The sequence below is a fragment of the Pseudorca crassidens genome, chromosome 12 (genome assembly GCF_039906515.1).
Source record: "Pseudorca crassidens isolate mPseCra1 chromosome 12, mPseCra1.hap1, whole genome shotgun sequence".
Lineage (NCBI taxonomy): Eukaryota > Metazoa > Chordata > Mammalia > Artiodactyla > Delphinidae > Pseudorca > Pseudorca crassidens.
The window spans coordinates 83,565,189-83,617,682 of record NC_090307.1 but is presented as its reverse complement, the minus strand read 5'-3'; the positions used below and the strand labels follow the sequence as shown (position 1 = coordinate 83,617,682).

At 42.0% G+C, this 52,494-nt stretch overlaps 2 protein-coding genes and 1 pseudogene across 4 annotated transcripts; all 3 read right to left on the bottom strand.

The window, feature by feature from the left end:
- Positions 1-3,177: 3,177 nt before the first annotated feature.
- On the bottom strand, positions 3,178-26,491 carry ANAPC7 (anaphase promoting complex subunit 7). Of its 3 annotated transcripts, none has more exons than XM_067700886.1 (11): positions 26,287-26,490; positions 21,931-22,117; positions 18,631-18,750; positions 13,953-14,064; positions 13,491-13,644; positions 12,618-12,760; positions 10,429-10,546; positions 9,383-9,579; positions 6,733-6,957; positions 5,718-5,868; positions 3,178-4,031 (listed from the first exon to the last, which is right to left on the bottom strand). In XM_067700886.1, the coding sequence occupies exons 1-11, from the start codon at positions 26,385-26,387 to the stop codon at positions 3,842-3,844; spliced, it is 1,698 nt and encodes a 565-aa protein (XP_067556987.1). In that variant the 5' UTR covers positions 26,388-26,490; the 3' UTR covers positions 3,178-3,841. The 3 variants fall into 3 exon arrangements, with proteins under 3 accessions (XP_067556987.1, XP_067556990.1, XP_067556988.1); XM_067700889.1 differs by having other exon boundaries at positions 21,931-22,142; positions 26,287-26,436; XM_067700887.1 differs by lacking the exon at positions 3,178-4,031 and adding an exon at positions 4,058-4,206 and having other exon boundaries at positions 26,287-26,491.
- On the bottom strand, positions 14,095-18,597 carry LOC137203889 (cold-inducible RNA-binding protein pseudogene; annotated as a pseudogene).
- Positions 26,492-41,392: 14,901 nt separating the features above from the next.
- On the bottom strand, positions 41,393-51,228 carry ARPC3 (actin related protein 2/3 complex subunit 3). Its single transcript, XM_067700884.1, has 7 exons — positions 51,087-51,228; positions 48,792-48,891; positions 45,431-45,507; positions 43,366-43,434; positions 42,628-42,754; positions 42,176-42,270; positions 41,393-41,703 (listed from the first exon to the last, which is right to left on the bottom strand). Exons 1-7 carry the CDS (start codon positions 51,090-51,092, stop codon positions 41,641-41,643), a joined length of 537 nt encoding a protein of 178 aa, XP_067556985.1. The 5' UTR covers positions 51,093-51,228; the 3' UTR covers positions 41,393-41,640.
- Positions 51,229-52,494: the final 1,266 nt, after the last annotated feature.

Below are 52,494 nucleotides of genomic sequence, written 5' to 3'. Positions count from 1 at the left end.
ATTAAACTCCCCATTCCCCCTCCTTCCAGGCCCTGGTAACCACCATTCTACTTTGTCTCTCTGAATCGGACTCCTCTAGGGGTCTCATAAGCAGAATCATTCTACTGTCCTTTAGTGACTGGCTTATTTCACTTAGCGAAATGTCCTTAAGGTTTATCCATATTGTTAACATGTGGCAGGATTTCCTTCCTTTTTAAGGTTGAATAATATTCCTTTGTATGGATATACTATATTTTGTTTGTCCTTTCATCCAACAATGGACATTTGGGTTATTTCCATTGTGAATAGTGTTGCTATGAACACAGGTGTGCAAGCATCTGAGACCCTGCTTCAATTCTTTTGGGTATATACGCAGAAGTGGAATTGCTGGTTCATATGGCAAATGTTTAAATTTTTGAAGAACTGCCAGACTGTTTTCCACAGCAGCTATATTATTTTATCTTCCCACCAGCAATGCATGAGGGTACTTGGTTATTTTTAAACTGTTTTCTTCTAACGGCTGCTAAGGAGACTTACGTGATCTTCCGGCTTTTCCTGGTGTTGCTGGTACCATGTAGTTTGTGAAATAAGTAACATGTTCTGTGATGGCAACAACTGACATCTTGCACACACCCTGGCCCCAAATGGTGGAGGCCCAGGTGTAGCCAGGGCAGGTCAGAGCGTCTAGACAATAAAAGCCTGCCCTCTGTGGCCCATGACTGGTACCCCCTTCCACTGCCCCAGGGCAGGGAAGCTCCTGGGGGAAGTGGAAAACCTTAGTAAGGTACTTACCTCAACAGGCCCTCCCAGTGCCAGGGATTCCTGGCAGGCCTGGTCATGGCTGCTGTCCCTGGACGCTGAAGTGAGGTTCTTGAGTCAGGCCTCACTGCCTATTGTCAGCAGAGAGAATGCAGCAGTCAGTGCCCATGGCTTCGGGGTCAGCAAGCAGGCCTGGGCATGGGCTCAAGAGGCCTGGTCATGGGAGTTGCCCCACCCACAGGCAACTACAGAGTGAGGCCCCCAGGGGCCCTCTAAGGTCAGGCCTGCAACTTCTGGGGCCCTCAAACCCTTCTCCCAGGTTTCTCAATATTTGGACCAGGGAACACCTGCATCAGAATAGTAAATTGGGATGGGATTAAAGATGCAGACTCTTGGGCCCAGGGCCCAGACTTTGATTAAAGTTTGGTGTCCAGCCTAGAGATCTGTATCACTGAGAAGCATAATCAAGTTTCAGAATTACAGATTCAGGCAAAAGCTGGCCTCATTCTCTGGGAAAGAATTCAGAGGCAGGAGTGTGGCCTCCAAACTAAGGCTGGCAAGGAGCACTCCTGACATAAGCTCTGTAGGGGTCACATCTGCCAGGTCCCTGGCACACAGCATGGGTTCAGAAGTGAAGGGTGAAGGGCCAAGGTGGAGGGCCTGGAATACCTTCCTTAGGACCCTGCCTCCCTGCTCAGCAGAGGGACATCCAGGAGAGAAGAGCAAGAAGTCTTCAGAGTGATACCACCAGTCCCCAGTTCCCCAGGAAAGAACTGGGATCTCCATTACTCTTGTGATGGCGATAATGTTCCCAATGGGGACCATGCTGAACTCCTCACAGGATCACTCAGTCTTCAGTCCAGAGGAGGATGAGGGAGCCCAGAACGTGGAGGCTAACCACCTGGCCCCTGACCCACAGCACTAACAGGTGAGCTGAGACTTTTAGAACCCAACCCAGTCTGATTCCAAACCTATGCTTCAAACAATCTGGAAGGAGCCAGGAGGAATGACAAGCATCAATTAAAACATCTCCACATTGGCTGTGCGAAAATCCAGACAGCAAAAGGTACCTGTGGTGACTGCAGGCATGTGGAAGGGCATCCCTTATAAGGTTGCTTGGTCTCTTGCAAGTGGATCAGTGGGACAGCGACAGAGCTGGTCAGCCTGATTGTGCCCCTGCTTCCTGGGGCTCCTCACTCTCATGAGGTTTTCTGTTTATGAGAGCAAGTGACTGGCAGGGAAGCGCTTCAGCACCCTCCAACTCAAACTCCTCTGATTCTTTGACGTAAACTGAGAGTGTTTTCAATCCTATGTCAGGTGCTCTAAAAATAGTTTCAGTTGTCACTTCAACCCAGTTGTCACCCCAGCACTGCCGAGATGGAAATACTGGAGCTGCAGGTGTGAGGGCCTGAGGAATCCAGTGCAGGGTGTTGCTGGGATGGACAGGCCAGACTGATCCAGGGGCTCCCAGCAGAGATGAAAGGGGAGGAACGTGAGGCTGCTGATGGAAGGCGGTGCACAGGTGTGGGTTCCAAGGCACAGACTGATCCTGAGAGAATCTCAGGGCTCATGGTGATGAGCCTGACATGCAGAAACAAGGTCAGGAGGGTGTGGCTGGGCTTCCTCCCCAGAGGAGAGATTTCACCTTTTCACCCAAAGCACTAACTGATCATGGATGCTCAGAGGCGAGCTGAGGAAGGACACGAGCCTGCATCCTGCAGCGAGCACAAATGAGCAGTGTCTTCTCTGGGCCACACATTCACCTGGCATGACTCCAACTGCCTGCTGGGCTCTTTAAAAACTGCTCCATCAAATGATGCTGCCCAAGCTTTGGTTCTCATACTGAAAGATACTTTAACAGTAACCTTTTGCCCACTTTAAATTGCAGTTATCAGATGTTCTAAGCTCCTAAACTATTGTACACTCTATGTTTTTACACATTAAGACAGAACTTTCCATTTATGTCAAATTCCCATTTTGTACCACCTTTGGCTAATTTTATTTTGATGAGAATTTGGGGTTAGCTGTGACACCCCCCACTACCTTCACCTCCAAAAACATCACATATTAAACAAGGGGGAGAGGGTGGGTAGTCTCCCAGCACCCGAGCCCAGGGAATGAGCCCCCTGCTGACCCCACAATAGAACGCTGAAACCAGACACCGACCTCAGCGCCCCTGACAGAGATAGGCAGACTCAGTCTAAAATCTGGCCAAAGACTCTCCCCAGGAATTTACCAATCAAAAATGCGAATGGATGAACCAGCTCAGTATTACCTGAGGTTCCCAATCCTCCCAGCTCCCTTTCCTCCCAATCCTTTCCCTGGGAAAAAGAGAGTCTATTTATGGCAAATAATTCTAGAGCTGAATCAATGCACTGTAAATAAGAGACCAAAAAAAAGAATCTATAAAGGGCTTCCATTCTGACCAACCCAACATCATTACTGTACAAAAAACAGTTTTATTAATTACCCCAACTGTGCCTCTGTTCATGCTCTAGGTCACACTTGTTTCTCAGATTCGGCCCAGGCTCATAGGCAAGTTACCAGATTAGCAAATAGGAAAACTGTTCTGCAAAACAGCAACTGTCAGCTTAAGGCATTACTAACATTGCAGAAAGAAGCAAGGTTACTAGGGAAGTTTGGACAACCCAGGATAATGATTTCTGGGACAGGAAACCCTCTCTGAAAGGGCCAGTCCATGCTGCTGCTGGGAGATGACACTCTTGCTCTGGGGAACAGGTCGCTCCTTTAAACCCATCCACAACATCACAGACAAAAGACTTTCTATTCCTCGAGCTTTCAGATTTAGAAGTTAGTTCTATAAAAAGCACTCTGTCCCAGAAGCCCCGACATGTCCACGGGCCTCTGAGTGCTCACTTGGTCCTCCCTGACTGGAGCAGAGGATGGAGATATGGAAGGTTGGTCAGGCTCAGTTTTTAAAAATGAAGTCACTACTAGAAATACGGAGCAAGGGGCAGAGACCCCTGCTGCAATCACATGCTGAATCATTGTCCTCCCAGAGAGCGGGCTCCTACAGGTTCCTTCAGTCCATGGAAGTGCTCAGAGCGGGGCAGGCCAGTGTGGCCACGGAGCTGTGCCTGCCTCACTGCATGCCGAACCACTGCTCCTGGTCAGCCCACTGGGCCGCCTCACTGTCGCTGCCCTCCAGGTCCCCTTCTTCCCCACTCCCTTCCATGTCGTCCACATCCTCCTCCTGAGTGGCATCCGTGGGACTCTCCTCCTTCTCCATCTTCTGCATCCCCTCTAGAGACTTCTGGTCATTGGGGTCCAAACTAGGGGACAACAAAACAAAGGAGAGGCCTGAATCTCTGCCTTGCTTCTTGCTGGCTGATGCGTCATCTCTCCCTGGCACAGCAGTGAAATGACCACCCAGTCACAGAGAAACTGCTAATGCCTGGCCTCTCCAAACAACTCCAGTTCCATAGGGAAGATCGAGGGAGTCCACCACTAGAAGTGAAAAAAGGCATCTTGTCCTAAGTTTTAGAATTCTCAATTTGAGTTTTCTCCATTTATTTCTTAAACCTTTTCACACTTAATACCCCTAGCATTCTGCTAGAGGAAGATACTAGATAACACAAATGAAAAAGTAGCAAACAACCATTAACAGAAAAATTCAAATATAATTTAACAGTATTAGGTTTTTAAGTTACAAGTTTACAAAAAATACTTATTTTTCTGTGAGTAAAACTGTTCCATATTCTTATGATATAATTAAACATATCAGCATTTCAGTAGTCAACCAAAATCATCATGCTTACCATGGAACAGATTTGTCAACTCCTAGGTTAGACCCCAGGACCCAAAGCTACCCAACCTGGGCATTTGACTGTAGCAGCTAAGAGTATTGTGCATGCCAAAACCCTCAAAATTCAGAGGGTCCAGAACATTTATTTACTTGGTTCCTAAGCAATCTCTCCTCTTGCCTTTGTGACCATCACTGAGGCCAGCCGGTGTCCAATCTCTAGCAAATTCCGCTTCTATATTTTATTTTCACATTTGCTTCTGGGTTTCCAAAAAGCAAATGAAACCCATGTTGGAATCCTGTTCCTACTTATATAACTGTAGATTGACTGTAACATCTCCTATTCTCTGAAACCTTCCATACAGCTCTCACCCACACGCAGCGCTCCCCACCCTCTGCACTCCCACCCTGCCTTCTAGAGACTGCTTTGAAAGCACTTAGCACATGGTATCTATCAGTCTGCACGTCTGAGACTGAGAGCTCCCGGAATCACAGCATCCCCAGTGTTTACTGAGATGCCAGGCACATGAGTGGTGCTTAACTGCTGAACAAGTAAATAGATGTGATCAGACTCGATTAAAGACAGGCCTCCACCATAACTTTATAGACACACAGACGACCCTCAAAGAAATCACTTCTGTATTAAGCAGTAAGAATACCACTATTTATTTAGTATTTACTATATACCAGGCACAGTGCTAAGAGCTTTACACGGAATAATCATTTAATCCTCGTTTAATCATTTAATACCTAATAAGGTAGATATAGACAAGGAAATCTGTTAGTAACTTGCCCAAGATAACAGGTGGTAAAGGTAGTATTCTTCAGAGCTTAAGTTCTTAACTACTACAGTAGGTAGAAACATGGGAAAGTACTTACAATACGTTGATTGAAAAAGCAGAATATAAAATATATACTACGTATAACCCTATAAAAATACGTATATGTGTTGGCAAGGCCAGGAAGATGATCTACACAAATGAAAACAGATGTTATAGTGGTGTGGCTGGTTATGAGTGAAACAGTTCTTTAATGTTAATATCAGTTAAGGAAAAGACTTTAGAAGTCATAAATTTACAAACAACTCTACCATTACTATTATTACTGTTTTCAACCATGGGCACAAAGTGTGTGTGTTTCCAGAACTCCTGTTACATTGTTCCCTGCTTCCTCTACCCCTCAATGACCTTCCCCCCATGGGAGGCTAAGTGCCTACCTTAGTGCTATACTATACTGGTCCATTGCTTCCTGATACTCATTGACAGCTACAAGGAAATCTCCTAGGATCCGATGCAGGACACAGTCACTCTGATTAGCTAGTGCGTTCCGCAGCAAAGCAATTCCATCTTCATATTTCTGTTCTCTGCCTGAAAAGAAAAAGACTCTCATTTTCCTACTTACACAACATTTCGAAATATATTCCCATCGCAAGTCATATACACAAAACCACAACAATGATCACCATCCAACATCTATTTATAGATGTCAAGAGAACAGTGGTGTGGCAGGAAGTGAGAACAAGGTCGTTTGAATTCTTATTCCATTAGGAACTCTGCAGTTTGAGTTCTGATTTTTAAAAACTTACTCACGACCAAAGTTCATATAAAAAGCCAAAATGGATTTTATTTGCTAAACTACCCTAAACTCAGTTCATCATAAATCAGGACTTAAAAAACCAAGTCTAAAAGGGAAGTCATAAGATGGGTCAAAACAGTTCAAATTGGTTAAAACCAGTTATATTCGGCCCAAATTAGTTCAGGACAAAGTGAGCTGAATAGGTACTAACCAAGTACACCTGGTTTGAGCCACTCCACAAAAGTCATTCTAAGCCAATTACATTTGGTTGTGCTAAATATAAACCAATTCACATGGGCTCAGACCTAGTGCAAAAGCACACAGCCAGGGCTTCCCTGGTGGCGCAGTCGTTGAGGGTCCGCCTGCCGATGCAGGGGACATGGGTTCGTGCCCCGGTCCGGGAGGATCCCACATGCCACGGAGCGGCTGGGCCCGTGAGCCATGGCCGCCGAGGCTGCGCGTCCAGAGCCTGTGCTCCGCAACGGGAGAGGCCACAACAGTGAGAGGCCCGCATACCACAAAAAAAAAAAAAAAAAAAAAAAAAAAAAAGCACACACCCGTTTGGTCATCTGTAACCAACTGGGACTAGGGAATCCAACTGAGATCAGGTTTTACACAATTAACTACGAACAGGGAAGTAAACAAGATACACTTACTAAGCAGTTCCGCTTTTTTCACCACAGCCTTAATGTAGTCCGGCCTTTGAGTCAGGGCTTTATCTAATAGAGTTTTGGCTTTCTCCTGTGTCACTGGGTCTTCAAGACAAACGGTGGCTAAAAGGGTAAGGGTCTGTGCATTTGCTCCTAGAGTTTTGTAAACATTGTTAGCCATTACCATTGCTTCACGAATACTGTTGGAGGCTAAGTAACATTCGATGAGACCTGAAAAAATATAACACAAAGTTCAACCACATTACCATTCCAAGCCATGCTTCCATCTGACAGCCTTCCAAATTACAAACCTTCAAAGTTTAAAACAAAGGGCAGGCCAAGGGAAAAGTCTGATGGTGAGATCAGACTGAAGGGTATGTTGATGGAACAGCTAAGAGGTGCTCTTCCCCAGAGCACTTGACGGACGTGGAAAAAGCCTGTAGCGCAAAGGCACCTTCAGTTAGTGAAGGAAACAAACATGCACAAGTAAACCAAAGCATGTAGGCAGCCCAGCTGCAAGTCAAAGAAACGAATGTGACACTAACTAATGTGACATTAACATACTGTGAAAGAGGAGGTTTCCAACAAAACCCAAGGTTTTGCTGCCTCTTAACAAACTGTTAATTTCCAGCTGTGCTCAGTCACCTTTAGTCCTACATTTAAGGGGGAGGGCTCCTACAGTCCACAGCGAATGTCCAGCTCTAAAAACTAAAGGACCTAGGGAGCAACCTCAGGAGAAAGGAAGACCTTCTCATTTGAAACATAAACGTTATCTCAAGAAGCATTTGCTGAGGGTTTCCCTAAACTGGATGGAAAGGGCTTAATCAGATGGATCAAATACACTGAGATCGGCAGCTCCTGCCTCTTTCCATACCCACAGGAAGATGCTCCACGGGGACATTTCAAGTACAGTCAACTCTCAACTGTTCATGCCAAGAAATCAAAGAGAACAGAGGAGGTACTTTTTAGTCCAAAGCACTCATCAAAACAGAAAAACAGCTTAAACCCCAAACCCACACACTCCCTGGCAGATTTTCTCTGTATACTCCTCCACCCTCGTGGCATTTATAATATATGTGCACATTCTACCACACACTATGGTTACTTAACCAGAAATTACCTAACTCTTAAGGGTAACGTGGTGGATTCAGAATATGGTGGTTGGTTGTAACTACCTACTGAATAGTTTTACTTTCCTGCTAAAGCCCCACTGGAAATTCAGAGGGAAATGTGAAGAATGCACTTCACTGATCCAGGGCCCCCACCAGTAAAGAAAGCTTGGTTGGCGGCTGCAAGAACCACCAGAAGGCATAACCAAGTCACCCTGATCCAAATTTCCAAATTGTGGCTTGAGTGAAGGCATCCCATAAAGCCTCACTGGCCAACTGGGGAACAACTCTAACTATCCTGTGTCCAACCACTCACTGTGGTAATGCAGTTAGCTGCATTCCTAGGCTCTTGTGAAACAGGCACACAGCAGACAGGAGTTAGCGTGATAAAAGCAGCTGGGAGGCTAGGGAAGCTACAGTTTCAGGATCAAGAATTTAATCTGAAACCAAAAGCTTGGTTTGTTGCAGTTTCTTAAGAACAAATCCACAACAGGCATAGTTCTCTGGCTATCTAAGCAGATTTGTTCTTTACACCAACTTCCAAATTTTATTTCTCAAATTTGAACTCATCTTCCTGTTAAGAGCAAATCACTCCTAGACTCCTCGGTTTATTTTTAAATTCTTATAAAAATATGCTTTGGAGGAACTGCATCTTGTAAGATCTATTTTAACGTCTCCGACTGAGTCACCAAATGCTGCTGAAGCTGGCATAGCTTTGAACTCCTAGGGGCAGTTCACACGAACTTAAAATAGTACATAACAAAGTTTGACCCTGATCATGCCTACTCCAGAGGTCACAATGAACTGACCAGTTCCCACAACCAACACTGTCATATGGATACTGAGTTACCCTATGAGTAATATTTCTGGCCCAAGGTAAGACAATTGTAAAAAAGAATAAAGACAGGGACTTCCCTGGTGGTCCAGTGGTTAAGACTCTGCGCTCCCAATGCAGGCCCGGGTTCGATCCCTGGTCAGGGAACCAGATCCCACATATGCTGCAACTAAATAAAGATCCCACACCCGGCAACTAAGACCTGGCACAGCCAAATACATAAATAAATATTTTAAAAAAGAAAAAAAAAAAACCAATAAAGACGTACCAAGCAATCCAGCACAGTGCCAGCACAGAGAAACTCACGTTAATGAGTGGGCCACGTTTGAGAAACAAAACATGACAAAAAAAACCAACCCAACTATACCCTAACCAAAAATCAGAAACAAAAAATGAAAAAACTGGATTTAAAGTATGGAGTGAAAAGTCCGGCCATAAATGAATTTATAATGACTAATGCAGTGGTTCCCAAATATGTCTGCACAATGGCATTACCTGTGATCTTAAAAGAGTACTGATGCCTATATCCCAACAGCAAATATTCTGACTTAAACAGTACTGGAGTGACCTAGCATCAGGATTTTTCAAAGTTCCCCCAGAGGACTCCAATGTACAACAAACTTCGGAAACTGCTGGCCCAACAAAACCTTCCATCTGAGTGCTGTCGCCACATCTACAGATCCACACCATTCATCTATATTTTTTATCTTACCTTCATAACAATCTAAGCGACAAGGTGCAAGACGTATAGCTTCCCGAAAGTGGATTATTGCTTCTTGGACTCTGCCCATGTTTCTGAGTGCTGCTCCCTTAAGTAGCAAAGCTTGAACACTATTACTGTTCAGCTGAATGGCCTTGGCTCCTAAATAGAGGGCTCGGGAGTAGCGTTTGCTATAGAAGCTATGACACCTGGAGGAAAAAACAACCAAAAGTTATGAGATAAGACCATAAAGAAACTTCTTCAAAAAGGAAAATCAGAGAAAAGGCCCTCTACGTGATCCTTACTACAAACCCCTTACAACTTTAGCCTAAGATATTAGTGAAAAAACAGAACAACAAGAATCTACTGAATATTTATTTTTAAGGGAGAAATCTTGATACGGAAGGGAAAAATTACAAAAAAGAACCTGATGGGGACTTCCCTGGTGGTCCAGTGGTTAAGAATCAGCCTTCCAACGCAGTGGACGTGGGTTCAATCCCTGGTTGGGGAACTAAGATCCCACATACCACGGGACAACTAAGCCTGCATGCTCTAGAGCCCGTGCACCGCAACTACTGAGCCCACAGGCTGCAACTAGAGAAGCTCACACTGCAACGAAGAGCCCACGAGCTGCAACTAAGACCCGACACAGCCAAATAATAATAAAATTTAAAAAAAAAAGAACCTGACAATCTGGGTATGTTATCAGGTCAGAGACATTCAGAGAATTTGTAAAGCCAGGTTAATAACAGCAGCACAGTTCCTGGACTGCTCACTGATGGCTGCCCGTGTTCAGGTGCAGTGCTCAGCATGATACATTCACTATCTCAGTAAACACCTACCCCATAAAGCAGGGGTATTATCCTCATTTTCCAAATGAGAAAACAGACTCAGAGAAGTAAATGATGTATCCAAAGTCACAGGCAGACCATGATTTGAATCCAAGTCTTGATTATCCCTTAAACCAAAGCTTTCAAATCTATATTCTATTGAGGAGGAACCACAATTTCCTAAAGAATCTACTAAAACTGGGGAGAAAAGGGAGCGCATAAACATACCCAGAGACCACCCAGGGTTCCGCATGTTGATCAGAAATATTGAAAAGGCGGCAGCCAAGGTTCTCCACATCCTCCAGCCGCCCTTCTCGTGCCAGGAGGTAGCCATATACATCCATTCCTACAAAGGAAGAGGCTCATTAAAGCAGCAGGCATCTTTTCTGAAGGAGGTGTAACCTTCATCAGAGTCCACACTGAAGCCCCAGCTCCAGCAAGGTCTGAGCCCTCTCCACCATCATGAGCTCCTCCCACCAGCATTCCCAGTTTCCTACAGAATGACTATTAAAAAGACAAAACAGGGTTTCCCTGGTGGCACAGTGGTTGAGAGTCCGCCTGCCGATGCAGGGGACACGGGTTCGTGCCCTGGTCCAAGAAGATCCCACATGCCGAGGAGCGGCTGGGCCCGTGAGCCATGGCCACTGAGCCTGTGCGTCCGGAGCCTGTGCTCCGCAAGAGGAGAGGCCACAACAGTGAGAGGCCCGCGTACCGCAAAAAAAAAAGACAAAACACATCCAAAAGTAAAAAAAAAAAAAAAAAAAGAGTAGAAGGACCTACCTCACAATTTGAAAGCCTGTTATTTTCAGGAACTATTTGTCCCTATATCCTGTGGTGTGATAATACAGCTATCCTAACACATAACCAGAAAAGGCCCAAAAAAGGCATCAAATTAACTTCTCTCTTCCAACAGGTCTAGACACAGTCAGGAGTACACACTTAATATGACGGTCTCAGAAAAAGTTAGCCTATTCTAGAAAAAGCATCTAGTTCCTTCTGGAGTCTAGTTCATTTAAGATCATCCCCCAGCCCTACCCCCCCGCCTTATTTTCGCTCATGTTCTATTAAAAAAAAGCCCCAAGCTCGCTGTCACCCATCTCTTACCACCATTCCCCTCCATTCCTTAATATTCCTTCAGATTCCAAAGAAAATGCCTCTCAAACCAAGATTACTGCAGCTCTCCCTGCTGGCCCCTGGACTCGGGTCTGAGCTTCTAACTCCAAGATGCTGACTCTACTGCCGGGCTACTACTTCTAAAACATCATTTTCATCATGGGCACAGGCAATTTGAAGAAGAGGAATAACAATGGGCAGGAGGGGACCTTGGGCAAACAAATTCATCTTTCTGGATCTGTTTCCCCATCTACATGCTTGTGAAGTTCCCCTCCCTGCTCTGTCAACTCTACAAAACTGGGATTTCCCTGGTGGCACAGTGGTTAAGAATCCGCCTGCCAATGCAGGGGACACAGGTTCGAGCCCTGGTCCGGGAAGATGCCACATGCCGTGGAGCAACTAAGCCCATGTGCCGCAACTACTGAGCCTGTGTGCCACAGCTACTGAAGCCTGCGTGCCTAGAGCCCGTGCTCCACAAAGAGAAGCCACCGCAATGAGAAGCCTGTGCACCACAACGAACAGTAGCCCCTGCTCGCCACAACTAGAGAAAGCCTGTGAACAGCAACGAAGACTCAATGCGACCAAAAATAAATCAATAAATAAATTTATTAAAAGAAAAAAAAAGAGTCTACAAAACTGTTTATTGTCACAAGGCCATGTTTTTCTGATGACCTTTTTGGGGCCTTTACAAGCAGACTTCAGCCTATCTATCCAACCTTATTTCCTACTATTCCTGCGCACATTACCCTTCACTCACTGCCACTCACCCAACAGCCATCCTTTGGAAGTCCCTGTGGCTTACCTCCTTCAGCAGCAATCTTCTTTTAAATCAATGATTTTTTTGTTGTTCACTTCTAATTACTTCCTTTAACCACCTGATCACTTTCTTAGTATCTGTTCACTTACTCCTTTTTAACTACATTTAAGGACACAGTAAAGCTAAATTCCCTAAAAGGATATACGGTCCTGGGGATGCCATCCAAATTCTCAGTCAGGCACATCATAAATCTGTAAATCATAAGGAAGGGCTATGATCCCTCCCCAAACAAAGAAAGCTAAATAATGATCTGTGGGGTGATGACACTTAAATTCAAGCAAAAACAACTGCTCAAAATGGAATTACCCAAGTGTCAGAGACACTGTCAAGGCCTAAAAAAAAAAAAAAAAAAGGTAAAAGACTACTCTAATCAATTTTATAAAATATTTTTTTACAAAAAACTGTATCAGAAGATCATGTTACATCTTCTCCCTATCTTCTGATTTGCCCCTCTACAGACCTCCATCCTGCCCCAAGAATTACTTACCTTTTATCAGATAAGGATCCAACATCTGTGCCTGTTCAAACTTGAGGACAGAGTTTTTATTGTCTCCAGCTCTGAAGTACAGATCTGCCAAGCTTCCCAGTAGGTCCACGTTATCTCTCAATAAGGACTTTTTCTCTAGTGAACTTTAAGATATTAAACAATGAACCTTAAAGTCTATTGTAAATCCTCTTAGTTGTTGAATCTGGGTGATGGGTATATGGGCACTATTTTCTTTTATGTATGTACAAGATTTTTCACAAGGAAAGACTAAAAAAAAAGTGTAACTAGATTTTCTTATTCTGAGCTTTTAACTTAAAGTTATACAAGACTGGATAGTAAATACACAGAATAAAGCAGAAATCTCTCTTATTACCTAGAAACTTTCTGGTTGCAGTTTTTCAGAGGATAACATATACTATACGGTGTTAAATGTAATGTCATTCAAAGTGACAGCTACTTATTATTCAACCAAATGACTTTGCCTAACACAAACCCCACTCTTGTCCTTGGACTTTACCTGACTAGAAAGAAAAATCCCAGTCCTGAGGCAACCCAGGTCAGATGCTGCAATAATCTATGCTTCTGGGGCATCCGAAAAGATGTTCTTCCAGGTTCAAGTATGACACACTAAGGCCGTCTGTTTTGCAAGGGTTACTACTTTTGCAAGTACAGAGCTAAACTTGGTCCAAGTTTACATTTAACAGAGACTATTACATCTGGGACCATTCAGTACATTAACAGACTAGCAAAGCCTAGGGACAATTGGCTGTAATACCAACAGATAAGCATCCATTTTTCTGTTTTGCTAATTTATATACATAAAACCCCCATATAAGGGCCCCAAGAATACTGAATCAACTTTGTGGCTCTCACCAGATGGTATTGATTGCTCTCGAGTTGTCACCAACGTGCACAAAAGCATACGCTTTGATCCACACAGAAAGCCAATCTAAGTTAGGCAAGGTCTGGATCACGTTCATCGTCATTGATGCCACCTCTGCACCTTTTACAGAAAGGGACAGCAAACCTAATCCAACAAAAAGTAGGAGAAAGAAGGTGAGGCATAGCATCCTTCTTCTACAATGCAAAAAGCAATAGGCTACCCTTTCACTAGGTTATAAGGCAACCCTTTCCCTATTCTAAGCAAGATGGACATGACAGAACAACTACAGTATTTCTTGATCAGTGAAAGAATACACGGCAATAGTAACCTATTGACTCACTCTCTGGAGGTGAAGCATGGTCAACTTTAAAAAAAATAAACTTATTCTAATGTACAGCCAAGATTATCTTAGAGAGTAAACACTCCATGAAAACAGGGAGAATGACCTGTACCTAGAATGGCATCAAGGGCTAATGGGCACTGCCTCAGCACTTCCTTATAGCTGGTGACTGAAGGTCGCTCCTGACCAGCCTTCTTGTACAGGTTTGCCAGCATCATGTTTATCTGTAATGAAAAGAAAGGACAATAAGGTAAGTATATATTTAAAAACAAAATCTCACCATCAATAAGTCCTGATTTTTATTATCAGCTATTCTACTTTTTACTGGAAAATCTACCCAAAGCTGTGTGGAAATAAAGCCCAACCCCATTCTTCAAACCAAAGAGGAAATTACTACTTTGTTTTTCCTATGTCCTCCCATTTCCCCCCAAATTCTTCTCACTTACCCAGCCAAAAGGTCCAAAAATACTGGACCAAAGATGCTGCCTCTGGAAATGGAAGTAACCTTCATTTGAGAAATGTTACAGAATTCTAATTACCTTGATTTTTAAGACAGAAGATGAACTACCCTAAAAATGCTTGTTTACGTATTTTATTTTTTAAGTTTATATATTCTAAATGCAATTAATATCACAGCATGAGAAAGTGAGGAATTCTTAACACAGCTAATTAAAAAAGATCAGATGAATTTTCCCCAAAAAGGAAATGACAGATACAGAATAAAACACTTCGCTTCTCTCTGACAATTGGTCTAGCAGCTAGACTCTAGCCTTTCTAATGCTTAAAGCTTTGACCCACAGGTACTGTCTGATTGATCAAAGTAATGCTACAAAAATCAAACTCTAACTGACCTCTAGAGGTGATGATGATCCTGAGATCAGCTACACTATTTAAATCTAGTGAATGCATTTTTAGCACAATTCAAATATGTAACTCAGAAAAGCTCTAGTTAAGGAAAAAAAAAAGAAAAAGAAAAAGAAAAAGAAAAACCCTTCCTAAAAATGCAACAGGGAAAATTTGAGAATACCTAAAAGTTCCAAAGAACATAGAAGTTACAGGGAAGGGATAAATATTCTTAATAGTAGAAAGACAAAAACACAATTTTCCAATTTAAAATTAATAGGTATTAAATACAACACATTGCTTGCCAGATCATTACCCTAAGGAAGCAGTCAACATGAGGGCACAAAAGAAAAAAAAAGCCAATCCCCAATCTCCTCAATTATCTGTAGCTTGGTATGCCAGACACTTACTAAAAATTACTATGAAGATAAAGAACATCAACATCTGTTCCAATTATGAACTCATAGTATATAAAAATCTAGTACGCCATTAATCCATACTGAATCAAACAATGCAATAATGGATACTGGAAATAAAACTTTTTTTTTTCATTCAGATGGTCTTTTAATCGGCTTCATGAAGCCAAAGAAAACTGCTTGTAAGAATTCCTTCACCCCTTCAGACACAACATTGACGGGACATGTGTACGTCTTCCGGCAAAAAAGGACAATATAAATACACATTTTCAAGAACCTCTCGGGGATGTCTGCAAATCTACTGTGGGTCCCACAGGACAGGTGGACGCCCAGGCCAGGGCAGCCCGGGTGCTCTGCTGCCACCTGCACGGTTCTACCACGCTACACTCAGAAACATGACACCGAGTTGGAAAAAAGCTACAACTTGCTCAGCTTCGGACAAAGAGCAGATTCAGAGTCTGTTCAATCTCAAAGAGAAGTGACTCGGGGCACCCAACTTTACGGGGCCGACCCCAATGAAAAGAAAAAGAAAAAAAGCAACACAACCGAAAACAAAAAACAAAACTCTCACAACCCCTGGTGATTTTCTGAAAAAAACCTCTTGGCTCACAGTAAAATGGTAAAAGTAAAACTGGAAGTGCTATTCAAAACGTTTTTAAGACTCTTAAAAATGGAAAGCGCTTCCTTAAAAAGCAAAGTGTAGTAACAAGGCCATCTGGGGGCCAGAAGCAGTCAGGCTGTGTTTGACAAGATCAGAACCAGTAAGACTACGAAAGTGGGTACAAGGACGTGTGATCACTACACGTTAACGATTCAGCGGAGCTCCCAAAATCTTTAAATATACGGCCACTGGAAGGACGATCTCGAGCAGGAAGGATTTTTACTCGTTGTGTGTAGCATAACTGTTGCAGCTGTCTCTGTAGGACCCGCCCGAGCTCCGGTCACCGCAGCTGCCACCCTGACTCCAGCTGCTGTAGTAGTCTCTGGAGCCTCCATAGCCCCCACTCCTGGACTCGAACCAGCTCCCCCTGTAGCCGCGGTCCCCTCCTCCTCTGGAGAACCCACGGCCCCGGCCTCGGCCCCCGCGGAAAAAGCCCTGGCCCCCAGCAGAGCCAACTCGGTACCCGCGGGATTGGTTACCAGACGACTTGCCAGCCTGGTCGACCCAGATCTGCCCCCCATCCACAGACTTCCCGTTCATGGCCATCATGGCGTCCTTGGCATCGTTGATGTTCTCAAAGGTGACAAACCCAAAGCCCCTCAATCGCTGGGTCTCCCTGTCTTTCACGACCACCACTTCTGAGATCTGTCCATATTTTGAGAAGACCTGCTCCAGTGACTGCTCGTTGGTGTCAAAACTCAGCCCTCCGACGAAAAGCTTGCCTTCATGTGATGCCATGGCGGCCAATGAGTCGGGCAGGTCCCTGGCACAGGCGGGAAGATGGCACGGCACAACGGCCCGAGCTACTAACGTGCAAAGTGACTCAAAACTATTTTTTATTTGGCCTCAGATTTTCCATTTTAGGCTATGTTGAAATGCAAAAAAAGGTACTTAAAGGAAAACTCCAGTACTGGTGTCAATACTTGAAAAAAATAAAAGAATTAAATTTAATATCCTTTCTTGACTGCTTATTATTAGCAAACTACGACGGACGGACCATCTGTCTCAACAAATATTAAAATTCCCTTTAAACTACCTGACACTTTGAAAGAGTGAGTTTTGAGTACTACCTAGTAGGAAAGTCAATTCTTTTTAAAACAGATCCTTACTTGTGGGCATCATTAAAGCCACATTCTACCAGTAATAAACACAAGCAGTCATCGTGTTCTAAAAACTGAGTGAGAAATTGTTTGTTGGTATGTTTCTCTTAAAAGTTGAAGATTTTCCAAGATATAATAATTTCACACTGGAATTTTCCTTTAAAATTGTGAAAGAATGTGTGGTGGTGTTTACCATACATTAACAAACATTTATTTTGACTCACTTCCTTGTTCTTTACACAGACTGAGAAGCCAGTTAACTCCCTAACGGACAAGAAAGAAAAACTGTAAATATTCTAGGTTTATGTGTGAGGCACACATCTTTGCTTGCTCCTGGCTACAACAGCTCTACAGAATGAAGAACGAAAGATATGTACTCCTAACATATGTGGACTCCTCTGGTCTCTCCTGAAATGATGGCTGTAAACACCAAAGTGCTGGATACAAAGCTCAGCTTCTTTGCCATTACTCATTTTAAAAAATGTCCCTGAACTCCCTCAAGTCATCAAGGAAGAAATTACGGTACATTTCCAATAAGATAAGGAACAGGTACCATGCAAAGTTTATAATCAAAACAGCATTTTCCAAAAGAAGACACTCTTTACATATACAAAAAAATTATTCTTGGAGTAACACTTTCATAGCGTACCAGAACATAATTTAGTATAGAGCGCCCAGCTTACTATGAGACAAGTTAATCTATAATATACTTACAAATGTTTTTAATAACAGCTATCACCATAAAATATACTGAGGAAATAGCTTACTTTTGAAAATTCAGAAAATATTAAATAAATCCTCAACATGAGGAGATGCTTCAACATGTTCTCATAAAGTTTGATTATTTACTTTTAAAACTCAGTAACACCTGGGTGAAAAAACACTAACTAAATACACCAGGTCCCTACTGGTTATGATTCCTTTTCTTTTAAGGGCAGGAAGATGTACATAGACATCATACCTATAAAATTCCTTATTGTTAAGCACACACTGCACAGAACAGTTTTTCAATGAAATGAGGACGGTAGGTGACATGAGAGTATGAAGAATATTAAATACTGATGTGAATTTACTCCTAAGAGCTAAGATTTTCATTGTTTTTCTAAACTGGACTTCAAAAAAAAACCTGTAATCAGAGATGCCCAATATAATACTCCTTATGGAATAGTACTTTTAAAAAGTATTCTCACATACATGAACTTAACTTATACCAGAGAAAGTACCATTATCCTCAGTAAGGAAAAAAAAAGGAAAGCCAGATTTTTAACTTGTGCCAAGTTCACACTGCACACAGCTTGAATGCCCTAAACTCAGACAAGACACCAGAACTTTTGATTTCAGTTGAAGGTGTTCTATACATTATAATATGTTGACAAATCAAACGTACAAAAGGATCTTGTAGTCTTAATTCTGAAAATGAAAGGAACACACACTATCAAATGCGTATACCTATAGAATGCAAAAAATGAGGTTCTAAAAAGTATTATTGCTACCTGGAAGTATACTGCAAATCATATTTCCTACAATAAGAAACACCAAAAAATAAACATATGTAATATTATTCTCCAGCTACCACTTTCATTAGCTGAATTTTCACGGTCTCATAAGAAAGTCACTCCTCCATCTCTCTAAACAGGGAGAACAGGTGAACAAAGTGGCAATTAGAGACAAGGATAAAATGTTCAGATGGAATCCCTGAAAACATGGCAGAAGAGGGTTGGAAGGACTGGGGAAGAGAAAAATATGTAACAAGTTGTTAATTCAACTTACTTTGGGAGTTCTTTGTCTTGAAGGGATCCCATCAAGAATAGCAATGGCATCTTTATCTTGTTTTAGCATTGTATAACATTCAGCCATTTTGTACTTTACTTCAATTTCAGATGGAAGACACTTAAGAGGAAATGAAAACATCTCTTCAAAATATTACTTCAACAGTACAGCAGTTCTTCAAATTGTTAAACATAAGTACCATATGACCTAGCAATTCTGCTTTTATGTATACAGCCAAGAGAACTGAAAACATGTCCACACAAAACCTGTATACAAATGTTCATAGCAGCATTAATAATAGACAAAAAGTGGAAACAAGGCTTCCCTGGTGGCGCAGTGGTTAAGAATCCACCTGTCAATGCTGGGGACAGGGGTTCGAGCCCTGGACCAGGAAGATTCCACATGCTGCAGAGCAACTAAGCCTGTGCGCCACAACTACTGAGCCTGCACTCGAGTCCACGAGCCACAAGTACTGAGCCCATGCGCCTAGAGCCCAGGCTCTGCAAGAAGAGAAGCCACGGCAACAAGAAGCCCACACACCACAACGAAGAGTAGCCCCCGCTCACCGCAACTAGAGAAAGCCCACGTGCGGCAAGGAAGACCCAACACAGCCAAATAAAAATTAATTAATTAATTATTTTAAAAAGCGGAAGCAACTCAAATGCCCATCAACTAATGAACAGTTAAAATATGGCATATCCATACAATGGAATATTATTCTGCAATAAAAAGGAATAAAGAACTGATTCTTTATTCCATGCTGTAACATGGATCACCCTTGAAACCATTATGCTAAGTAAAGGAAGCCAGCCACAAAAGGCCACATATTGCACAATTCCATTCATATAAAATGTCCAGAACAGGTAAACCCACAGAGGCAGAAAGGTCAGTGATTCCCAGGGACTGGGGAGATAAAGGGCAGAAGGTTTCTCTAGGGTGATGAAAATATTCTGGAATTAAGACAGTACTGATGGTTGTACAATTCTGTGAATACACTAAAACCCACTGAATTATGAATTTTATGTTGTGAATTGTATGTCAATTTTTTAAAAGACTCTTTAAAGATTAAATGTATTTGATTCACATGGAAGGTTCAGCACGGTGCTAAGCATACAGAGCGCTCAAAAACAGTTAACTACTGGCCTTCCCTGGTGGCGTGGTGGTTAAGAATCTGCCTGCCAAAACAGGGGACACGGGTTCGAGCCCTGGACCAGGAAGATTCCACATGCTGCAGAGCAACTAAGCCCGCGAGCCACAACTACTGAGCCTGCGAGCCACAACTACTGAAGCCCGCGTGCCTAGAGCCCGTGCTCTGCAACAAGAGAAGCCACCACAATGAGAAGCCTGCTCACCGTAACAAAGAATAGCCCCCACTCACTGCAACTAGAGAAAGCCTGTGCACAGCAACTAAGACCCAACAAAGCCATAAATAAATAAATTTTAAAAAAGGAGTTAACTACTTCTATGAATGAGTCTGTGTGGATAATACACATGACTTCCATTCAGTGTCAGAAAACAGAATTCCTGGCAATCAGCTCTTTAATAACAAAAACAAAGGTTCTGGGCTTCCCTGGTGCCCCAGTGGTTAAGAATCTGCCTGCCAATGCAGGGGACACGGATTCGAACCCTGATCCGGGAAGATCCCACATGCCGTGGAGCAACTAAGCCCATGCGCCACAACTACTGAGCCTTTGCTCTGGAGCCCGCGAGCCACAACTTCTGAAGCCTGTGCACCTGGAGCCCGAGGAGAAGCCCGCGCACCGCAACAAAGAGTAGCCCCTGCTCACTGCAACTAGAGAAAGACCGCGCACAGCAACGAAGACCCAACGCTGCCAAAAATAAATAAAAATTAAATAAATTAAAAAAAAAAAAGCTTCGTTTTAAAACAAAAACAAAGGTTCTACATAAAAAGAAACAAGAGGAAGATGTACAGGCTTTAAAAAAAAAAGCAATGATGTTACTTTGTATCTTTTTTTAATGTGGAAAAATACAGAACACAACTCATAATTTCACTTCCAGTTCATTCTACTGACACTCCTCTTAAATAAGTTGCATGTGTAATTTAAATTTAAAGACAGATTCAAACTGAAAAGTCAAAGTTCCCCTCTCCCTAAAGCTTCCCATTAAGTGTATTTCCTTCACGCACACAGAAAATTTTTCATGTATATTAACCATATATATTTTAGGCATACACCAAGATATACTTATATAACTATAAACTATCCCCTTTAGGGAATTCCCTGGAGGTTCAGTGGTTAGAACAACGTGTTTTCACTGCCCAGGGCCAGGGAGGGCCCGGGTTCAATCCCTGGTCCCGCAAGCCGTGCGGTGTGGCCAAACAATAAAAATAAAATAAATAAACTATCCCCTTTAAACAAAAAGAGTAGTGAACACACTGCTTCAAACCTTATTTTCTTTACTAATATACACAGTATTTTCCACATCAGCACATACACCTCTATATTTCATTTCTTCAATATTTCCATCATATTCCATCCTAGGGCTATATTATAATTTAACTAGATCCTACTGATAAACACTTTTGCTTCCAGTTTCTTACCATTATAAACAATACTACAATAAGCAGCCTTAGTTATATACCCTTGTAAACCTTTTGTGAATCTACTATTAGGATTAATTTCTAGCAATGGGATGACTGTCGAATGGTGAAATTATAATTTTTTACCCTTCATTTATTTAACTAATTATCAAGCAACCAAAACTAGTAGGAATTCATAAGATTATTTTATATAAATTTCCCCAGGTGCTCACTATCCTAAAAACTGAGTTACAGTTTAAGAGTGTACTTTCATTAAAATTATTAAAAACACTTTAGATTTTGAGTTCTGTTTGTATAAAAGGGAGGAACAGGGACTTCCCTGGCGGTCCAGTGGTTAAGACTCCGCGCTTCTAACACAGGGGGCGCAGGTTCAATCCCTGGTTGGGAAACTAAGCCAAAAAATAAATAAATAATAAAATAAAAGGAAGGAACAATGAAAGGCTTTGGTTAGAGCCTAGATAATTCCATTTAATTTTTAAACTAATTAATTTAAAATTTAATTCTATTTTTAGATTCATCCATAGAGTCAACTTTGCTTCTAGCCCTTAGTGCTTGGTTGGATGCATTCTTGCATCTAAGTGGTTTTTCATCTTTGTTTCTCCAGTCAGCTCCCCTTTAAAATTACTTTTTATTTTACTTCTTCTACATCTAATCAGCAATCTTTCAAACTCCTTCAGCGTCTCTTGCTCTCAAAACAACCCAACCAACCAAAACCACATCACACATCTACTTCCAATTACCTGACTTTGTGGAGTGGATGCAGAATTTCCAGTTGAAGGTCTCACTTTTGAAGTTTTACTTAAAGCTTTCTTCTGCTGTAAAGCCATAGTATACTTACTCACAGCATTCCGATATTCCTTATCGTGAAAGAGAGAATCTGCATGATACACCAAAAGCTGGTACTTCTGAGATGGGGAGAATAACTCACTAGAAAACAAAGAAAGTATACCCCCTACATGGGTTGTTTTGAAATGTAAGAAAGAACGCTCTCCTTAGTGTCTACATAAGCCTAATACACCTTATGTTGACAGTTTACAAAAAAGTAAATTTACCTTAAGTGCTACTCCCCCCAAAAAGAGGCAAGAGTCATACTTCATGTCAATATGGTCAACACATGTAGAAAATTGCCTTAAATTGTTCTCTTTAGTATAAAAACAATCGATACATCTAAATCAAATTCAGTAATACAGAGATATACAAAGAGAAATGTAATACAGTTGACCCCTAAACAAACCAGGTTTGAATTACAAGGGTCCACCTATATGTATAGATTTTTTCCAATAGCACACACTACAGTACTACACCACTCTTGGTTGAATCCATGTATGCAGAACTGCAGATATGGAGGAAATGCATATATAAAGGGCCAACTATAACTTATACGTGGATTTTTGACTGTGGGGAAGGTTGGCACCCCCTCCCCTCCCCTGAAAGTTGTTCAAGGGTCAACTGTGTATCTTTTCCTCCCCTTCTTTAACCCAAGCCCTCTTAATTGAAGAGTCTGATATATATCCATAACTCTCATATTAACATCAATTTTTAGGGTAATACAGACAAAAGAGAGCAATCATGACTTAACTAATATTACTGAATATTACCAAAGAAGGGTTAAAGAACCTGGAAAAGAGAAACTCACCACTCTGAATCATTTTTAGCTAAGTGCTGAACAAAAAGAGGTTCGGAGGGTACTTAAAACTCTTCAAATACTGAAGAAAATGGGAATACTAAAATACCGAAGTATGGGAATAGACTAGGATAAGCCAGTGGGACAGAGTGGAACAGAATGAGAGAGGACTAGCCTTATTTGATGAAAGGTTTTTTTTTTTTTACATACAGAAGTAAACTTCACTAACAAGAATTTTTACTTCCTTGAGTCTCAGGGGTTTAAGGACAGCGTAACAGAACCAATACATTTCAGAACCTTTTCTTTAACCTTGAATATTGCTCACAAGTGTTATAAGTGCCTAGGACTGGCCACCAATCTTAATGGGAAACTCGTATTTTTAATCTCCAATCCCATCCTTCCCCCAGTTAGAGTTTACATTTTTTCATTGACAGGGAAAATCTACAGCCACTTAAAATGAAAGAACAGTCAGAGTCAAAGAACTCTGGAGACAGTTAACTGCTCAGCAAATGAAGGATACTCAAGAATAGGTACCATAGATTAGTAGGTGCCAGGGGCTGGGGCAAGTGGAAGTGGTGAGTGACTACTAATACATTTGGGGTTTCTTTTGGAGGTAATGCAAATGCTTTGAAACAGACAGTGGTGACAGTTGTACAACTCTGTGAATGTACTTAAAACCACAGAAATGGGGGCTTCCCTGGTGGTGCAGTGGTTGAGAGTCTGCCTGCCGATGCAGGAGACACGGGTTCATGCCCCGGTCCGGGAAGATCCCACATGCCGCGGAGCGGCTAGGCCCGTGAGCCATGGCCGCTGAGCCTGCGCTCTGCAACGGGAGAGGCCACAACAGTGAGAGGCCCACATACCGCAAAAACAAAAAAAACCAAACAAAACAAAAAACACAGAAATGTATTCTTTAAAAGGGTGAATCTGATGGTATGTAAATTTTATCTTAGTGAAAAAATAATTTTAAAAAAAGGATAGGTAGGCTAAACACTGGATATAAAGTTACAAAGGAAAGTCAAGGACTGAAAGGTACAGTCCAGATAGCTGAGATCTCTTCCAACTCTGAGATTCTATATATTTAGTGAGAAATAAGATGTGAAAGAAAATAGTTGATTTGATAGAAATACTACACTCAGAGAAAGGATTCAGATGTTTATATATTGTAACATACATGCCTACTTATGCATGCCTAAGTTATCTCTGAAATGATACATGAAAAACTGTTAAGTTGTTGCCTGTGGAGAAGGGAAATAGTGGAGTGAGGGTCAAGACTCAGGGTCAGACACTTATCTGCATATCCCTTCAGTACTGTTTGATTTTTTTTTATGGTGTGTATTGGCAATTAAGAAATATTAAAATATAAATGATAAAGGTCAGAATTTAAACACCTCCTGAAGCTAGGAAGGAAACTGCCAGTTTAGCCTAAAATAAAGAACGGGCCAAGTCTAATCAAAGGACCAAACTCCTTCTAACTATCCTGTAACATCTTCAAGAACCAAGAATAATGACTAACTGGTGCATAAATTCCCAATGGTAGACACTGTATGCTTTGACAAATCACTCAGAACCAGGTGAAAGGCTCCAGAATAAACAAAGAAGGCCGACAGAGACCAGGGCTCCTCACTGTCAACACTAAGTGGATGGTGGTAAAATGATGGGTCTCCCGTAGTGAGGTCCAAAAGCACTAATGGAAATGAAATAGGTAGGAACAGCTGCAACGCCCTTAAGTGGCCCAGACAGCTTCCAGAGCAGGCCAAATGCAAATGGGTCCACCCTCAGTAGAAGATTACAATGCCATTTAGACGCAGTAGACTGTGGTGGGTCAGAATGGAGACTTTAGAGTCAGAAGGACCAAAATTCAGACACTGCGGCTATTCCACTTACTAGATGTGTGAACTTGAACACGGTATTTCACCTTCCTGAGGTTGCACGTATTTCCTTAGCACCTTCAATAAACGTTTGAGTGCGTACTGCACACAGGCACTGTGCTGATTTCATTAGGTGTTAAGTGATGAAGAACATAGATCTTAAAAGTTCCCATCACAGGAAAAACATTTTTCTGTAACTATGTGAGGTGACAGATGTTAACCAAACTTACTATGATGATCATTTCACAATACAGACAAATATCGAATCATTAAGTTGTACACCTGAGACTAGTATGTCAATTATATCTTGGTTAAAAAAAAAAAAAGTGATGTAGAATATAAAACAGGGCAAAGGGATAGAATGGTGAGGGTAAGGGACAATTCTGGTGGCCAGACAAGAGTTCTCTAGGAGGGAGACTGTCATACAGAGTGAAGTAAGTCAGAAAGAGATAAATATCGTATATTAACGCATATAGGTGGAACCTAGAAAAATGGTACAGATGAACCGGTTTGCAGGGCAGAAAGTGAGACACAGAAGTAGAGAACAAACGTATGGACGCCAAGGGGGGAAAGTGACGGGGTGTAGGATGAATTGGGAGATTGGGATTGACATATATACACCAATATGTATGATATAGATAACTAATAAGAATCTGCTGTATAAAAAATGAAATTAAATGTTTTTAAAAAAGAGTTCTCTAGGAGGGATATCTGAGCTGAAACCTAAATGAGGAGGCAGCTCTGAGGCGAGGACTCTAAGCAGACCCGCAAATGCAAAACCCCTGAGTTGAGAACGAGCTTGGTGTGTTCAAGTTAACAGAAACAATAGCCAGGGAAGCTGGAGCACAGACAGAGTGAGAGAGAGATGTTTGGTCTTGTAGACCGTGGGAAGGAATTTTAATTTAACCAAAAGGGAGAAATTTAAGCACAGGGGCGACATGCACTCAAGGCTGGAAATAGCCCTGTGCTTCATCCGCAATAAGACTCCATAAGCGGCAGCTTTGGAAACGTGAAAAGGGCAATGCGAGTCCTTCAAAAGGTGCCACTCTCACCCATCAAGGAAGTCTCCCGTTTTCAGGTGTTTGCAGGGACGAGAAAGTAAATAAACCCTACTGACACACCCAGGGAAAAAAATCAATCTCAAATGCAGGACAAGGGTCTAAAACCAGGCGACTGGGCTTCTTTGAGCCTCGTTGAGCGAGAAAACGTTCTTCGGGAAGGAGCTGGGAAGGGATGAGTCAGCCCAGCGATGTGACAGTCGCTATGCCGGGCGACAAGTTCCTTAGGAAAACCTCTGCTCCCAACTTTCGGGAAACCCTAGCCAGGGTGGTCCTCAGAGCCCCCGCCTTCCATTTCTCGAAGCAGCCGCTCGCCGCATCCCCCGCAGGGAGCGCATCCCAGCGCCCGGCACAACGCGGGGACCCAGAGAACTCAACTTCGTTCCTAAGTCGGCTCCGCCCGACGAGGCCCTCGCTGACCTCGGAACCTCAGCTGGGGCCCGCAGCCGCTCCTTCCCGCCAATCCCCAGGTCCCCTCAGCCCCCGTTCCCAAACCGGCGCCGCTTTCTCCTCAGCCCCAGGCCGCTCCCCGCCTCAACTCACGGGTTGTTATTACTCATTGTAAGTAACAAGCTGCTGAGGAGCCGCACGTTGGAGTGCAGCCCCGCTGCCGCCATGTCTCGCAAGTGGTCTATCACATTCATTCTGCCCAACAAGGCCGCCGCGGCACCAGCGCGAAGAGAAGGTTGAAGCTCCTTCGGGAAGACTCCAAGATGGCCGCCTCGCCAGGGTCCATCGGGTCTACACGCGGCACCGCCCCCAGGATAATAGGCAGCTACCGAAATGCCTGAGAAAAACGAAAACAAAAACAAAACCCTCAGTTCCTTCCCCGCCAAGCCCCCTGTGAGGTGGTACGATTTGGTTTGGGGTGCGGGGGGTTGTTTTTAGCGAAAGTTACATCATCATTCTAAGCAGCAAACTTTATGGAGGGCTTACAATGAGCTGGGGACAAAAGGCAACTCAGGACGAATGCATGCCCAATTGAAATGAGTCTGAGAGGACTCTCAGAAATTAATAAAAATGTATTGATATTTATCATAAATAAAAGTTAATATACTAGTAGGATGCGGGGGGGAAAAAATCCCCAACAGCTGGAATTAGATATTTTAATCAGGCGCCAAGGGCAGTCCTAACTGCTTTTAGTCTCGCACGAGCGCGAAGGCTGAAAGCGCCACGCCCCCTCCCTTCAGGTGTTGCGTGTACCTTTGGGAGTACGGCTTCACTCTTTGGGTGCAAAAGGACGTATTTTTACCATGGGAAATTACTCACTAGCTCAGAGTGAATAAAGACTAGGTTGAGTTTTAGCCGTCCTAATATGAGTGTAGTGTTATCTTGTGATTTTTGCCATTCCCTAATGACGTATGAAATTGAGCATCTTCTCATACGCCTATTTGCCATCTGGGTATCTTCTTTGGTGAGTTATCTGTGCAGTTCTTTTGTCCATTTTTTAGTCCGGGTGTTCGTGTTCTTTTTTCTTTCTTTCTTTCTTTTTGGCCGCAGGGCGCGGCTTGTGGAATTTTAGTTCCCCGACCAGTGATCGAACCTGGGCACTCCGCAATGAGAGCGCGGAGTCCTAACCATTGGATGGCCAGGGAATTCCCAGGGTGTTCGTGTTCTTGTTGTTCAATTTTAAGGGTTCTTTGTGTATTTCGGATAGCAGTCCTTTATCAGATTTTATCAGAGAATATTTTGAAAATATTTGCTCCAAGTCTGTGGCTTGTCTCATTCTCTTGATCACTCCCTCGCTTTAACTTTCAGTAAGAGTCCTGAAATGAATGACTAATAATAATGGCCCGAAAAGAAACAGTGAAAATATTATTTTATTAAACTTCATCTAAATAATGATGTCAGTAAAATTTTTAATGAAAAAATAAAACCAATATTACAGGACAAAAAGTTAACGGATTAATACTTTTTAATTATATTAATGTATTTTTAAAAACTGTTACCCTACATGTTGGATTAGCAAAGAAATGAATAATATACAGTTTCTGGTCTTGACCTTTAAATTCTGAAAACTTGTCAATGACTGCCAAGCTGATCATCTCTGCGTATTCATGTTCCATACACAGTGTAAACAGATTTGTCAATTATTGGAGCACAGCCATGAAAAGACAGGGAGGAAACTTAAATGCATATTACTAAGTAAAAGAAGCCAATCTGAAAAGGTTACATTCTGTATGATTCCAACTATATGACATTCTGGAAAAGATAAAACTGGGGACAGTAGAAACATCAGTGGTTGCCAGCGATAGAGGGGAGGAAAGAAGAGGTGGAGCAAAGGGCATTTTTAGGGCAGTGAAACTATTCTATACGACACTATGATGGTAGATACATGTCATACACTTGTCAAAACTCATAAAATGTACATCACCGAGAGAAATCTAAGGTAAACTATGGACTTTGGGTGACAATGGTAGGTTCATCAGTTGTAACAAATGCACCCTGAATGTGAGATGCTGATAGTGGGGCAGGCTGTGCACATGTGAGGGCAGGGGTATATAGGAACTCTCTGTTAGTTGCCCTCAGTTTTGCTCTGAACCTAAAACTGCTTGAAAAAATTAAACTTAATAAAAAAGAAGAAAGAAGGGGGGGTGTCAAAATTGACCTTCTCTGGGTGTCAAACACACTAGATACACCATTGTATCTAACACACTTGCAACAATGGCTGACACACAGTAAACATTATATAAATGCTTGCTATTATACTTTTTTCTACATTTGAAATATTTCATAATTAAAACCACATCTAATAATAGCAAAAAGTGGAAACAAGTGAAATGTTCACCAGCTGATGACTATATCACCAAATATGGTATATTCATACAATGTAATCCTATTCAGCAAAAAATTAAAAACGAAAAGAACAAACTACTGAGAACAACATGAATGAATCTCAAAAATATTATGCTAAATATAAAGTCATGGTAGGTGAAAGAAATCAGACCAGAAGAAAAAAAATCACATAATCCCTGACTCCATGTATATGAAATATCCAGAAAAAATAAACTGAAAGCAACAGAAAGATTTGATTGCTTGGTAGCGAGGGTGGGAACAAAAACAAAAGCCCATGTCTGGGACTTCCCTGGTGTCGCAGTGGTTGGGAGTCTGCTGGGACACGGGTTCGAGCCCTGGTGTGGGAAGATCCCACATGCTGCGGAGCAACTAAGTCCGTGTGCCACAGCTGCTGGGCCTGCGCTCTAGAGCCCGTGCGCCACAACTACTGAAGCCCATGCGCCTGGAGCCTGTGCTCCGCAGCAAGAGGGGTCACCCCAAGGAGAGGCCCGCGCACCGCAACGAGGAGGGGCCCCCGCTCGCCGCAACTGGAGGGGGTCCTCGCGCAGCAACGAAGACCCAACGCAGCCAAATAATAAGTAAATAAATTTATTTTTTTAAAAAAAGCCCATGTTCTTATGGAGCTGACATTATAATGAGGAAAGATAAACAGTAACCAAGTAATACAAATAGTATTATGAGAAGGTAATAAAACATACTAAAGTATTTATGGAAGAAAAAATGTATAGGGTTTACTTTAAAATATTCCTGGGAGTGGAGGGAGATAGATGAAACAAAATTAGCAAAATGTTGATATCAACTGAAATTAAGTGGCAGGTACATGGGAGTTCATTATGCTATTCTTTCAACTTGTATGTATATTTAAATTTTCCATAAGTGTTTTTTAAAGGTGCTTAAAAGGTAAAGAAGAAAGAAAGGGAGTGTTGGGGCAGGGGCTGCCATTTTAAATCAAAATCAGAGAAGGCTGCACTGATTAGGTGACATATGAGTAAAGACCTGAGGGAAGGAAAGTGGGAGCCATGTAGAAATCTACAGGGAGAGGATCCCAAGCAAAGGAAAGAGCAAGCTTAGAGGTCTGAAGCAGGAGTGAGCTTGGCATGTTACAGGAAGAGTAAGGAGGTAAGTGGGCTGGAGCTGAGCAAGCAGGGAGAGGAGTAGGAAACAAGTTCATGGATGCCAATGGAGAGTCTTGAGCAGAAAAGTAACATGATCTGAATTGCTTTTTAAGAGGATTGTTCTGTCTGATGCGTTAAGAGTAGATTGGAGGAGGCAATCAAGTCCAAAATGTCCAAGTGCCAAGGTTGAGAAGGCCTGTTATAAAGGGAAGGAGGAAATGAGTGACAGCAGGTGGGGGAAACAGAATAAAGATTTTTTTTTAAGATGGAAGAAATAACATGTTTATATCCTGATGGGAATGAAGGAGAATATATCACTAGCTAAATGGCAGGAGAAACGTTGATAATTTCTATAAAGAAATAGTGCTAAAAGACATCTGTGGAGTTGATAAACAACACAAAGAATGCATGAAGCAAAATATTTATAGAGAAAAAGAAGCAAAGGAGAGACCACCTCCTCTGGAAATTTTTTAAAAATCCTCTTTAAAATAAATTACTCCAAAATAGGATGGATTCCATGGTTAAGTTCCATTAACCTCATGTAAGTCAGATCATACTGATTTTCATATTATACAAAGGACACATGTAATATTAAACTAACATGGGAAACACAAGAGATAAATCCAAGGGGACAAAGTCTCCTCTTTCTCATGGAATCATCATCTTCTAAAATGATAATTTTGTAACTGGAGGGGTCTTTTCAGACACACAGCTGGCCATGAACATTTAGACAAGCCACTTAGATGCAGAATGATGTGAATTCCATGGAGTGTTGAATCAGATACATTTAGAGGAACAATTTATAAATGTAAATGTTTTGCTCCACTTAAGTTCATTTCTAAATCTCCAACAGCCTAAGAATGAAAACCTCTCCCAGCTCCATTAGACATTTTTCTTAGATCTGTCTTTTGTACAAGGGGAAAAACATAACACTTGTAAATTGCTCTAAGGGAAACATTACTTAATATCCCTTAAGTGTCTCCTGGCAGTGATAGCCTTCCTTTCAGTGGAAAAGTAACTTTAGGACAAAGAATTTGCCTGGACAACTGGAGGGAATAAATATAGCCATCTTTCCAAATGATTTTCCCTCTTTTCAGTAAAAGTGGCTGGCAAAGCAATATATTCTAGGGTTCTAAGGTGTCCAGATTGGCACTTTGTTTATGAGATGGTCAGACAAGTAAGGACAGAGCAACTAATTCACACACAAATGCAAAACCAACAAGGCTTGCTGAGTTAGAGTTCAACTGCCATAAAATAAAGTTTTCTGGAGATTTTAATACTATTAACAACCCCCTCCAAGAAATTCCTCTCTAGGACTCGCATGTTTTATTGATCCACCCTTTATTCCGATTAACCTCTTAGACTGATTCTTTGCTGAGTCCTTCCTTCTTCCTGATCCTAACTGCTGACTTGTCTCAGGGATCAAATTCTATCTCCTAATTCCGCTAAAGACCTCCTGTCTCTCAAGTCTTTATTTCTATTGCTTTCACGTATATTTTTGTTTGCTGCTGGATATCACCCAGGCCATCAGCTGCCCCCTCACACTCAAAGTGCTCAGAATTAAACTCATCTCCCACACCCCTTCCAAAGGACTTCCAATTATTGATTTCTAGAAGTTTGCTCGGGACAATTCCAGTTTATGTCTGCTGTTCCAGAATTAATTATAGCACGCTCTTTTATGCTCAAGAGTTTGGATGACAAATTATGTCATCACTCAACCTATTTTCATCAAAGGAACTGCTATTGTCCAAGTCAACTAGACTCAAAACTAAAACAAACAACAAAAAAATCCAAAAAACAAACAAACAAAAAAACTCAACCTTGGGGAATTCCCTGGCAGTAGAAGAAACAGGTGAATTTAATAAAAACAAAACAAAACAACAACAACAAAAACCCTCAACCTAACCTTCAGCTGCTAATTCGAATGCAGTAGAATCTCCCGCAAATCTCCCCTTATTTTTACATTCCCAGTAACACCCACTAAGCCCTTACATGGGAACCACTAATAAAGCTTCTTACTTCCTGGTGTCTCTCCCTCCCATCTCTCTACCCTCCAATCCATCTGGTGCACTGTAATTAACTAAATTTCATAAAAGTCCTGACTTTATCCTTTCACCATCCGCTTGAAAATGTAAATGTAATCTTCATTCAGTATATATTTGAATGCCTCGTCACCTCGTTTCAGGCACTGGGGCTACAATAATGATAGGCGTGGCCCATGACCATGTTAAGAAAAAGTTAAATAGTAATATAAGAACAGACAAGATAATGACTGGTTCAGGGGGAAGTCTTCAGAGGACTTGTGATGAAATGGCAGATGACTGATTTTTTTTTAAAGCACTGTAAGAAACAAGAACTCAAACAGATACTTGTACACTGATGTTCATTAAAGCATTATTCACAAGGGCCAAAATGTAGAAACAACCCATCAGCAGATGAAAGGATAAACAAAATAGAGTATATCTATACAATGGAATATTATTCAGCCACAAAAAGGAATGTTACAACATGGATGAACCCCCAAAACATGATGCTAAGTAAAAGATGCCAGTCATAAAAGGACAAATATTGTATGATTTCCCCTTATATGAGACACATAAATAAGCAAATCCAGAGACAGAGAGTAGATTAGAGGTTACCAGGGGCTGGGGGAAGAGGAATGAGGAGTTACTGTTTAATGGGTACAGAGTTTCTATTTGGGATTATAAAAAAGGTTTGGAAATAGTGGTGGTGGTTGCATAACATTATGAATTTAATGCCACTGAATTGTACACTTAAAATGGTTAAAATGGAAAAATGACAATGTAATATGCTACAAACCATTGAACTGTATACTATAAATGGGTGAATTATATGATACATGAATTACATCTCAAGAAGACTGTTTAAAAAAAAAGTTCTTGAGAGTTAAGCACAGAAACTCTGGAATGGCTTGGGGAAAACTGGGGCAGGAAAAGTGATGTTCAGGCAAATCGTTCTCATAATGGTAGGTAAAAGCAGAATGGTGCCCTTGTGTGGAGAATCTGTCATGTCCTTTGTCCCACTAATAGAATACAGTTTAAAGTTCTAACCCTGGGGGCTTCCCTGATGGCACAGTGGTTAAGAATCCGCCTGCCAATGCAGGGGACACGGGTTCGAGCCCTGGTCCGGGAAGATCCCACATGCCACGGAACAACTAAGCTCATGCGCCACAACTACCGAGCCTGCACTCTAGAGCCCGTGAGCCACAACTACTGAGCCCATGTGCCACAACTATTGAAGCCCACGTGCCTAGAGCCTGTGCTCCGCAATAAGAGAAGCCACCATGATGAGATGCCTGCGTGCCACAATGAAGAGTAGCCCCCGCTCGCTGCAACTAGAGAAAGCCTGTGCACAGCAACCAAGACCCAACGCAGCCAAAAAAAAAAAAAAAAAAAGGTCTAACCCTGACCCTGGCTCTCAAAAACGTGGGTCCTTCATTATTACCTGCTAGGGCAGCTTTGTCCCCATCACGTTCTTTGCCCTAACGTTTCCTTCATGCCAGGCCTGATCATGTCACAAAGCTGCCCAATATACTTCTTTCTCATTTAGCCTACCCAATTTGGTTCACCTGTTCTGAGCTCAGTTAATTTGAGTGCCATCTTCATTAAGTCTTCCCCAAGCGACCTCAGCAATAACAGCCTGCTCTTTCTCTGGGCAGAACTGAGCAGTCATGTCAATCTTTCAGTGTTTCGTCTCTCCTATCTTGATATACAAATTTCTCATCAGATGGCTAAGGTCCTGGAGAGCATAGTTGCCCTTTACATTTCTTGTATATCCTCAATCTCCTGCTTTTGTTGCCTGAATGTTCTACTAAAAGTTGCAATGTGGCCAAGTGACCATCTTATAATGGCTGAGAGGGCCAGCCCTGGGTTTGGAAAGACTTAGGTTTCATTGCCATTTCTGCCAACTTCCAGGTGCTTGAGTTTGGGCAAGTTATTTAATTCCTGTAGGCGTCAGCGTCTTCATCTAAAAAGGGGGATAGTACGTGTATCTGCCACAAAGATTCTTGAAAGGGTTAAACAGGATTTAAAAAGGCAAAGCATTTAGCAAGCTGTCAGATCACCTGTAAACTGGAGCTGCAGTGTTGAAGTGGAAAATTGTGATTGGTGATTTATCTCAAAATCAACACAGAACAGATGTGGCCCTAAAATTACACTCTCCTAATGGAATGGTCTTCCAAACTTCTATAAACAAAATGAAGGGAAAAACAAACCAAATGGCTTTTGGTATTACATCCCTTTCTGGACACAACTCCAAACTTTTTATTAAGTTCTTCAGTACTAATAATTTTGGAGGAAAGGAAAATGTAGAATAAAACAATTCTCATAAATCTTGTTCAAGCATTTCCATGTACTGTAATTTTTCTATGCATATGACAATAACTGGTGGCATATTTTAAAAATTAATAAATGTAAACAGGATGCTTAAGAAAAGAACCAGGTGACTGTTGTCCTCAGCCTGGTTTTTGGCTAATATATTTTTTCTAATATTTGACTTCCTATCAATGTTCTTTTTTTTTTTTTTTTTTTTTGTACGCGGGCCTCTCACTGTTGTGGCCTCTCCCGTTGAGGAGCACAGGCTCCGGACACGCAGGCTCAGCAGCCATGGATCATGTGCCCAGCCGCTCAACGGCATGTAGGATCTTCCAGGACCGGGACACGAACCCGTGTCCCCTGCATCGGCAGGCGGACTCTCAACCACTGCGCCACCAGGGAAGCCCTCAATGTTCTTTTTAAAAACTAGATTTTCCCTCCTGGTTATTAAGGTAACACATTTCTTACTGAATTGTAGTATATATGACTTAGGATGTACAAGTCTTTGTAATTGCCCCTGGTGCAAAGTAATCACTCTTAACAGTAATCACTCTTAACCGTAATCACTCTTAACCCCTACTTTTTTTTGGAGTACATACAATTAAATAAACAAGGATGGAATCATACTATAATACTACCCTCAACCTTTCTTTTTTAAACTCAATGATGTATACCCTAAGGCATCTTTCCATAAGAGAACAGATAGAGCCCCTTATTATTTTTAAGGGCTGCATATTTCATTTTATGGATGCACCATGATTATTCACTTATCCAATTCTCTATTAAAAGATGTCTGAATTATTTCCAGGTGTGCGTGTGTGTGTGTGTGTGTGTGTGTGTGTGTGTGTGTGTGTGTGTTTCAGCATTCAACAACACTTCAAGATGAGTTGCTGGGGGCTTCCCTGGTGGCGCTGTGTTTGAGAGTCTGCCTGCCAATGCAGGGGACACGGGTTCGAGCCCTGGTTGGTCTGGGAAGATCCCACATGCCACAGAGCAACTAGGCCTGTGAGCCACAACTACTGAGCCTGCGCGTCTGGAGGTTGTGCTCCACAACAAGAGAGGCCGCGACAGTGAGAGGCCCGCGCACGGCGATGAAGAGTGGCCCCCGCTCGCCGCAACTAGAGAAAGCCCACGCACAGAAACGAAGACCTAACACAGCCAAATAAAAAAACAAAAAAAAAATAGGATAAGATGAGTTGCTGAACCAAAAAGAATGAACATTCAAAAATCTGATACAGGGCTTCCCTGGTGGCACAGTGGTTGAGAGTCCGCCTGCCAATGCAGGGGACACAGGTTCATGCCCCGGTCCGGGAAGATCCCATATGCCGTGGAGCGGCTGGGCCCGTGAGCCATGGCCGCTGAGCCTGCGCGTCCCAAGCCTGTGCTCCGCAACGGGAGAGGCCACAACAGTGAGAGGCCCGTGTACAGCAATAAAACCAAAAAAACAAAAATCTGATACAATTTTTAAAAGACAAACAAACAAAATCTGATAATTATTACTAAACTGCCTTCCCTAAAAAGTTGTATCTTGTGGGCCTCCCTGGTGGCGCAGTGATTGAGAGTCCGCCTGCCGATGCAGGGGACACGGGTTTGTGCCCCAGTCCGGGAAGATCCCACATGCCGCGGAGCGGCTGGGCCCGTGAGCCATGGCCGCTGAGCCTGTGCGTCCGGAGCCTGTGCTCCGCAACGGGAGAGGCCACAACAGTGAGAGGCCCGCGTACCGAGAAAAAAAAAAAAAAAAGGTTGTACCTTGTAATAATATTCTTTTAATGTCGACATCACATTTTGCTTAAAGATGTATTTTTGAACCCATTATGCTATACTTCATGTATAATTTATTCTAAATCCTTTGGAAACCGTTCTCTCTGGTACATTAAAAAACAAAACACTGGGTGGGAGGGAGGGAGACGCAACAGGGAAGACATATGGGAACATATGTTTATGTATGACTGATTCACTTTGTTATAAAGCAGAAACTAACACACCATTGTAAAGCAATTATACCCCAATGAAGATGTTAAAACAAAACAAAAAAAACAAAACACTTACCATATAGCACTAATGGGAAATGATTTAGAAGCCAGGTTTTTAGCGCTTATTGTCTGTGCTCTCCCTGCTGGTACTAATGGAACAGGCACCACAGGAGTTGGTTTTTATCACAAAGATTCCACAATTAAAAAAAACACAACACATCTGTTAGAAACAAACCTTTAATCTTGATATGAATCACTGTAGCTTTCTTTCTTTTTGACATGTCTCTGAGTCTGTAACAGAAGTTCCAACCCAAACACCCAGAATCTGATTTTAGATAAGAATTTTAATTATAAAACAAAAACACAAACAACCCAACAATAGCACTCTTTTGGCTTCAAGACTATCCTTTTACCTATCTATGGAGTATGTTTTAACATACCCACATTCTTTGGTATGTGAAATGTGGTACTTACTTAGTCCATAATTCAGATCTTCAGTGAACAGATGCCCAACAGTATTTAACTCACATTTAAATTACATATTAACCCATAAAGCCAAAATGGAAATTCTCTAGTCAATCAAGTATCACTGCAAAGCTCCAGTTTTAATACAATTTGAAACTTAGTTCTGTTCCTATATAGCGTTCCCTTTGTCCTTAGTAGCACATTACAAACAATCTGACTAACAACACACTCAAAACTTTCCTCTTTCCAGGCTCCCTTGTAGCTAGAGGCCAAGAAGACAAAAGTGTAGGTCTGGGCAGGATTTCTGGGAAGGGTAGGTAAGGTGGCACTCAGTTGGTATACTCCTTTGGCCCTCATGCTCTCCCCTCTTCCTTCCACCAAGCCCAGAGATGCAGGAGCATCTAGAGACTATGAGGATGAGAGCCACATGCAAAGGAGAGTGGATTAGGAAGACAGGAGGAGACTGGGCCCCCCATGACATCCTTAAATGGCTGCCCCATGTGGGAGTACTTCCAGATTAAAAACAAACAAACAAGGACTTCCCTCGTGGCACAGTGGTTAAGAATCCTCCTGCCAACGCAGGGGAGACGGGTTCGAGCCCTGGTCTGAGAAGATTCCACATGCTGCGGAGCAACTAAGCCCGTGCGCCACAACTACTGAGCCTGTGCTCTAGAGCCTGTGAGCCACAACTCCTGAGCCCACATGCCACAACTACTGAAGCCCGTGCACCTAGAGCCTGTGCTCCGCAACAAGAGAAGCCACTGCAATGAGAAGCCCACGCACGGCAACGAAGAGTAGCCTCCACTCAACTGCAACTAGAGAAAGCCCGCACACAGCAACGAAGACCCAACACAGGCATAAAGACATAAATTAATTAATTAATTAATTAAAAACAAGCAAAAAAAACCCCAAGACACTGTAAATTGGGTTTTCTGTACTTGTGGCCAAATACTATCCCAGCATACATACCAAAACAACTGCATCTTTCTTTCTTTCTTTTTGGCTGTGTTGGGTCTTCGTTGCTGTGCGTGGGCTTTCTCTAGTTGCAGTGAGTGGGGGCTTCTCTTGTTGCGGAGCACGGGCTCTAGGTTCGAGGGCTCTAGAGCACAGGCTCAGTAGTTGTGGCGCACAGGTTCAGTTGCTCCGCGGCACGTGGGATCTTCCCCGACCAGGGCTTGAATCCGTGTCCCCTGCATTGGCAGACGGATTCTTAACCAGTGTGCCACCAGGGAAGCCCCAAAACAACTGCTTCTTAAAGTAAAAGTCAACCACGTAAAGGTATGATAACGGTGGCAGTGCAGTAACTATGTCCAAAGGACTCGAGGAACCTCCTGAAATATCTAATCTATAACCTTAACATACATGGAAATACATGGTCCCATAAGTTTTTGGAAGAACTCACACTTTCTGTCAGCCTAACAATAAAAACCTCTTAAATGCTAAAAACTGGCCAAATATAAAAATGAATGCCACATAAGGATAGAAAGTAGCATCTAAAAATAAACCCAGGGCTTCCCTGGTGGCGCAGTGGTTAAGAATCTGCCTGCCAATGCAGGGGACACGGGTTTGAGCCCCGGTCCGGGAAGATCCCACATGCCTCGGAGCAACTAAGCCCATGAGCCACAACTACTGAGCCTGCGCTCTAGAGCTCGCGAGCCACAACTACTGAGCCCGCGTGCTACAACTACTGAGCCCATGCACCTAGAGCCCGTGCTCCACAACAAGAGAAGCCACCACAATGAGAAGCCTACGCACCGCAACGAAGAGTAGCCCCCACTCAACTGCAACTAGAGAAAGCCCATGCACAGCAACGAAGACCAATACAGCCAAAAATAAATAAATTAAAAAAAATAAATTAAAAAAGTTTAGTTTAAAAAATAAATAAGTAAATAAATAAAAATAAACCCATACATTTATGGTCAGCTGAGTTTTGACAAGGGAGCCAATACAATTCAAAGAGTAAAGAATAGTCTTTTCAACAGAAGGTATCGGTACCAATGGATAGTCACATGCAAAAGAAATAAAGCTAGACCCCTATCTCACTTCACATACAAAAGTTAATTGAAAATGGATCAAAGAAGACTATACTTTCAGGGATCATATAGAATGGACCTGAGGACATGGGGAGGGAGAAGGGTAAGCTGGGATGAAGTGAGAGAGTGGCATGGACATATATACACTACCAAATGTAAAATAGATAGCTAGTGGGAAGCAGCTGCATAGCACAGGGAGATCAGCTCCGTGCTTTTTGTCCACCTAGAGGGGTGGGATAGGGAGGGTGGGAGGCAGACACAAGGGGGAGGGCATATGGGTATACATGTATATGTATAGCTGATTCATTTTGTTATACGGCAGGAACTAACACACTATTGTAAAGCAATTATACTCCAATAAAGATGTTAAAAAAATGGATCAAAGACCTAAAATTTCTTGTTACATTAAATTTCTTGTTACGTGAAAAAAAAAAAACCTAAATGCAAGAGCTAAAAGTATAAAATGCTTAGGAAACTTAGCTGTAAATTGACACTTTGGTATAGGTAATGGTCTTTTAGATATGACACCAAAAGCAAAAGCAACCAAAGAAAAAATAGACATATGACATTTAACTAAAATTAAATATATCTCTGTGCTTCAAAAGACACAAGCAAGAAAGTTAAAAAAAAAAAAACAGGGACCTACTGTATAGCACAGGGAACTATACTCAATGTCTTGTAATAACCTATAATGAAAAAGAATCTGAAAAAGTGTACTTTCCTGTACACGTGAAACTAACAAAACATTGTAAATTAACTACACTTCAATTTAAAAAAAAAAAGATCTTCATGGGAAATAAACATTTCATTCATGGCAAAAAAAAAAACCTATGGAATGGGAGAAAATTTCTGCAACTCATATATCTGCTATGGGTCTAGTATTCAGAATATATATAAAAAACCTACAACACAACAACAAAAAGACAAATCAAATAAAAAATGAGCATAGGATTTGAATAAACATTTCTTTTAAAAAGTTATACAAAAAAAAAGTTATACAGTCAATATCCACATGAAAAGATGTTGAACACCACTAGCATTGGAGAAATACAAATGAAAACCACAATGAGATACTTCACACCCACTAGGATGGCTACACACCAATAACAAGTGCTGGTGAGGATATGGGGGAAATCAGAAGCTTCATACACTGCTGGTGGGAACGTTAAATGGTGCAGCTGGTGCAGCCTCTGTGGAAAAAAGAGTCTGGCGGTGCTTTAGAAAGTTAAATATAGCTATCACGTGACTCAGCAATTCCATTTCTAGGTATATAACCAAAAGAAATGGAAACGTATGTCCACACAAAAACTTGTACATGAATGTTCTTGGCAGCACTGTTCATAACAGCCAAAAAAATGGAAGCCACTCTGATGTTCATACACTGATGAATGGATAAACAAAATGGGGTCTATTCACACAATAGAATATTACTGAGCCATAAAAGGGAATGAAGTACTGATACAGGCTACAATATAGATGAACCTTGAAGATTATGCTGAGTAAAAGAAGCCAGACACAATAAGACAAATATTGTTTGATTGCAGTTATATGAGGTGCTGGGAAAAGGTAAATTCAGACACTGAAAGCAGATTAGAGGTCACCAGGAATTGGGGGTTACAGGTACCAGGGGTTTAATGGTTAGTGTTTCTGCTTGGGGTAACAAAGAAGTTTTGGAAGTAGATAGTGGTGATGGTGGTGCAACATTGGGTATGTAATTAATACCAGTGAATTATATACTTAAAAGTGGTTAAAACATAGTAAATGTTATATTTTACCACAATAAAAAAAAAAGAAAAAAGAAAAAGGAATGAGGTACTGATATAACATTGACGAACCTTTTTTTTTTTTTTTTTTTTTTTTTTTTGCGGTACGCGGGCCTCTCACTGCTGTGGCCTCTCCCGTTGCGGAGCACAGGCTCCGGACGCGCAGGCTCAGAGGCCATGGCTCACGGGCGGGCCCAGCCACTCCACGGCATGTGGGATCTTCCCAGACTGGGGCACGAACCCGTGTCCCCTGCATCGGCAGGCGGGCTCTCAACCACTGCGTCACCAGGGAAGCCCAGATGATCCTTTTTTAAAAAAAAAAATTTATTTGGCTGCACCAGTTCCCAGTTGCAGCATGCAAACTCTTAGTCACGGCATGTGGGATGTTCCCTGACCAGCGATGGAACCCAGGCCCCCCTGTATTGGGAGCGTGGAGTCTTAGCCACTGGACCACCAGGGAAGTCCCTGACATGGATGAACCTTGAAAACATTATGCTGAGTGAAAGAAACAAGACAGGAAAGACCCCTTGTTTTATGATCCCATTTATGTGAAATGTCCAGAATAGGCAAATCCATAGAGACAGAAAGTAGATCAGTGGGAGGAAAGGGCTGGATAGGAATTGCGGGGGAATGACTGCTGAAGAGTACAGGTACATCTTTTTTGGGTGGCAAAAATATTCTGGAATTAGTAGTGACGACTGCAAAACTTTGTGTCTATATTAACCACCACTGAATTGTACACTTTTTTATTTTTTTAAACATTTATTTATTTATTTTTGGCTGCATTGGGTCTTCGTTGCTGCACGCGGGCTATTCTCTAGTTGCGGCAAGCGGGGGCTACTCTTCATTGCAGTGCGCGGGCTTCTCATTGCAGTGGCTTCTCTTGTTGCGGAGTGTGGGTTCTAGGCACACGGGCTCAGTAGTTGTGGTTCACAAACTCTAGAGCACAGGCTCAGTAGTTGTGGCACATGGGCTTAGTTGCTCTGCGGCATGTGGGCTCTTCCCGGACCAGGGCTCAAACCTGTGTCCCCTGCACTGGCAGGCGGATTCTTAACCACTGCGCCACCAGGGAAGTCCCCTGAATTATACACTTTAAAAGGGTGAATATTATCTCAAAAAATTTTTAAGTGAATGTCAAAGATAAGCAATGAAGTTTTTCTGACATGAAACGTTAGAAAATTTCTTTATTATTACTCATTAAGCACCAGCTTAATACTGCAGAAATTTCAAATCACCCATCAACAACTCATTCTTCCCCACCCCACAGCCCCAAATTCTTGATAAAGAGATCTTCAAGTAAAGACACACTCTCTTCTCTCCTCTGTATAAAACTTTATGAAATAAAGGCAAAGAACTGTGTACATCTTGCTGTAAATGCTGCCCACAGCTGTGAAGACAGTGTCTGCCCAAGGCTCCCTTTACTGTCCAGGTCCTGAAAGACTCTTGTTCATGAATTGTCTCTTCACAAAGCAAGTCCACCACTAACAAGAGGGGACAAAACAGAATGAACAGTGGTGGTCAAATCACAATGCAAGTTCAAGGTAAGGTCAGAATATGGATTTACTTAATAACAAAACTTAATATTGGTCTGGCAGCCCTTATATTATATAAACTCTTTGAAGATACATAAAAAATTTTCCTCCCTCCCTCCCTTTCTTTTGGAGTGACTCACAGGTTACTCAAAATAACAACAACAAAATAAATGTAATACATTAAAGCTATCTCACACAAAAAAGCTGTTATATGGGTTTACACTGCCCCAACATAAGAATATACAACCAAAATTTTTTATTACATGCAATTCATTATTCAGTGTGATTCAGTGAACTCCTACTATGTATAAGGCACCAAAGTTAAGCAACACTGCAATGCAAAAACTAAAGACCTCAATGTGTTTAACAGTGGCTACAGGGTAAAAGGTGATTTATCAACTAAATGAGAAAAGAGTTTTACCTTGCTGGGTTTATCATTCTGAGGGTCAAAAACTTTCTCACAAAGTCTCAGTCCAGTCTCTTGCCTCAGCTGTTGTAAGTAGGCCCTCATCACTTCTAAAATCAAGAGCAGGTAGAACAATAAAAAAATGTATTTGAGAAAGCATCCCAAATGGGCTGGCTACTGATCTCGACATTGACCTTGGCAATACATTTCAACACCTTCGAACAGGATAAGAAATAGAAACGACAGTTCAAATGGTTTTATAACTATACTCATTTTGGTCCAAAAGATTCTCCACATGTCATGCTTGTTGCCAAGGATCTTTTGTGAGAGTGAGTAGTAAGATAATGTACGGGCTAAAGATTCCACTCTCAATCTGTACACCAGTCAAGGCAAGAAAAGGAGGGGTGTTAAGAAGTCCAGTGGAGAAAATCTTGTGCCATATAGGAAGGTAGAGATGTTGTTCTTACCATCTTCCTGTTTGTTTGCAGGTTTGGCGTAAATTGCATTAAGTGGAAAACCAGGCTCTCCAGGAATGGGAAAATTAGTGATTCCCAGTGTATACATTTCTTTCTCGCCTTGGCTTTTAGAATTGCACTTAAAAAAAAAAAAAAATTATATACACAAACATAGGGAAAAAGGATAGTAATATCCAATTTTCAGTTTTTTATCTAAGTAGCCATGTCTGGGGTTATGTTTTTGGTGCCCTTTTGCAATCTGGTGAAGCCTGTAGGCCCCTTCTCAGACTAATGTTTTAAATGAATAAGATAAAACAGAACTACAAAAGAAACCAATTATAGTGATATACAATAATTACCATATTAAAACATCAAATTTATCACACAGTCATACATGTGCTTCTTTATTAATGCGCTAAATAACAAGACCCAGCAGTGGGCCTAACAACTAAATTTTGAAGTAATAATGAATGTAAACAAAATTTCAAAATATCTTCAACTCTAAATGTAATATGAAAAAGCTGGGGACTTCCCTGGTGGCGCAGTGGTTAAGAATCTGCCTGCCAATGCAGGGGACATGGGTTTGATCCCTGGTCCAGGAAGATCCCACATGCTGTGGAGCAACTAAGCCCATGTGCCACAACTACTGAGCCTGCGCTCCAGTCAATATTTACTTGTCCTTAAAGTCTCAACAAGTCTAAATACCTATTAATTTGTGTTCCTGACAAATGATCATCCAAGTTTAATTACCTTTTGGAGTTTCTTTAGACACTCAGAAATGTAGAGAGTTATATATATCAAGGTCCTATCGGCTTCATTCTATGGGAAGAAAACAAAACTCAAAAACAATTCTGATCAAAACCTAATAATTATGTGCAATAAATGAATTCAATCTTTGTCTTTTGATTTATCAACTGAAAACTGTGAAAGCAGTTACTACAGCATCAAAAATTCCCATTTTCGGGCTTCTCTGGTGACGCAGTGGTTAAGAATTCACCTGCCAATGCAGGGGACACGGGTTCAAGCCCTGGTCCGGGAAGATCCCACATCCTGCGGAGCAGCTAAGCCTGTGTGCCACAACTACTGAGCCTGTGTTCTAGAGCCCGTGAGCCACAACTACTGAAGCCCGCGTACCTGGAGCCCATGCTCCACAAGAGAAGCCACCGCAGTGAGGCCCACGCACTGCAACGAAGAGTAGCCCCCGCTCGCCGCAAATAGAGAAAGCCCGTGCACAGCAATGAAGACCCAACACAGCCAAAAATAATAAATAAAAATAAAATAAATTAAAAATACATAAATTTTTAAAAAAAATTCCCATTCTCTGCATGCAATCTTCTCAAGCCCCCTTTCTGTCTGCCCCTGGGGAGGGAGCCACCAGCTTCCACCCTGAGCTTGTGTGGCTACCCCTGTTTTCACCCTGAGCTTGTGTGGCTGCCCCTGTTTTCCTCAGCTCCCTTCGCCCTTGGGTTCCTGAAGAGTTGTGCCAATAGCTCCTCATTCTGTGTACGAAGGAGAGTTAACAAAGCCTCCTGGAAAACCTGAGATGAACCATACGGCTGGCTAACCTTTAAAAACTCTTTCACTTCAGGATCTCTGCCAAGAACAGAAACATTTATGACTCTAAATGAGGAAGCAATTATTTCACAAGTGACTTGTTCTTGAAGAGCTTCATTAGCCCAACTCTTGACCTAACCCAAAGGAAAAATGTGGAGAAGACAAATGGATGCTAATCAAATGTGGCACATACTTCATGTCAAATTTTACACAGATTTATAATTTTAAAGAAACAAACTACACTTTTCCCTATTTTTAAGATTATATGATATTCGAGAGAGAATGAAATGTGGCAGAACTTTAATTACAAACACCACACTTAAGACTATGCATTAGATATAGAAACATCTGTAACATCATAGAATGTTTAGACCACAGTTTATAGACCAAGAGTCTACAAATAAAGATTTCACATCCTGCTTGATTCCGAGAGATTAAAGTTTGGCAAGGAGTTGAAGTTCCATATTCTAGAACATTATCAAGAAGATTTATTGACATTCCTTGTAACTTGCTCATAGCAGCATCTCAGAGAACTTCATTTTCCATTTCCCCCCCTCCTTTTCTGCCCCCACCCCACTTCTGCCTTCCTCCTGAGCTCACAAGAACTAAAAGCAGAAGGGAAGAAATGGAGGTTGAGGGAAGGGTCCAGGTCACTGAATTTTCTTTATCTCTCCATCTTAGGTCCAGGACATAGAAGTATATTAAAAAAGTAACATAGCATGCAGAATTTTTTGGTTTGGGACTTCATACAGTAGGCGCTTAATACTGTTGAATAAATATAAATAAGTGTCTAGACCATGGGCTGGTAAATTTCCTCTGTACAGGACCAGATAGCAAGTATTGTAAGCTTTGTGGGCCATAGTCTCTGTCACAACTACTCAACTCAGCTATTGTGGCATGTAAGCAGTCACAGATGATATATAAACAAATGCACGTGGCTATGTTCCAATAAAAGTTTGTTTACAAAAAGAAGTGGTGGGCCAGATTTGGCCCTCAGGCTGTAGTTTGCCAACCCATGGTGTAGACCTTGGAGGAAAAACGAGGAACTAACATTGTTACAGAATTAGGCACTGTTCTGGATTTTTAAAATCACACAATCTCATTTCATTTAATTTATTCCTTACATCAACCCTGACTGCCAGGTTGATACCATCCCCATAAGAAAACTAAATTAAAGAGTAAAAGCTCTATACAACATTGTAAATCACCTATACTACAAGAAAAATTAAAAAAAAAAAAGAGTAAAAGCTCTGTACTTTACCTTAATTTCATAGTTTTTGAAGAAGACATTGGCCTTGAAGTAATAGATAGCTTCATCCACAATATCTGTATCTTTTGCTAAGCAGGACACAAGGGGAGTAAGGCAGAAAACATTAGCCAAATGTAAAACATAACATCTAAAAAAGGTAAAAAGAGGGGCTTCCCTGGTGGCGCAGTGGTTAAGAATCCACCTGCCAACACAGGGGACATGGGTTCGAGCCCTGGTCCAGGAAGACCCCACATCCTGCGGAGCTACTAAGCACGTGTGCCACAACTACTGAGCCTGCGCTCTAGGGCCCGCGAGCCACAACTACTGAAGCCCACGTGTCACAACTACTGAAGCCTGCACGCCTAGAGCCTGAGCTCCGCAACAAGAGAAGCCATCACAATGAGAAGCCCTCGCACCTCAACGAAGAGTAGCCCCCGCTCGCCGCAACTAGAGAAAGCCTGCGCACAGCAACGAAGACCCAACACAGCCAAAAAATAATAAAATAAATAAAAATTAAAAAGCTATCAAGAAAAAAATATCCAAGCTCAACGGTCAAGGGTTTTGGAGTTTTATAAAATGAGGGTACTGAAATATAAAGTCTTTAGAAACAATTTCTAGAAAAATAAGCACATGATTTATTCTTATAGCTTTATTGTTTTACAAAAATTATACATGCCCATTAGAGAAACAAATTAATCAACACAGAAAAAAAACTTAACTGTCACCCTAATCTCACTACCCAGAAATAACTGCTCTCAACATTTGGTGAACATCACTCCAGACATTTCTCAATACATTTATAAAAATAGACTGAGACAGGCGATTGGGATTGACATATATACACTAATATGTATAAAATAGATAAGTAATAAGAACCTGTTGTATAAATAAATAAATAAATACATTAAAAAAAGACTGAGACAGGGACTTCCCTGGTGGTCCAGTGGCTAAGACTCCATGCTCCCAATGCAGGGGGCCTGGATTTGATCCCTGGTCAGGGAACTAGATCTCACATGCATGCCACAACTAAAGATCCTACGTGCTGCAACTAAGACCTGGAGCAGCCAAATAAATAAATTTAAAAAAAAAGACTGAAACATAGACTAACTTTAATAAAATGCTTTTTAAAAAATACAAAGTACTCAATATAATTTTATTTGACCTTACATACTATAGCTTTAGGTAAAAAACTCTTAACTGTCATTTAGGAACACACTGGGATTCACAAGTACATCTTTCTTTTTACGAAAACTGACTTCAAATATATTTGTACAAGCTGTTCAGATGGCTAGAGACTGAGAAAAGCCAGAAGTACTGTTGTAACAAAGACAGATCTCATTACAAAATTTCTTTGCCTTTTTTTTGGGTTTTCCTTTTTTTTTTTTTTCATTTTAAAAAGGTCAAAATCCCAGGATCTTGATATCCAACAGCTGGTTTCTGCAATGCAGAAATGGTTACTTATATTTCTCGTCCCTGACTTCTATCCCTCTCGCACAGCAGAAATGCAAAACAATTCTGAAGTTTTGGTACTCTGAAGAATTTCAACAGAATTCTTTTTTTTTTTCCCTTCCTTTTTTAAAAAAATTTTTTAGCTTCGCTGCACAGCCCATGGGATCTTAGTTCCCCAACCAGGGATCAAACCCATTCCCCCTCTAGTGGAAGCACAGAATCTTAACCACTGGACCACCAGGGAAGTCTGCAACAGAATTCTAACTCTAGACTTGTGTTCCCTGCAATCTATTTTCTTATCTGCAAAAAGGAAACTTCCTCAGATGATCCAAACAGCGCTTACAAGAGCCAGCTAGTTCTAAATGTCACATTGCAGGGAGGGGGAGGAAGCTAGACAATAGGATTTAGAACCTAGAAGAGTGTTTGGTATATAAAAGGTGTTCAAAAGATATTTGTTGAGGGCTTCCCTGGTGGTGCAGTGATTCAGAGTCCGCCTGCCGATGCAGGGGACACGGGTTCATGCCCTGGTCCGGGAGGATCCCACGTGCCGCGGAATGGCTGGGCCTGTGAGCCATGGCCGCTGGGCCTACGCGTCCGGAGCCTGTGCTCCGCAACGGGAGAGGCCACAGCCCGCAACGGGAGAGGCCGCAGCGGTGAGAGGCCCGCGTACCGCGAGCGCGTGCGCGCACACACACACACACAAAAAAGATATTTGTTGGATGTAAGTAATTAGATTAATGTTAACAGTTACTTAGTCTACAGCACAGGCTTATACTTCTCCATAATTCCAATTCAGTCCTAATCCAGCCCCCAGGGAAGAGTTAAGAAGTCACTCCTTATCTACAGAAATCAGAGTTCCGGTTTCTTGGGGTCCCATTCTCCCTCAAGGGCCCAAGAATTGCAAAGGTGGTAATTAGATTTACTCCATCCTTGGTCAACTGCATCTTCTGATATATAATATGGTATTTTGTAACGATCTGAGAAGAGCTCTGGGCCAACACTGACTCTTATTCTTCTTTTGCACTGTAATTCTTTTACATTATTTTTTCTCTTTTTGGTCTGCTTTTTCCCACTGTTCCTTTTTTTTCATCTCAGAACAAGTAAACAGTGTGGTGACTCACCAAATTTATTAAGTTTACTGAGCTTTCAAATGGTGTTGAAAACAAAATTAAGAGGAAGTCAAGTCAAATAATCTGGCAGAAGAATGGAGACAGGGTCAGTACAAAATTGGTAATCCAAACTATGGTCTTGGAAACGATGAATGGAACTCAGTGCAGGCGGAAAAGGTGTCTAATATAATACAAATTACACTGTTGGCAGAACATCTCAGAATGTGTCAGAAGAGTCTCAGATAGCATCTGAAATGAATGAAGCTTTCTGAACAGTAAAGAAAATGGCTCACCCTCGCAAAAAAAAAAAAAAAGAGTACCAAGAAAGAAAGTAAAGATATAATGTTCAAGAAGCAAAGAAGCAAGAGAAGAAATTAGTAATATTATACAGGATACTTAAGATTGAGGTATTGCTGAAAACTGAGATCCTGAAGAATGGACAAAGAAAGTAGATTTAAATAAAGAAGAGGTTAAAATACATTTTGTTTTTTCCAGCTTGATGACAGAGAAAGGAGGGAGACATGGCGTTCTACAGAAGTAGCAGCATTAGTTTTTAAGAAATGATAGTGATGATAGGAAGAGTGTTGAGAATTAAGCACATTTCCTCTTCCCTCTCAACAAAATATCCTGGAGAAATTGGCAGCAATAATACAGTTTCTTGTTAAATGCAACATATACCCATGATCTGAAAAGGTCTAGAGCACAATATCCCCCAAGCAAATAGAAAATACAAGAGCAACCTGAGACAGAATTTCCTTGATTTGACGTCAGAGGGTTTCATACCAAAATCTGAAAATAATGGAGTTTCGACTTACTCTCTCTAGGGGCGGGTCCTTTGAACTGACTTCTGATAGGCAACAGTGCCATGTTTCCAATGAGTTTCGTGTCAGGGTCCATGAGGGAAGAGTGGTAAGCCTGTAGTGGCAAGCCAGGTAAGAACACAAAAGCAGAAAGAGAGCAAATGTCAGCAGGGCAAACAAGTACATTTCCCTAAAGGAAAAAAAGACTAACTCATCCAAGATTAACTGGCTCATGAAAACTGACTATTAAATTTTGAGAAAATTTGAGGCAAGCTGGTTGCTGAACACAGCCATTATTAAAAATGAAATTATATAAATTTACAATTATGTAAATTATATTAAAAACAAAGGTAATAAATACTTGAAATTTATTACTTCCTATTTAAAAAATTTATTTTTAATATGATCTTAAGCTTATTTATATCTTTTGTATCTTTATGGTGTAAATACTATATAATGAGGTGCTAATGTGCATCTCTTCCAGTTCCACATTCAGTGACACCACATTGGTAACTGGTGGAGTATTTACACTATAGAAATAGGCAAACACCATATAAATCAGGGGTACCCAGCCCCCAGCTGTTGTTAAACCACAACCCAAGCACTGGCTCTTCAGCTCTGCCACTTCCTGGCTTTATGCCTTTTGACCAAGACATCACTTTTCTTCTCTTAGGCTATTTCCAAATTTGTAAAATGAAGAGATACATACTTGCTTTCAGTGGGTGGATGGGAGTTAAAGGAGGAGGGGGGAAAATCATATTTATGAGAGCAATTTATAGGCTGATTTCTAGTTCTGCTTTTTACAAGATGTCTGGCTTTTTGTAAGACATGGGCCCCATTCATTTATTCATTCATTCATTCATCAAAAGATTCCTAAGCACCTTCTGTGTGCAAGGCATGCAGATCCAATGGCATGCAAGGCTAGTATGGGCTCTGTCCTTGAAGAATTTTCAGGTGAATGGAGAAGACAGACATTAAGTCTGTCTTCTTAAGAGCACCCGCACAGGGGAAGCCCAGGTGCTCTAGGTGCAACTGGAATGATGAGTACAAGGCTTTGGTGTTCTGGTAAAATCAGGCTTTATCAAGATTTAATAGTGTGCAGCCTTGGGCAAGTTACTTAACTTCTCTGAGCCTCTGTTTCCTCCTCTGCAAAATGAGAAAACAATAACATATCTACTTGATAGAGTCACTGTGAGGATTAAATGGGATAATTTATATAAAGTGTGTAGCTCAGGGCCTGCCTGGCGTACATCAGGAGTCAAATGGTAGCTATGAGATCCGTAAAAATACGTACCGATAACTATGGTTTGCTCTTTTATTACAGATATGCTTCATCTAAACAAGCCTCTACCCTCCCCTTCACCAGCTATACTGTCTTGTTACCCATCTATTTCCTTCATGGCATTTGTCATTATCTGAAACAATCTTCTTTATTTTATTTGTATTTACATGTTTATTGTCGGTCTCCCCATTAGAATGTAAACTCCTTAAGAACAGTGATTTGTTGGCCTTATTCACTGCTGTCACAGTGCTTGGCATGCAGCAGGTGCTCAGTAATGTTTGTCCTATGAATAATCACATGTTATTGAACCTCTTCTTTCCTCATCTGCAAAATGGAGACCATGATGGTGATAAATCTACCCCAGAGACTGGCTGTCAGAACTTAAGAACAACCAAACCACCATCAATTTTTACTCCCACTCTGATGCACGCGAAAACAGAAACATCTGGAAACCGGGCGCGGACCTTGCGTCTGCTCTGAGAGCCCTAAACCTAGCGGCGCAGGGGTGGCCGCCACTACCCGGGTGACAGGGGAGGAGTCCGGGAAATGGGGTCTCACAAATGACAAGCAGCTTAAGAGACCCGCCCCCAGAGGCGGAGGAGGAAGTGGGCCTGCAGGAAAAAAAGGAGAAGCTGACTCTAGACTTGAGATATGAAAAATTAAAAGGGCAGCCCTGGCCTTCGCGGCTCTAATGAGGCTTTGGGAACCCTGCTGGAGTCGGGGGAAGGCAGAAAGGGCGAGAAAAGGGGTCGGGATTGTTGAGGAGAGGGCAGAAGAACTGAGGCAGTCTCCTCAGCACGCCCGGGATCTCCGGCCCACTCTGCCGCGCCCCGGTCCTCCAAGCCCGGTCTGCAGTCCCGGGCCGCCCGAATCCTACAGGGGCCGGCCCGCTCCTCTCGCCTCTCCCCTTCTCAGGCCCCTGCTTTCTCTCTGCCCCCCTCGGCCCGCTTTTCTCAGCGCACCCACGACTTCTCGCCACTTTCCCAAATCCCCGCCTTCTCCCAACAGCCCCAGCTCGGCCCCTTTACCGGCATCTTGGAGGCGCCCGGGTTTCAACCCCGATGAAGAGGATCGGGTTAGAGCGCAGCGCTTCCGGTCTGGCAGCCCGGGCGGGGTAGGCGGAAGTGAGCCGGAAGGGGAGGGCGAGGGCAGGACGCCGCGCTTCCGGCCTTGCTGTTCGCGGCTAGCTGTTGCGGCTGCGCGGATACGCAGGGGCATCAGGGGGCGCCCGAGCCTTAGGCATGGGCTCTGAATGTCGGGCATGCGTGAGGTGTGGGCAAAAGTGGAGATGGATCTGGGGGTACTGAATCCCAGTGATAAATCACCACTTCCTTTGTTTTTCCTTAAAGATCACCTTTTCAGTGAAGCATTCCTTGGGGCACACTATTTTAAATTCAGTCCCACTTCACTCCCCTTTCTCTCTTTTCTTCCTTAGTTCTGATTCTTTTTAGTTTACTTCTGTGTTTTGTCTCCCTCTCTCCATGTGAACGTCGACAAGGATTGTTTTGTTCACTGCTATATCACTACACCGATAACAGTGATGGTACATGGTAAGCATCAATAATACTTGTTGAGTGAAAGAATGAACTCAGTCCACTGATTTTAAAAACGGAGAAAGGATCACAGTGAGAAGGGATTTGTGTATTACTCGTGTGATTACGTGCTGCAATTCTTTGTGTAATGGTTGAGAAAATGGACCCTGGGTTTGAACGCAGCTCCAAGATTTATTGGCTGTGTAACTCCAGGCAAGTTAACTTCTCTGTGCCTCAGTTCTTTGTCTGAAAATGGAGATAACAGTGCTTACCTCAGTTTTCTGAGGATGAAACGAATTGCATGTAAAGTGCTTTGAAATTACACGCCCAGAACATACTAAAAGCTCAGGAATTCTTAACCTATTATGCCTCTGGTTAAAAGCCAAGGTCATTGCTGCTTCTGGCCATTTCTTCTGCCAGTGCCTCAAACTAGGTTACTTTGTCCCATGTTCCCACAACTGATTTGTTATTTACATCTCTGGCCAAATTGCACCTTTTAGGGGGAGACTTATTTGACAGGCATGCAAAGTAGCCCCACAGTCACTCTCCATTTCATTACTGTTTTCTTTTCTTCACATTCCTTATCAGAGGTTTCCTTGTTTATGGTTAGTCTTAAGGGCCCAGCATATCATCGCATGACAGTAAGGTCGTGTTTGCCCTAGGCAGTCCCATTTTAGCCCCAGTGCCTGGCACCCACTAGTAAATTTGTCTGAAGAATCACGTCAGGCTCTCCTACAAGACAGTGAAATCCTTCAGGACTGGAACTGTCATATTCATCTTTTAAACTCCAGTGTTGAAAGGGGAAGGAAATGGAATCTGACCCTTCACCTCTTCCCCACAGGCACACACCAGACTCTCCAGAAGCTAAAGTAGGGAGGTATAGCTCAAGGAGTAATGAAGAGGG

Excerpts from the sequence above, each read along its gene's own strand:
- ANAPC7 (XM_067700886.1), bottom strand. The coding sequence starts at position 26,387 with ATGAATGTGATAGACCACTTGCGAGACATGGCGGCAGCGGGGCTGCAC. Across the intron at positions 18,751-21,930 it reads CATCCACTCCACAAAGTCAG|TGTCTTCCATCTGAAATTGA; the intron begins GTAATTGGAAGT and ends TTTCCTCTTAAG. Across the intron at positions 14,065-18,630 it reads CAAGACAAAGAACTCCCAAA|ATAAACATGATGCTGGCAAA; the intron begins GTAAGTTGAATT and ends TTTTCATTACAG.
- ARPC3 (XM_067700884.1), bottom strand. Across the intron at positions 45,508-48,791 it reads AGGACCCGCCCCTAGAGAGA|CAAAAGATACAGATATTGTG; the intron begins GTAAGTCGAAAC and ends TGTCCTGCTTAG. Across the intron at positions 43,435-45,430 it reads TCAAAAACTATGAAATTAAG|AATGAAGCCGATAGGACCTT; the intron begins GTAAAGTACAGA and ends TTCTTCCCATAG.